Source organism: Carya illinoinensis, chromosome 3 (assembly GCF_018687715.1).
Source record: "Carya illinoinensis cultivar Pawnee chromosome 3, C.illinoinensisPawnee_v1, whole genome shotgun sequence".
NCBI lineage: Eukaryota > Viridiplantae > Streptophyta > Magnoliopsida > Fagales > Juglandaceae > Carya > Carya illinoinensis.
In genome coordinates this window covers 16353302-16415000 of record NC_056754.1, presented here as the reverse complement: position 1 = coordinate 16415000, position 61699 = coordinate 16353302, and the positions used below count along the sequence as shown (strand labels likewise).

At 36.5% G+C, this 61699-nt stretch overlaps 3 protein-coding genes across 5 annotated transcripts in view; 2 read left to right on the top strand and 1 right to left on the bottom strand.

The window, feature by feature from the left end:
* Positions 1 to 3918: 3918 nt before the first annotated feature.
* On the top strand, positions 3919 to 25131 carry LOC122303491 (RNA-binding protein 39-like). Of its 2 annotated transcripts, XM_043115291.1 has the most exons (13): positions 3920 to 4608; positions 20030 to 20108; positions 20231 to 20287; positions 20739 to 20794; positions 21945 to 22176; positions 22299 to 22385; positions 22475 to 22549; positions 22744 to 22827; positions 23505 to 23569; positions 23644 to 23842; positions 23910 to 23998; positions 24417 to 24531; positions 24918 to 25131. In XM_043115291.1, the coding sequence occupies exons 1-13, from the start codon at positions 4109 to 4111 to the stop codon at positions 24957 to 24959; spliced, it is 1680 nt and encodes a 559-aa protein (XP_042971225.1). In that variant the 5' UTR covers positions 3920 to 4108; the 3' UTR covers positions 24960 to 25131. The 2 variants fall into 2 exon arrangements, with proteins under 2 accessions (XP_042971226.1, XP_042971225.1); XM_043115292.1 differs by lacking the exons at positions 24417 to 24531; positions 24918 to 25131 and adding an exon at positions 24149 to 24401 and having other exon boundaries at positions 3919 to 4608.
* Positions 25132 to 26372: 1241 nt separating this feature from the next.
* Positions 26373 to 30974, top strand: LOC122303492 (translation initiation factor IF-2-like). Of its 2 annotated transcripts, XM_043115293.1 has the most exons (9): positions 26378 to 26561; positions 26721 to 26843; positions 27816 to 27896; positions 27969 to 28057; positions 28147 to 28221; positions 29281 to 29342; positions 29435 to 29518; positions 29635 to 29817; positions 30562 to 30974. In XM_043115293.1, the coding sequence occupies exons 2-9, from the start codon at positions 26721 to 26723 to the stop codon at positions 30663 to 30665; spliced, it is 801 nt and encodes a 266-aa protein (XP_042971227.1). In that variant the 5' UTR covers positions 26378 to 26561; the 3' UTR covers positions 30666 to 30974. The 2 variants fall into 2 exon arrangements, with proteins under 2 accessions (XP_042971228.1, XP_042971227.1); XM_043115294.1 differs by lacking the exon at positions 27969 to 28057 and having other exon boundaries at positions 26373 to 26561; positions 28109 to 28221.
* Positions 30975 to 59586: 28612 nt separating this feature from the next.
* Positions 59587 to 61699, bottom strand: part of LOC122303489 (cellulose synthase A catalytic subunit 2 [UDP-forming]-like) — a 9518-nt gene continuing 7405 nt past the window's right edge. Inside the window, exon 14 of the mRNA XM_043115288.1 lies at positions 59587 to 60609. Coding sequence (XP_042971222.1) covers positions 60025 to 60609 — 585 coding nt within the window. The 3' untranslated portion in view covers positions 59587 to 60024. The remainder of the gene's footprint in view (positions 60610 to 61699) is intronic.

Genomic DNA, 61699 nt, shown 5'->3' with positions numbered 1-61699 from the left:
GTTTTGGCAGGAGGAAAGAATTTAGCAAGAAACCTCTCAGCCATGTCCTGCCAACTAACGATGCTTCCCGGTTGTAGAGATTATAGCCAACCTCTAGCCTTGTCCCTCAAAGAGAAGGGAAACAATCTCAGTCTAATGGTGTCTTCAGTAACACCATTAATCTTCACAGTATCACAAATCTCCAAGAACATAGCCAGGTGAATATTGGGATCATCAAGTGGTGATCCACTGAATTGAGCCTGCTGCACCATGCTAATCAAAGCTGGTTTGAGCTCAAAGTTGTTGGCATTGATTGGCTGGCGCATTATGCTCGAGTAATTTCCATTCACAACTGGCCGTACATAGTCCTTCAAGGTGCGTGGTAGTACCTCACGATCTTCTTCAGCCATGACTAGTATCTTATTTCTTCTTAGTGATCTAAGAGTTCTTTCAATCTCCGGATCAACAGGAATAATGTCACGAGATCTAGTACGGCGCATCCAATGTCAAAAACACACCTGTAGAACAAATTAAAACAAAATTCTAAATTAAAACCAAGATTACTTTGTATCGATATTGACAAAAAGAATAAGAATAAACCAATCCCCGGCAACGGCGCCAAAAACTTGACCGGTGCAAAACTGCAAGTGCACAGTATCGTAGTTTTATAGTAAAGTAATAAGTAGAGTATCGTCCTCAGGGATTGGTACCTTACTCTTGCCAAATACCAAAATTTTACTAATCTCAATTTTATCTAGAGGAATCGCTAAGGTTTTTGTAGTTGCAAATAAACTTAGATCAACTCAAAGAGAAATAAGCAAAGAAAATAAAACTGACTTTCAAAGATCAAATTCAATGGGGAAGAAACCTTCTAGGAAATCGATTTCACCATAATTCTTCACTATGCTTTTCTCATCCAGCTAATTTAACTTAAACCTCTTTTGTCTATTAGCAAATCTCTAATTCATCCAAAAGCCTCTTTCGATAGTCAATTGGAAGTGATTCTAGTTTATCAATTCACACAAGAGTATGCAAATTAAATAATCAAGAACGCAATAAGACCAATGATTTAATTACTACACAGGTTCATACAAGTCTTTCGATCTCTATACTTACCTATGCTGAAATGTCCAAGATCTACCCTATGATTCCCTCTTTCGATAGCAAATCACAAGATTAATAATCATCTAATCAATGGCCAGTTAATTAGAAGCATTAAACTCAGAATAAATCAGATAAACAAATAGAGAATAGCATTAAATTAGCATGGACAAACAAGCATAGTTCGGAATTAGGTTACATCGTTTTCCTAGAAAGAAGAAAATTTAGCTCATGCTAGAATTGGAATTCAACATAAACGAATTCACCATAATTGTTCTGAGAAGATGGGAAGAAGAAAATAAACACTGAAAAATCCTCCTTGCAGCCTCAACTGGTCGTCAAAAGCTCAAGGGAACGATTCAACGCCTTTCTCCCGTCCGTGCTCGTGTATGAATCCAACGTACGTGCAATAAATTGGAATTCCGTCTCCAAAACAAATGATTTGAATCCCTCTAGCTATGTTTTTCTCTCCCAAAGAGTGTTCTCCAGTCAAAAAACCGCGGCTCTAGAGTGAAGAATGGCCTTTTATATGGTCCCACGGCGGAAAACCTAAAATCTGTCAAAATACGATGTTCGCTCGAGCGGGGTGTCGAGCGCGCGTCGAGCGTTCGACTCTGCCTGATTTCGCTCGAGCGTCCTATCGAGCGCACATCGAGCGTTCGACTCTGCCTGATTTCGCTCGAGCGGCCAATGTCTCCGCTCGAGCGATCTTCGTTTTTCAGCAACCCGCTCGAGCTCCCTGTCGAGCGGCAGTCGAGCGTTTGAATCTGCCTGAATTCGCTCGAGCGGCCAAAAGCCTCCGCTCGAGCGAACTTGTAAAATCTGCAATATGAAATTTTTGCAAGCCATCAATGCACTTATGAAGTCATTAATCCAAACATATATATTTTCGTATTAGATTATTTTCATATTATAGATTAATTTAATTTTTTGCATATTAGAGAATCAGAAATATGTACCTTAGCATACGTATGGCCTTTGGGCTTTGAGGTATTTATTCAAATAGTTTGCACTCATATTCCATTTACACCTTAACAACATACAATCACCTACTGTTATGATTCCTAAATACATACAGCAATTTCCACACGTTTACAACAATATTCATTATTTCCAAATTTAAAATGAAAACAATAAAATTACCAATTAAAATGGTGGTGCGGGTGGCACTATGTTGACGAAGATTTTGTAAATGGTGGACCATGCGGCAGAGCTATGACGACGGCACCAAAAAGAAATCAAATGGGGATGATAAACGATGTAGAAGAATTGAAACGAGACAGTGAGAGACGAGAGTAGAGAATTTGAGACTGAGAGACTGAGAAGCTGTGTTATTTGCAAACGGAAGAAGAAATGAAGAAGAAAGGGCCTCAGCGGTTTCTATACCCAGCAAGACGATGTTGTTCTTATTTAAAAGAACACCGTCGTTTAACTTATGAATAAAAATAAACACAGATGCAAAACAACATCGTTTTGCATTTGTGTTATTAAGAAAAAGTCGGAGTCGGAGCTCAGAGTCCCAACTCCGACTCTGTTGACATTTTCGGAGTGAATCCGATTCTGACTCCGAATTCCTACCACTTCGACTCCATCGGAGTTGGAATCGGAACGGAGTTTGGATAGAATCGAAATTCTCGAAAATTTGCACAACCCTAATCATAGTTAAGCAAGTGGCAAATCACATCAGTCGTCTAGGCACGAGGAGGGACGCGACAACTTGGTGTCTAGGTTCTTGATCGAGGACCCTATCACACCCCCTATGCGCCACTTTGAAAGACTTTTTCCACCTTACTCCACTCCCAACTTGAGTAAAAACACTTACTTTGGGTGTTTGTTGGAGTATTTATTTTTTCCCTAATTTGAATTATCCTCTTCTTATAATAACATTATTATTTTTATTTTAAAAATTATAAAATATCATAAAAAGTAATATCACATGCTATACTTTTATTTCACTTTAATATCACTTTGTAAATGTGTCACTTTTCATCACTCTTAAACCATTTCTTTAAATAAAACCACACGTTTATGAATAATACCATCTTCATAGCGGGATAATAGTAAAATAAATGATAGTTTAGTGGGAAAAATTTATGTAAATAAAATAATTTTATAAGAGCTTATTTGAGATTGAGTTTGAAAGTTTAAAAAGTACTTTTAAATGTTTAAAATGTCTTTTAAAGAAAAAATAATATATTTGGTAAATTTATAAAAAGTGATTTAATTATTTAAAAAAGCTGAAAGTCTACTTTTTTAAAAAGCACAAAATTAAAACTTTTATAAAAAAATTCATATAGATAACTATATATTTTAAAAAAATTAATGTAACTAATTTTAAAAATACTTTAGATACATGTTTATCAAATAGTAAACAACTTTTGAAGTATAGAATTTATTATTTAAGTTATAAGCTATAAGTCTTAAAATTATAAATTATATTTTTCACCACAATTATAAATATTCACTAAATCTAGATTCTACACTCAAGTTCGTGAGTTGAGACCTATCTCGTTTGGTTATACAGATGAGATGAGATGAGATATTTTGAATAGTAATGAATAAAATATTGTTATAATAAAATTTTTTAATATTAATTTTTTATTAAAATTTGAAAAAGTTAAAATTGTTTATTATATTTTATATGAAAATTTTAAAAAATTATAATGATGAATTGAAATGAAATAAAATGAAATTTTTAATTTTAGTTAACCAAATTGGGCTTAGTTGGTCAGAAAAAAAAAAAAAAAAAAAAAAGGAAAAAGATTCGGGTAGTTACTCTCGCCCAAACCCGCTTCGTCATTTTGGGGCCTTCACAGCGGTGTTCCGACAAGGACAGCGTCTTTTTACAAAATCACATCTGAGTCCAGGTTTCAGATCATAGATTCGCACCCAGCCCAAGCCATTCCAAAACCCTAGACATGCCCAAAAAAATCCCAATTGCTTCACGAATTCTCACCGTTTCATGATTTCATCCCTTCCTACCCTCTGCAAATCTAGGGCTTCGATAAGTCCCTGAAGAGGGGAACCCATGGACTTCGACGCTTACGAGTACTTGGAGAAGACAGTGGAGGAGAACGAAGAGCGAGACTCGAAGAGGCAGAACAAGAGCAGGGAGGGCAGCGAGAGGAGCTACAGAAAGAGAGATGTCGACGACGACGATCCTGCCTCCGCTGACGGTGAGGACCGAAAGAGCAAGAGGTCCAGAGGCGACGACGAGAACGTCAGCAGCAAGCGCGAGCGCGAGCGGTCTGGTCATCGCGACAAGGATCGGCATCACAGAGATTCCGAGAGAGAAAAGGATCGAGAGCGGGATCGAGAGCGAGAACGGAGTGGTAGAGAGAAGGGGAAGGAGAGAGAGAGAAGGGAGAGAGACAAGGAGAAGGAGAGGGAGAGAGAGAGGAGGGAGAGGGAGAGGGAGAAAGAAAGGGAGAGAAAGGAGAGAGAAGAGAGAGAAAGTTCGCGGAGAAGCAGGAGTAGGTCGGACCGCGACCGAGAGAGGGAAAGAGACCTAGAGATGAGAGAAAGCAGGTTATTTTTTTCTTTTAAACGTATTACATTTTTCTTTTTTGGTTTCTTCAAATTCGGAGGTTCTATTCCGTCCTTCTTTTTGATACTCTGTTGGTGGTTCTTTTACTTAGTAATGAAATGCATTAAGTTTGGTGGTTCTGGAGAGAAGATAGAAGTTACTCAAAAAGAAAAGAGAGAGAGGAGAGTTTATAATGTAGAATGCCTGCTGTGGAAAAAAATTGTGTAGTGCCAACTTAAGTCTTGGTTTATATTTGGATCCTGGCTATTATCATTGAACAACAGATAATTGATTTGAGCTTGTTATATTTTGAAACTAAAACGGAAGCTTTTAGTTTTAAAATGGTCTTTCTTCTGTTCAATTTGCTTACCTGTGTACATCATGAGATATTTAGGACGGATGCATTTCTTACTGATAAAAAAAAAAGTCTAGAAGGGATGTATATGTTAAGAAATTAAGTATATGAAACTCCTTAATCATAACTTCTACTCGTTAGTATATCAAATGGTTAGGGTAAGGGTTACCTTGGTCAAATGACAAAAAATCCTAGTTAGGTATTACTCATGTATACGTCTTGTGTACTTGGCTATGCCTTTTATTATGAATGAAACTTCTTGATTACCTATAAAAATAGGGATGTAATATATTGGTGCTGTGTAACAACATTTATAGCCTTTTTATTTTTTTTCAATGCATGTATTGGTCAAAGGAAAATTATATTTACAAGCCGGTGTGTAAAATACGCTCTCTATGCTACTGACATGGCATAATTTGATTGGTAAGAGGATTTAATTTTAAACTTCTCTTGCTAATCGAATTATGCCATCTCAGCAATGTGGAGGGTGTATCTTTCACACCGGCTTGTAATTAAAATTGGTCATTGATCAAAATATTTCTATTCTTTTGGAAGATAGAAACCAAGCTGTGTTGAATTAATTTATTGTTTTAGAGGTTTGGGAGACTGCAGTGGCATACATTAGGCTTCAACACATCTATAGGGCAATACACAACTCCCACTGCATTGGAAATCTATGGTCTCGCACTGATCCTGGCACACATTAGAGAACCTGTTGTTGAGGTCTCCATCTCTGATCCGAGCGACTGACCCCTCATCCTACTACTAACCTATTCTGTCTTTAGTCGATGTGCCCATCTTTTGTGTAGCCTCTACTCCCTCTATAGGAGTCCAGCTAGTTTCGTCTTAGCTAACTTTTACTTGCATTATCTCCACCAACGCCAGCCACCATTCTTGACTAATGGAGGGGCTGTTGCAGCCATTTTAGACTTGATGAGAAGCTTCTCTTGGTGGGTAGGAGGCTGCAAATTTCCAGCAGCCTTAGATAAGTTCACATGGGCAATTCACACTTGGGTGGCTTTTCGACAATTGGTGTTGTTGAAAACCCCCCATGTGTGAAATACACTATGGCTGCACCGTCCACTGTCCAATATGGCTGTAGCAGCCCTTTCCTTTTGTCAAGATTAATGGCTGGAGTTGGTGGAGCTTTTCCTATAAAAGGAGAGCTTTGCTTTGTAAATCAGTGTGGGGAAAACGAAGAGAAGAGGGCCATTTGAGAGATAGAAAGGTTGTTTTGAGTGTTTGCAATTTTGTACAAACATAGTGAAATCATTCGTTTGTGCTTTAGTGGACGTAGGCAAATTGCCGAACCACTTAGATATTGTCTCTATCTTGTGTGTGTGTTTTTGGGTGTTCTGGCACAACAAATCCATGTGTGACTAAACTACTAGACCATCTTCACTTCTCTCGAACTTCAAACCAAGATTTACGATCCCTATAATATACCGTAGAATCCATTTAGCTGCATGTCAGTGTGTCTTTCCAGTATTGTGCATATATCGACTGACTAAATTAATGGCCTGGGAGATATTAGGTCGTGTACACACCATGTTATACATTAGGTTTCTAACAATACTTGCATATGAGACATTTTTCATATAGTCCTGTTCTTCATCACTTTTAGGAGATTGCAATGCACTAAGCTTGAAATATGGGAGCCATTGGGGTTGAGACTAAAGATTGATGGGCTAGCATTTGAGCCCATCGAGCAACAAGATGTCACTTGGTTGGAGAGTCCGTTTGAGGAGGCCGAGGTCCATGAAGTGGTGAGAAAGATGGTCAAAGACATAGCTCCGGGGCTAGATGGATTTTCAATGGGTTTCTTCCAATTTTATTGGGAAGGGATGAAGGAGGATTTAATGAAGGTATTTCATGAATTTTTTTTGGTTGGGAAATTTGAGAAAAGTCTCAATGCCACTTTTATTGCACTTATTCCCAAGAAGACTGGGGCATCATAGGTTAAGGATTAATGGCCCATTAACATTGTGAATGGGGTGTATAAGATCATTTCCAAAGTGCTTGCAAATCGTCTGGGAGGAGTTTTGAGGCAGATCATTTGGAAACCCCAAAACGCATTTGTTAGGGGACAATAGATTTTGGACTCAATACTTATCGCCAATGAATGTCTAGATAGTAGGCTAAAATTGGGCAATTCGGGTCTCTTGTGCAAGTTGGATATGGAGAAGGCCTACTGTAACATCCCGTTCCCATAGGATAGAGATGTTACTAACATACATAGCATAATGCCCGGTAAAGAGACTCAATATTTTGAAATACGTCATTTATTGAAAAACATCAAAATGAAATGAACATAAATAGTCTTTGGAACTTGAAACTGAAAAGAAAGAAAAAAAAACATAAACTAGTCTTAAATTAGACTTCTTATCGAAATGACATAAAAGAAACTAATCCTTGTGAAAAGAACACTAATTCAATTCGAAGTCCTTGTACTAGATCTACTTCTGGCCATCCAGCTTCACATCATCATAAACTTCATATGCGACAGTTTAAACATAGAAGAAAATAGAGAACCAAACGAAAATGAGTCGAAGACTCAGTAGATAGCACATCATACCACAAACATACATAACGTATCATAGACTTCATTTTTGAAAAGACTCTTCAAGCATACACATATTATTTATAGATTCTCATAGCATGTCTATTCATCATTAACATGAGTGGAAGCATACATAACTTGTACATGTTTTACTTAACTTGCATAACTTGTACGTGGAGTGAAACATGCCTGAGTCTGTGTTTCACCTAACTTGTGGTAACAACGCTTGAGTTTGTAGCACCGTCTTAACATAACTTATGGTGAACATGCTTGGGTTCGTGTCACCTTAAGCTTCTTGTCTTTCTTAATGCATGAGAATTTTATTGACTTCATGAACTTTCTAGCTTGGCATATTCTTGTACATGGCGTAGCATAACATGACATGATCTAAACATTTTATGACATGTCATAGCATACATGATCTTAGTACTACATGAACATGGCATATATGATCTAGGTACTTCATTAACATGGCATACATGATCTGGCTATTTTATTGCATGGCATGCTTGACTTAAATTAATACATGAACATTACATGGTATACATGATCTAAGTACTACAGGAACATGGCATGCATGATCTGGCTATTTTATTAGATGACATACTTGACTTAAATTAATACGTGAACATTTCATGGCTTCCATATGATCTTAGTAACATTCAATCCATCAAACAACAAATTTATTTACACAAGCATAATGTCATAATTAATCAAAGATTGTGAAAGGAATTTAACCTTGACTTGGCTCTTAGTGTAGCGTAGATAACCGTCATCATATTTTCATACACAATTAGAACATTTACAGTACGCATGCATTTATATGATCATACTATTTACCTTTTAGCGCTACTTCCTGATTTCCAACTTGTAATGCGTCACCTATACAAGTTACCCAACATCGATACTTTTCTTGAAAAACATGTCAAAATTCTTTACTTAATTAAATACGAAAAATAGAATTTAACATAGTAATTATCCTGTTTTTGTGCAAACTTAATAAATACTTTTGATATATATATACTATGTATGTGAGTAATAGGTAGTTTATTGGTGACCTTCTTTTTTCTCTCCGTACACTTTCTGAGAGAAATAATCCTACGTAGAAACCATTATTCAGAGCATCCATGGGGTGTTAAGATCATGGTTTAATCTTGTTGATGTGTCGGAGATATGCCTCAGATTAGGGAGTTAGTGGTAGAATCTAAGAGAATCACTATCGCAAGCGAGGGAGTAAACTTTCGGGTAACGGAAAGGGGTTGGAAAGAAAAATACGAGGTGGTGGTCTGCCGTAACACAATACTATGGCTGGTACGTGTGTTAGAGGAATGTTTGAGGGGAGGAAGAAAGGAGATGTATTCGGTGGTCCGAGAAGGTTATAGGAGTTTTATTGCTCAACGCTGTGCAAACCACCGTGGGAGATATCTGTCGATGGCAGAGTATGGGCGTGAGGGAAGAACATCTCTACTCTGTTTTCCAGAAGGGTATGGTGGATGGGGATGGAAAAGCCTCAAGGAGATGGTTGAGGAGATGACACACAAAAAGGTGCCGGCGGTAAAAGGAGATGGGAATCAGTTGTACAGAAGAGCATGGAAACCCCATACTGTCACATACGGAGAGGCTCTCACGGCGGCAAAGCAAGTAAACGGCGTGCAGAAAACAGAGGCGGTCCAGCAAGGGGGTGTGTCTCGAGCCTCTAAAACAGTACAGAGGTCAGTTTTCGGCAGGCCTAAGGTGGGACAGGAGATGTGGGTGAGTAGTAGGAGACTGTTAGAGTTGCAGGGACAGGTGAGGAGAATGCAGAGGGAGCTGGAAGAATTACGTGCCTATGTCGGGATGAAAAAGGAAATAAAAGGGAAGGAATTGATGTTAGGAGAAGAGAGTCAGGGAGCGGGGACGTGGGGTTCTGATTTAAATGGAGATGGACATGGACCTGGGCCTGGGCCATCCCAGCCCATCCCAATTTTAAGTCCTGCTGGCCCTGACCCGAGCCTTTCGAATCGGTTACCCCGACCCGCTGACCCGTCGATCTTCACCGAGACACCATCGCGTGTTCTGTGCACGCAGTCGAGTCAGATGACGCCGGCGAGTCCACAGAAGCTGCCGACGGGAACAGGGGGACACTCCGGCAAGGTCACGGCGACTACAGATGTACCCAGCCCAACCCCGGTCCAACCCCATTCAACGCCAATGAGTGAAGGAAACTTCTTCTCTCTATGTAATGGCCAGAAAACGCCGATATCCTCTAGAATCAATGGGGAAGATGGTTTGGAGCCCATAATCCAACCAGGCAGTGATTCGGAATTTGAGGCAGCGGAAGGAGATGGGCCCGATGAGTGTAGGTACTCGGTGGAGGGTGATTTTGTGCTTCCTAATGAAGAAAAACAAGTGGGTTTGGATGATATTGATCTGGATGGAGTCAGTCACGAAATTCTGCTGAGTAGATTGGAGGAACCTACCCCTTTAAATTTCTGCCTCCCTTCCCAACCGATTGTAACAGATTGGGTTTATCATAAAGTGAAAGAAATTCAAAAAATAGTGGGGCTTGAGTGTGATGGGTATGAGGAGCAGTTTATGGCGTTGTTTACAGCCATCGAAGCAGGGCACAAACAAAAGGATAAAGGAAAATCAAAAAAGCATAGGGAACTCCAAAGATTGACTTGGTCGATGAACATGGAGGGTAGCGCTAGTAGGGGTAGGTTAAAAGGGAAGGGGCAGAATGTTTCTCCATGAAACCAAAAATTGTGTCATGGAACGTTCGTGGGCTTAATGAGGGGGATAAGCGCCTGCGGATTAGAAATATGATTAGGGAATGGAAAGCGGATATTGTGTGTTTGCAAGAAACTAAATTGAAAGGTATGGATAGAGAAATAGTGCGAAGTTTATGGAGTGGTGTACATGTAGATTGGGCTTATTTGGCCTCTAATGGAGCTTTAGGGGGAATTGTGGTTTTGTGGGACAGACGTGTGGTAGAAAGGGTGGAGGAATTTGTTGGTAATTATACGGTGGCATGCTCGTTTCTGAGTATAGCCGATAACTATCGTTGGGTTTTTGCAGGTGTTTATGGTGCCAACTCAGATTCTGAAAGAAACTTGCTATGGGATGAACTTGCCGGGATTCACAGTGTGTGGGATCTCCCCTGGTGCATAGGAGGGGATTTCAATGTCGTGAGATTCCCAAGTGAAGCATCGGGAAGCAGAAGATTACGACCAGCAATGGAGGCCTTCTCAGAGTGCATTTTTGATTTGAATTTGGTAGATCTGCCTATAGCTGGGGGTATCGCTACCTGGTCGAATAATCAGTCCTGGTCCCGACTGGATCGTTTTCTCATTTCACCGGAATGGGAAAGTCACTTTCCGGAGGTTTGGCAGAAGAGGCTAGCCCGTATTGGCTCGGACCATTGGCCAATTATGTTAGACTGTGGAGGTATTCGGAAGGGTCGTCGGCCGTTTAAATTTGAGAATATGTGGCTAAAATCAGAAGGTTTTGTGGATAGGGTTAAACAATGGTGGTCCTCCTATCAGTTTCAAGGAACCCCGAGTTTCATTTTTGCGGCGAAATTGAAAGCTCTTAAAAAGGATCTCCAAACTTGGAACTTGGAATCGTTTGGCAATGTAGGGGAATCCAAAAAAGCAAAGCTGGCGGAACTTCAGGCGCTTGAGAGACTTCAAGAGGTACAACACCTCACACAGGCAGAAAAAGACAGAAAGGTTGAGCTGGGTGCAGAAATTGAAAGGTTAATCCTATTAGAGGAGGTGTCGTGGCGTCAAAAATCAAGAGCTGTATGGTTGAGGGAAGGGGATCGGTGCACGGGCTTTTTCCACAGAATAGCAAACTCACACAGGAGAAATAACAACATTGAAATGTTGAAGGTGGATGGAATGGAGTGCAGAGATGAACAGGAAATTCACAATCATGTTGCGGGTTATTATGAGAACTTGCTAAAGGAACAGGCGGGATGGCGGCCTCCTCTGAATGGGCTGGATTTTAATACCATTGGTTTGAGTGACGCATCACATTTAGAAAGGGATTTTGAAGAGAGAGAGATCTATGAAGTTGTGAGGAAAATGGCTAAGGACAAGGCACCAGGACCGGATGGTTTCTCTATGGGTTTCTTCCAAGACTGTTGGGGTGTTATTAAGGAAGATCTAATGAAAGTCTTCCAGGAGTTCTTTAGGGTGGGAAGATTTGAAAAAAGCCTTAACGCCACTTTCTTAGCTTTGATACCTAAGAAGGTGGGAGCGATGGAGATTAAGGATTTTAGGCCTATCAGTCTAGTGAGTGGGGTGTATAAGATAATATCCAAGGTACTTGCGAATAGACTAAGTGAGGTGATGGGTAAGATTGTTACTCAACCCCAAAATGCTTTTGTTAAAGGAAGACAGATCTTAGATGCAGTGTTAATTGCCAATGAATGCCTCGACAGTCGACTAAACGCCAGGAAAGCAGGAATCATGTGTAAACTTGACATGGAAAAGGCGTATGATCATGTTAACTGGGAGTTCCTTTTACACTTATTAAGGAGGTGTGGTTTTGGGGAGAGATGGAGGGCCTGGATTCGTTGGTGCATTTCTTCGGCAAAATTTTCGGTACTATTGAACGGAACCTCAGTGGGATTTTTCCAGAGTTCACGTGGTTTGAGACAAGGGGATCCATTGTCTCCTTTGCTGTTTGTCATGGTCATGGAGGCGCTAAGCAGGATGATATCGGCACTGGTTGTGAATGGTGTTATTGCAGGTTTCCCGATTGGTACCCCAAGCAGGGGCATCATTGATATTTCCCACTTATTATTTGCAGATGATACATTGATCATGTGTGAAGCTGAGCATAGGCAGGTTCAAGCGCTAAAGGCTGTACTGTTCTGTTTTGAGGCTGTCTCTGGGTTGAAGGTGAATCTGGATAAATCAGAATTGGTGCCAATTGGGTCGGTTCCAAACACCCGCCTATTGGCACGAACGCTGGGTTGTAAGGTTGCTTCTCTTCCTATGACCTATCTGGGACTGCCTTTGGGGAGTGGTTCAAGGGCTACTTCTATATGGGATATGGTGTTTGAGAAAATTGAGCGGCGACTGGCAGGGTGGAAAAGAATGTACTTGTCTAAAGGCGGTAGGATCACCTTGATAAAAAGCACACTTTCTAATCTACCCACATATTTCTTATCTCTTTTTCCAATTCCAGCAAGTGTAGCAGTCCGTATTGAGAAGCTTCAACGAGATTTCCTGTGGGGAGGATTGGGAGATGAGTTCAAGTTTCACTTGGTCAAGTGGAAACAGGTATGTAAGTCTATCTAGGGGGGAGGTTTGGGTGTTAGAAACCTAAGGGTGTTTAACCGGGCACTATTAGGCAAATGGTTATGGAGATATCCCAGAGAACCAGATGCGCTATGGAAAATGGTTATAGAAAAAAAGTATGGCGGCTTATGGGGAGAGTGGAGCACGAGAGAAGTAAGGGGGCTTATGGAGTTGGTTTGTGGAAAAACATTAGAAGAGGATGGGAGGTTTTTAACCGTTTTGTTAAGTTTCAGGTGGGTACAGGATCCAGGATTAAATTTTGGAGCGATGTGTGGTGTGATTGTCGGGCCTTAAAAGATGCGTACCCATCTCTCTTCCAACTGGCGAGTGCAAAGAATATTTCAGTGGCGGATGCTATGGAGGTGATGGAGGGACGGATTGTTTGGAATATTCACTTCGGTAGGGCGCTACAGGATTGGGAGATGAGTAGCATTGCAGATTTTTACAGCTATATATACTCTATAAATCTAGACAGCCAGCAAGAGGATGTCATGTGGTGGAAGCCAACAAGAAAAGGTATTTTCTCGGTTAAATCTTTCTATAAGGTTCTTACCCCAGAGCCTACTTCTCTTTTCCCGTGGAGGAAGATATGGCGTCACAATGCACCTCCAAAAGCCTCTTTCTTCGTCTGGACAGCAGTGTTGGGTAAGATTCTTACCACTGATAATCTAAGGAAAAGAAGGATTATCATTGCAGACTGGTGTTGTATGTGCAAAAGTGGAGGAGAGTCGGTCGATCACCTTTTGTTACATTGTGGGGTAGCAAGGACTTTATGGAACGAGGTGTTTGCTCGCTCGGCATTGACATGGGTGATGCCAAGAACGGTTGAGGCAGCATTGGCTAGCTGGCCAAGCATAAGAGGAAGGCGGCCGACTAAAGCTATGTGGAGAATGATTCCGATTTGCATTGTGTGGAGTTTGTGGCGGGAGCGCAATGAAAGGACGTTTGAAGACCAAGAAAGATCTATAGAGGAGCTTAAACTTTTATTTTTTAGAACTCTTTGTAGCTGGGCCATAGCTGTTGATTTTAATGGTATGGCCCTTCGGGACTTTCTAGCCTCTAATGCACCTACTTAGGTGGGGCATTAGAGTTGTAACACAGGCGTTTTTGCCATTCTTTTGATTAATATAATTTTTATTTATCAAAAAAAAAAATATATATATACTTAATTAATTCCTAATCTTTGTCTGAGTAATAAAAAAGATTTGGCCTACTAACATAAGGTGCTGTAGAGGAATAAGGTTTGGGCCCAGTGCATGACAAGGCCTAACAGAGAGCTTCTACTCTCCTAAGAAAGTAGGCACAGGCTGAATGGGACTCAGGCTCAAAGCCCCTTTAACCCATGATGGTTTTTGAAACATGGTTGAGTTAAACCCAACCAGTTTACTTAACACCTAGGCCCACACACTTAAAGAAATATTTGGGCGGAAAGGCTTAGGGCTCAACCCGATTCAATCCCTAAGGCATTTCCTTACTAGAAGCTACATGAGACAAGGTAAAAAATGAATTGGTTGGCCTTATGATGGCAGGGGGACTCACCGAGAGGAGGGACCAGCTATGATGAAGACCCTGGTGGCTGGGTGTGACCGGCGACATTATGGGGCTTCTCTGGGTAGGGTGACGTGACACAGTGAAAGAAAGAAAAAGAGTTAAGGGAGAGATGGGCTGAAACCAAAAAGAAGCAGAGAGGGAGGAGGGTGAGTGCGACGATAGGGGCTTACTGGAGAGAGTGGGTGCGACGGCACACAGTTGGCCGGCAATTTTTGGCACTGTCGGTGGTGCTCCGACGTCCTGGGGTGGTTGGCGGTGGCTGGCAGAAAGTTAAGGGCCGTTTTGGATGTTGAGTTGAGATGAAAGCTGAAAGTTGAATAAAATATTATTAGAATATTATTTTTTAATATGATTATTATTTTGGAATTTGAAAAAATTGAATTTTTTATTATATACTTGGAAGTTGAAAAAGTTGTAATGATTAGATTAGATGAGTTGAGGAACCAAATGCAGCCTAAGCCTATGCGCATGAGTTTTTCCCTCTTTGTGTAAATTGGATTTTTGTGTGATTAATTTGAGGGTTTCGTGAGATTTTATAGATGAGGGAAAGGGTTTTACGTAAGTTTTCAGGAGATTGGGTAGAGTTTGAATTTGAGTGTTGGTTCTAATCTAGGAATCTTTTCAAATTGAAAGGAAAACAAGAGAGTCTACACAGAGATGTCAATAAGTTACCTAGTGAGATACAAAATCTTTTAATCTAATATGTTTTCAAATTTTGAAAATAATAATACTAAAATAGATAAACCATAAAATAAAATAACAGCTGTTCTTGAGTCCTATTTGGGTTCGTTTGTTAACTGGGATTTTTTGTTGTATTTGCTTGGAAGGTGTGGTTTTGGGGAGAGATGGTGCTCTTGGATTAGGTGGTGCATCTCAACGACGCGATTCTCAGTTTTGATAAATGGCAGCTCGATTGGTTTTTTTAACAGTTCTTGAGGTTTACGACAAGGGGATCCGTTGTCCCTTCTCGTCTTTGTCATAGTCATGGAGGTATGTAACAGAATGATCTCAACGATGGTTAATAGTGGGTTCATGGCTAGGTTTTCGGTTGGTGGCATCCATTGAGGCACTCTTCACATTTCTCATTTGTTGTTAGTAGACGACACCTTAGTTTTTTGCAAGGCAAAACTAAACCAGATTTAGACACTAAGGGCACTCTTACTTTGCTTTGAGGTTGTGTCCAGTTTGAAAGTGAATTTATCCAAGTCAGAAATGGTTCTAGTTGGTAACGTTCGTAATATCGGCTGTTGACTCACACTCTCTCCCTATGAATTATTTGGGTTTTCCTTTGGGGGCCGCCGCCTCTAGGGCTAAAACCATTTGGGATGCAGTTATTGAAAAGATTGAACAAAGATTGGCAGGTTGAAAGAGATTGTGTCTGTCGAAAGGGGGTAGGATTACTCTAATAAAAAACACTCTTTCCAATCTTCCTACATATTTCTTATCCATGTCATGCAAGTGTGGCGGCATGTATTGAGAAATTGCATTGTGATTTCCTATGGAGATAAGTCGGTTGTGCCCTGGCATGATAGATTTTTCAGCATGTATTTTTTAGTTGAATTTGGTTGATCTTCCACTCATAGGGGCCCCCTATTCTTGGTCTAATAATTAGATGTGGTCTCGGCTGGATAGATTCCTAATATCACCGGATTGAGAAATACATTACCTAGAGTGTGCCAGAAGAGGTTGCCTCGCCTCTGCTTGGATCATTTTCCCCCATCTTGTTGGATGGCGGTGGTATCCAAGGCGGGCGTCGTTATTTTAAGTTTGAAAACATGTGGCTTAAAAGTGAGAGCTTTGTGGATAGGGTAAGGCTACGATGGTCATCTTATCAGTTTCATAGTACCCCCTCCCACATTCTTGCAAGCAACTTAAAAGCTTTAAAAATGATTTAAAGCTTTGGAACTCTCAAACTTTTGGGGACATACGAGAGTGAGAGAAAACCATGGTGGAGGAACTGCAGGATTAGGAGAGAATACTTGAGGATAGAGTCCTCTACCTATAGGAGATATCGCGAAAGGCAGAGCTGGCTTCAGAGTTGGAAGGAGTATTATCTTTAGGGGAGATCTCTTGGCGTCAGAAGTCAAGAGCATTATGGTTGAAATAAGGGGTCCGAAGCACAAAATTCTTCCACAGAGTGGCTAACTCTCATGAGAGAAATAATACCATTGAGATGCTGAACATCAATGGTATAGATTGCACGGAAGCTCCTGTGATTCGGGACCACGTGGTGGATTTCTTTAAATAGATGTTTACAAAACGAGACGGGTGGAGATCAAAACTTGATGGACTCGGTTTTGACTCTATTGAGCCATAGACATCGTCTTGGTTGGAAAGATCTTTTGAGGAAGAGGAGGTACATGATGTAGTGAAAAGAATGGTGAAAGACAGCACCAAGTCCAGATGGCTTTTTGATGGGGTTTTTCCAAACTTGTTGGAAAGTAGTGAAAGAGGATATAATGAATGTGTTCCGGGAATTGTTCTTGGCTGGGAAGTTTGAGAAAAGCCTAAATACTACTTTTATTGCATTGATCCCGAAGAAGATCGAAGCATTGGAGGTAAAAGATTATAGGCCCAATAGCCTCATAAATGTGGTGTACAAAATTATTTCCAAGGTACTTGCAAACAGGCTAGGGGATGCCATAGGTAAGATTATTTCGAAGCCACAAAATACTTTCGTAAGGGGCCGTCAAATCCTGGATTCAATTCTTATAGCCAATAAATGTTTGGATAGTAGATTAAAGTTTGATATTGCAGGAATTATATGTAAGCTAGGTATGGAAGATGCATACAATCATGTAAATTGGGAGTTCCTTCTTTATTTTTTGGAGAGGTGGTTTTGGGGAGAGATGGTGTTCGTGGATCAGATGGTGCATCTCTAAGGCAAGGTTCTCAGTTTTGATTAATGGCGGATAAGCTAATTTCTTCAACAGTTCTCGTGGCTTAAGATAGGGTGATCTACTCTTCTCTTTGTTGTCATCATGGAGACCCTGAGTAGCATGCTATCGGTTGTGGTTAGAAACGATTTTATGGCAGTTTTTTTAGTAGGTGATCCTAATAGAATTTCTCATTTATTATTTGTAGCTGACACTAATTTTCTGCAATGCATAATAAGATCAGCTAAGGGCATTGAAGGTACTTTTACCATTCTTCGAAGCAACGTCAGACCTGAGAGTGAACTTTGATAAATTAGAGCTAGTGCCAGTTGGGACCGTTAGTTACACTCGACACTTGGCCAGCACTCTTGGGTGTAAGGTCGCTTCTCTTCCTATGACATATTTGGGATTGCCATTGGGGGTTGCGTCACAGGCATTACCTGTTTGGGATACAGTTATCGAGAAGATAAAAAGAAGATTGGTAGGGTGGAAGAGATTGTACTTGTCGAAAGGAGGCCGGGTAACTTTAATCAAGAGTACTATCTCTAACTTACCAACTCATTTTGTCTTTATTTTCAATTCCAGCTTGCATGGCTACACGGATTGAAAAACTCCACCTTGATGTGGGACAAGGTATGCAAGCCAATTCCTTCATGTGGGTTGGGGATAAAGAGTTTGAGAATTTTCAATCGGGCTCTACTTGGGAAATGGCTATAGAGATATAATATGGAACTAGAAGCCCTATGGAAATTGGTGGTTGATTGCAAACACGGAAGTTTTTTTTTTTTTTTATTTGGGGGGGTGGGGGGGTTGGTGTACTAGAGAGGGGAACGGGGCCTACGGAGTGGGGGTTTGGAAACACATAAGACGTGGGTGGGGGGTGTTTAATTGCTATACTAAATTTATGGTGGGTGCGGGTAATCGGATAAAATTTTGGAGGGACATTTGGTGTGGGGATGAGGCCCTAAAGGACTCTTTCCCAGCTATTTTCCAGGTGGCATGTGATCAAGAAGATTCAGTGGTGGACCTTATGGTTCGATCAGGGGATCAAGTCCAATGGAATGTCACATTTAGTAGAGCGGCCCAAGATTGGGAAATAGACAGCTTTGAGGCTTCTTTCAGGCTAGTATACTACGTGAAGCTGAATTTATTTGAGTCGATAAGTTGTGGTGGACACTTGCAGGTAAGGGTACCTTCTCGGTTCAATCCTTCTATAAGTCGCTTGCACTTCTCCCTAATACCCATTTCCCATGGAGAAGACTTTGGAGGAATAAGGCGCCCTCCAAAGCACTCTTCTTCACTTGGACAGTTGCCTTGGGCGAAATTCTGACAATCTATAATTTGAGGAAGTGCCGGGTAATTATTTCAGATTGGTGTTATATGTGCAAGAATGCTGGTGAGACGGTGTATCATCTCTTGCTACATTGTGAGACAACTAGAGCTGTGTGGAGTGAAGTATTCTACCAAGTAGAGTTAAATTGGGTAATGACAGTGGTTGAGTTAGTAGGTAGCTGGACAATTCCAGGTGGTGCTTCACAAATCAAAACCGTGTGGAAGATAGTCTCTATTTGCATTAAGTGGTGGCAGTGGTGCATATGGAGAGAGTGTAACGAGCAAACATTTGAAGATAAGGAATGGACGTTAGAGGAGCTTCAATCTTTATTTTTCTGCTATAGATTTTAATCGCCTAAATTTACATGATTTTCTGGTTTCCAACATTGTAACCTAGATAGGTCTTATCTCTTGTATATTTATTGTGTATTTGGGCCATGCCTATCCTTATTAATACTATCATTTACTTATATAAAAGAAAAAGTATCCCATTGTCTAAGATAACAGAATTTGGTAATTTAACAAACTTGTGACCTAAATTTTGCACTTTGAATATCAACTTGTATGCTTTAAGCCCTTAAATGTGTTCATTTGAACCCTTTCTGTTTGGGATCTTAGTTTTGAACAAGTACCTCAAGAGATGAGGGCTAAGAGCTCGTTTGGATGCTAAGAATATCTGCGAATAGTAGTGAAATAGTTTGTTAATAGTAATGAAATATTTTGAGTTAAGATGTTTTATTGGGTTTTGAGGAAGGAGAGAAAAAGTTGAATAAAAATATTATAAAGTTAAAAAATTGTTTGAATATAATTTTTTAATATTATTTTTGTTTTGAAAAGTGCAAAAGTTTTATTATTTTTTGTGTTTTGTTTAGGAGTTTGGAAAAGTTGTAATAATTAGGTAATGATTAGATGAAAAAGTAGAAAATTTGAAATTAACAAGTTTTTTGTGTTTGAGTGATATTTGGAAAGGAAATATTTGAGAATATATGAGAACAATTGTGTTTGCAAATGGGCCCTAAGATTTAGCAAGGATTTGAGATGTTGGAGACGCCAAAATATGTAGAGGCTATAAAAAAGATGGAGGCAAAAGGGGGGCTTTTTTTTTTTTTTGTGTTTTGGGGGGGGGGGGGGGGGGGGGGGTTGCATTGAAAAAACTGCTTCTCTATTTACCTCTCAACCAGTTGGCCTTTTATATACTTATCAGAAAAAGAATTGCTTCTCTATTTATATGCTATCATGGCGAGCACAACAAGACAGAATTAGGTCTTTGACGCGATGAAATAAACTCCCAAAATCTGTGATACTTGTGATTTGGAAGTTGTCACTAGTGTAACTTTTAATACAGGAAAAAGGAAAAAATAACCATTTTGATCTTATGCATGCTTAAGTAATTTGTTTCCTTCTGTATTTGGTTTACCTTGTTTTTTCTCATTATGCTGAAACTTGTATTGGTGGCAGGAGATTTAAAGATAAGAAAGAAGTGGTGGAGCCAGAAGCGGATCCAGAAAGGGATCAAAGGACTGTTTTTGCATACCAGGTAGACACCTGCTACTATAAATACACAAGTGTGATCAGACTATAAATAGACGAGTGTGATCAGGCATTTTCTTAAATATGTTTTGTTTGTTTTCTCTGCTGATATGAATCTGGTGATGGCAGATGCCTCTCAAGGCAACTGAGAGGGATGTATACGAGTTCTTTTCAAAAGCGGGCAAGGTTGGTGGAGTTTTATATCTTAATACCTAGCAGATCATTAGAATTGTTGGATTTCTTTCTATAATAAACTTTATCGTCCTTTTTTGATGTCTTAATGCATTTCGTATTTTCATTTCTTCTTACATATGTGAGAATAGCTACATTATTGTTGCATAACTGCTTCAAACATTACAAGTGCATGCTATTGAGATACATTTGGTTGCTGTTGCAGTAAAGGCTTTCTTGCCTTCAGTTACAACTAGTATATTGACTTACTTATATGTGCGGTGAGTGAAAACATGCATATGAGTTATGTGACGAGCTTGTGAACATCCAGATATTGGTGTTTTTATGTGGAATGTGGTCGTCTAGTTTTTCCCCTATTTGTCATCCTTGCACATTTATATTGTGTTCCAATTTGGTTTTGGGCTTTTTGGCTCTTTTTCTATTTTAAGGGTTTCCTCATTTTCAGGTGAGGGATGTCCGGCTGATCATGGACAGGAATTCAAGACGATCTAAGGGAGTTGGGTATGCTCCTTTTTGTTGGAAAATGTTTTTTTTTTTTTAATGCATGTATGTAAAAAATTATTAGGATATCAGCTTACAAGAATCAAGTTTAACTGTATTCTTAAATGGACTAGCATTGCGATAATGATGAGGGATGATGGGAATACCTTGCACTCATGTTTAATCAATTCATGCTGCGTACTCAAGGTAGATGACATAAACCTGTGTTTTTTTTAATAACTTCTTTGGGTCCTTTTGTAATTTTCGTTGGCTTCTTTTTTTGTATAATAGTAATGCATTCTATGTCCATGTGTATCTTCCATTTACAGCCCTAAAATAAGTGATTGAAAACCTTTTCATAATTTGGTTACGGTTCACTTTTGGCAACATCTTTTGGCACAACTTCTTCCCCCCACCCTTATCTTCATTGGTTAATGGGGTAGGGGGAAGCGGTTTCACTTGACTTGGTTCTGGTTATTATATATTGCACTTTTAAGGGTGTACTTGAGAATTGAATGCTCTATCACAAGTGTATAAACTTTTAAGTTGAAGATTCTCCCCTTTAAACACCCACATGCACTTTCATATCTATTGAATGAGGAGAGGATCTTCTGGTTGTTTTAAGTGGTAAAGGCCTTGGGCTTGGGGGTATGTTCCGCCAAGGTCTAAGGTTCAAATCCCCTTGGGTGCAAACAATCTTTAGGGGCCATCGGATTGGGAGATTTTCCCATTGAATTACTTGAGGTGCACTTGCAGGAAACTCCTTGCCGAGGGCCTGTGCACCCCTTGGATTAGTCAGGACACTGTTCCTGGACACCCGGTGTCAATAAAAAAAAGAGGATCTTCTGGTTATCCCTTCCTCCCCTCCCGTGGCTATGATATGGTTCCTCCTCTTGTTCTGTCTGCCATGTTAGTTTTTTCTCATATATTGTTTTTTCTTAATTTCTGAGTCATATAAGTTATTTTTCTAGTTTTCTATTTTTGCCGTTATGAGCTAACATCTTCTTTTACATGAGTCCATCAGATTCATCAAAAGAAACTCAGCTTGAGCTCTCTGCACTAGAGTTTTTGTTTCCCTACATCTCTTAGCTATATGCTTTGTAAGTTTTGGTTGCAAGGTTTATAGTCTCCTATGTGCTGAAAAACTTATGCAGCCTTGGTGATACTGCAGGTATATTGAATTCTATGATGCAATGTCTGTCCCAATGGCAATTGCTCTCTCTGGCCAACTACTTCTTGGACAACCCGTTATGGTTAAACCTTCTGAGGCTGAAAAGAACCTCGTTCAATCTACTGCTTCTGGTGGGGGTTCAGGTGGTCTTGTAGGTCCATATGGAGCAGTTGATAGAAAGTTGTATGTCGGTAACTTACACTTCAACATGACTGAAAGCCAACTTAGAGCGGTACTTCAACTGTGTTCTTAATTGATCTATTACTGACATGTTTCCTTCTGAATGGTTTTCTCTATTTTGTCACATTGTAAGTATATTTTATAATGTGCATATTGTTTTTGGTGCTTACTCAGATTTTCGAACCATTTGGTCCCGTGGAGCTTGTGCAACTTCCCTTAGACCTTGAGACGGGACACTGCAAGGGTTTTGGTTTTGTTCAAGTCAGTAATAGATTCTATTTGACTGTAGAAGATTATTCATAATTGATAATTGGCATCAGTGTAGTTATTTGTTTTCCATGCTTTTACAGTTTGCTAAGCTTGAAGATGCAAAAGCAGCTCAATCTTTGAATGGAAAATTAGAACTTGCTGGTCGAACCATCAAGGTAGGATTGCATTATGAAGCTTTGATGTGGAGATTATAATGTATCGAGAAATTTGTTGTTAGTTAGCTGTATATGTACTCCTGTGGACATGTGGTTATCACTACGTATCTTTGGAGGTCTGTATCAATATATTTGTGGCTACTGATAAAAAAATATATTTGTGGCTAATCTCATGTCTAATTCCATATATATAGGTTTCATCTGTTACAGATCATGTTGGAGTTCAAGAAACTGGAGCGAAAGCGGCAGACTTTGATGACGACGATGGGGGTGGTTTGGTGAGTTAAACTTGGCCATCCTTACGAAGGACTTGATTTTTTTCTTAAACTTTATTTATTTTTTATCGATAAACAAAAATTTTATTGATCATGAAATAGACAAAAGCCTGAGTATAGTGCTGATGATTCATAAATTTGGGTATGTGATTCAGATGATCATATTATGCTGATGTTCATGTACTATAAGTAGAGTGCAGCACAACATGGTTAGGAAATGTTTAATTTTTTTTTTTTCAAGTAATGCAAGTTTTATTGATAGGAACAGCAGGCATGGCCCAAGTACATGGATTTTATACAAGAGAACCACCTAATTAGAATTATAAGACTATTTTCCATGTAGTAAGGGGGCTTGTCTCTTGACAGCATTTTCATGCTTGGCCATTATGATTACTGACTTTTCATAGAATCAGCTTAGCTGCTGAATCAGAAAGGTATCATATTAGGCACAACTAAATATCTTATGGTTGCATGGAGTTTGATTGTAAGTGTTGTTTCATACGAAAAAGATTTTTGTTGTAATGTTGACAATTGTTAAGATTAGAAAGCTGAGGTCCTCTTCTGCAGCACTAACTGCGGGTCTTTTCTATTTTTATTTTGTGATAAGAGTGCCTGTGATGTTGAATTGTCAAATTGTTACAGAATTAGTTCCTTGCTGATGTGAGTTCTCTCTTATACAGTCTTTGAATGCTCAATCAAGGGCACTGCTTATGCAGAAGCTGGATCGATCCGGTGTTGCCACAAGGTTTGTATCTCAGCTATTCTGATCTCTCGTCCTGATAACCTAATCATAAGTTTAATTTTTACTTACCTTTGCAGTATTGTGGGGTCTCTCGGAGTTCCTGTTTTGAATGGGTCAGCTCCAAATACACAAGCCTTTAATTTACCTGCCAATGGGCAAGCCGCAGTTTCTGTCCCAGCTCTTCCAGTGCAAGCTATCCCTACTCCGGCTGCAGAACCTGTTGGAACCCCCAGCGAGTGCTTACTATTGAAGAATATGTTCGATCCTGCAACCGAGGTCTGTGATTTTCTTGTTTTATTTGTCTCTCCATCCTACAAATTATTGATGTATAATTCTTTTGCAGACAGAACCAGATTTTGATATGGACATTAAAGAGGATGTGGAAGAAGAATGTTCTAAATATGGCCGAGTAAGACATATTTATGTGGACAAGTAAGTTTATGAATTACTCATGCCCTCTTATTACTTATATTAAAAAAAGAAACTACTCATGCCCATTCTAAGTAGTTCTCCTAAATGTTATTTTGTGAGAATTATTGTTGAGAACCATAAACTAATACAAATGCATCCGTCTCCATGTAGGTTTACTGGATGCTTCAGTTATTGGTTCTTTCACATAATACTTTAAGCTTGCTCTTGATATATAGGCTTGTATTATTTCAAGTAATCTTATACTATCATTACTTACAAAAAAAAGAAAGAAAGTAATCTTACCATCATTATTAGCATATACATACAAATGCACGCACACACACAGACACATACGATTGCAAAGATTCTTGTAATCAGGTTTATGATAGTCATTCAATTTTTATTTTTATTTATTTATTTATTTTTATGCGGCTTACAGAAACAGTGCTGGTTTTGTGTATTTGCGATTTGAAACTGTGGAAGCTGCAATGGCTGCTCAACGTGCAATGCATATGAGATGGTTTGCCCGCAGGTTGATTACAGCCCTTTTCATGGTAATATATGTATACTCGCATCACTGTACCTTTCGGCTCTTGATGTCTATATGTATTATGATGTATAGTTTGTTTTATTGATATTATGTATCAAAAACCATCTGATGCATCCCTCGGGGAACTAGATATTAGTTGCTTCCTTTCCTTTTTTGGTTAGAATAATTAATTGAATGGTCAGCTGAAAATATATGCCTTATTGATTGTAAGGTCTCCAACGAGGGAATAGCTTCTCTGTAAGCGGTGACCTCAAAAACAAAGAGACAAGGACCCCTGAATTCTGAAGTTTATTTTTCATTTACTCCATACTGATCCTACTTTCTTGCGTTTAATTAGTTCCACCCAGCGTGTTTAGAACTTTGTAAAGAAATTTTCACCCTGTTTTGCAGGAACCCCATGTATACGAGGCCACGTTTAATGGTGGAGCATGAAAGGCAGCATTGCTAAGGAAGAATGTGTTAATGGTTTTAAGATGATACATCGTTCTTGATATGAAATGCATCAGATAGGCATTTAACGGTGATATATTAATCCAGTGATGGTTATCTGTAATCTGTAACCAACTCCAGCATTTTTTTTTGTAATTTGAAATTTTAGATGACTTGCCATGGTGTTTCGTTGCTTGTGCTGGTTTTTGAAGCTTCGCGCTTCGTTTTTGAAGGTTCGAAGTGGTTTTTGCTTCGAAAGGGACTCTAGGTTAGGTTAGCAGGCACACTGATGGGATTTATTTCAGACAACAAAAATTCAGATGCACCAAAGTACTATGCACTGAAGAGTAAGGACTTTTGTAGATATTAGAGAACCTAAATAAAATAACTGGCCGTAAAAATTAGATCCAATTACGCAAGTAAAAACTCATAACATAACGTGGAATAAATCAGTGGCTTTCAGCCCCATGGGTCACATAATTGAGCAAACGTAAATTGCATAGCCTGAGAAATTTTCTTTTTGGTCGTCGATCTCGAATACGATTTTAAGGCTTTCCACTATCCTTTGGGCTTTTGCTAGTAGAGTATTGGACCTCATGACTTTTGTCAACTTTATGTATATATATATATATATATATAAAATGAACATATATTGTATTTTTCAAGGAAAGGAAAAAAAAAAAAAAAAAAAGAAAAGAAAGTGCTAGGTAGGGAGACGTCCATTCTTTTAGTTTGTTAAACGCATGCCTTTATGATTTGAATCCATCGAGGAAACTGACGATCATCACACCAAGTAGAGGGATTAAATCACAATCCTCTAATCTTACGAGGTTCAATATGTTTGGCTATATAAATAAGCACCCATATTCTACCATCTCCAAAAAAAGTTATAACCAACCATAATTATATATACGCCTCCTACAACTAAAGGTCACATAATTGCATAAAAATTATCCAATCTCCTACTAGACCCTAACCATGTGGTGTTTTAACAAAATCTCATTTTTAAACCCGTGGATAGACTAAAGAGATGATATATCATAAGCACACAGTCTTCGTTCAAAAGCAAGATTAGGATATGAATTGAAGTGTAATTTTTTTGTATGTATCTATATATTTTGAGTAATACTATGTATAAGTTTTAGGTGTGCAAGTCTGCATAGGCCTTTTGTAAAAAAGTGGGTTTCACTAGAAATAATTTTTTTTTTTTTTATAGTGGAATCTAATTTTTCATAAAAAAGCTTACATAAGACTTGTATACTAAATTTGTGTAAGTAGCATTATTCTATTTTTATTTTAGTTTTGGGGCCTATTAAGTTCTAGTGTTGGGCTTGGGCTTCGACTCATGAGAACAAGCCCATAGACGCGGTCTAGGCGGCGACCGTATCGCAACCTCAATAATCAAAAGTCCTACTCTCACTCTCTCATGGGACCCTGGTTAACATTGTCTTCTCCGCCATATATAAAAGCTTTCCCTAACTGCCAAGGAAACAGTAACCCAGAAAAGAAAGAGAGTGTGTGGAGAGGGAGTGAGTGGTTGCAGAGTCAGCACCCTCTCTGAGATTCGCTTCCAACTCTTACGGGTGCAGAGACAGCGAAAACAAGGTTAATTAGCATGTTTTGAACTTTTTGTTTATGTTTTGTTGTGGGATTTCTCTTTTCTTTGATTCGAGTGGAAAAAACAGAAAGCTTGTTTTGGAAATTGAAATCGAGGAGTAATGTTTGTTCTGTGGGGTGGGCGGTGGTGGGTGGGCGGTGGTGCAGATGGATAGGTACCAGAGGGTGGAGAAGCCAAAGGCGGAGACGCCGATTAATGAGAACGAGATTCGAATCACCTCTCAAGGCAGGATGAGGAACTACATTTCCTACGCCACCACTCTCCTTCAGGTTCTCTCTCTCTCTCTCTCTCTCTCTCTCTCTCTCTCTCTCTCTCTCTCTCTCTCTCTTAAATTGTATCAATTTCCATTTTTGAAGAGCTTATTGTTGCAACTGCGTGGAATTTGTCATTATATGTTAGGTATTCCTAGAATTTTTAGTGGATTACGTATATTTTGAATGGCATAGAAAATACATTTAATTTGGCGCATGCAGAACAAAAAAAAGAAATTGGTTAAGCTGGTCTGGTTTTATTGCTATGAAACTTTTTAATGTTAGCGTTGTGTGGTATATTGGACATGCTTCAAGTTCTCATACTTGAGTTCTATTTTCGGTTATTACTGTGCCACTAAGGTGCTAATGCACCACTATTATTATCACGGACGGCTTGGGAGAATGTGATGGCAGAAGTTGATTTTTGACAGATTTTTAGATCACGAGGCTACGGCCTTGAAGTGAACATCAGATTTGCATTGAAATTTAAATCGGGAAAGTCTGGAGACTACGCTACTAGCTACAGTTACTTTGGAATTTAGTTAAATTCTTTTTTTTCAGGATTGAATGGTTTAATAATGCTTATCTCTACATTAGATATTTCGACTACTCTCAGATGTGTTAATTTGGTTCTAGTTTTATTGTTGACGTTCTAAACCTTATGAATGAGTCTGACCTGACCCACAAAAGATATACTTTATTTAATATGAATCTCAACGCTATTTTGGATGTGTGCAATTTGCTTGAACTTTGTTTACCTGGTTTGAGGCTTGTTTGGCCTGCCAGATTTTGTTGCGTACACCATTGTCAAAAAAGTTAGCTTTGTCTGCCTAATCCTCAAATCTGATGGCGTTTTTGAATGTCCACCAAGCAATTTCTTTGACCATTTTCTAGAAAAACCATTCATTCCTAAATATATGTTCTCTCTCTCTCTCTCTCTCTCTCTCTCTCTCTCTCTCTCTCTCTAATTAATTCCTGTTTTTTATATAGGAGAAAGGGTCTGATGAAATTGTCCTCAAATCAATGGGCAGAGCTATTAGTAAGACTGTGATGATTGCTGAACTAATTAAGGTGGGATGACAGTGCTCTGTCTCTCTCTCCCTCTCTGGACTTCGTAAGTTATTCAAGTTTTTCCCTTTTCAGAGAAGGATTGCTGGTCTTCATCAAAATACTTCAATTGGATCAATTGATATAACTGATTTTTGGGAACCGCTAGAAGAAGGCCTTCTTCCGTATGAAGCAGTAGACTCTTTTAAGTTTTCAAACTCATGCAAATACTACAGTATATTGTCTGTAGGAATAATTTTCTGCTCTGGTACAGTTTGGAGACTACCCGCCATGTTTCAATGATCACAATTACTATTTCAAAGAATGAACTGGATACTTCTTCCTCTGGGTAAGTGATTTAGGGGTGGATCCTCTTTAATTTTTTTACATATATATCTCCAGATTATCGGGCATTGCCTACAGTATGGTTGCCACTGCAAAGTTTTAACCGTTATAAATTTTTCTTGGTGCTTTACATATGCATTTTTTCACTTTTTTTTTTTAATTGATTGCCAATGCATGAATCATTTTATATTCTTATAAAAAAAATATAGTTACTTGAGCTTGGCTAAAGGTGGTAGTTAAAAGTCTCCTTTATAGCTGGCTCACTAATTAAACTTGCCAAGCTCTATCTTCCTTGGAGCTCATTAGTATTTTTGAGTTTACATCAGACTCCCTGAGAAATTTGCCAACGCCAATGATATCTTTGAGATATCCACTTCTTCTGTGCTAAGATTGAGCAAGTGACTACTTGGTATGGGTCGTTTAACTGTTTAAGTTTGAAGGACTAACTTCAAGATATCTGTTACCCTTGTTTCTGAATATTTCACAAGACATTTAAAACTTTTGGACGAGGAGTTGAATTATTTACCAAAAGGGTAGAAGTGCCAGCGACTTTAATGTTGTGTAACTATTTTTGATCAGTAAACAAATTTTTATTGATAAAATTTTTAATGTTGTGTAACTGAAATGTTTTAATGGGAAATGAGGTGGATAGACATTAAGTTCTAAGGTAGCTATCTTAGCACCAGAAATGCCTGTGTCTCTAATTTGTGTTGGGGCACAAGAAGAGCTGTTGTTCCTTTTGGGTGGTATCAGAACTGGACTGAGAGGATACAGAGTCATACTAGACTCGTTACTGTTTCAATTTCTTATAATTTTCCCTATGAGATAAAATGTAGGATGTGCTTTCTATACACTCTATTAGTGTTTATAGTTATGTCATATGATTTACAGAAACACACATTATGTTGGGACACTTCTGTTCATTTGTTTCAAAGACTTCTTTGGTCTGGCATCCGAAAACATCATGAACTGCTGTTATTCTTTGTATCTGACTTTTTAGGGTATAATTTTGATTATGATGACCTAGATAGTCCGTAATTTTGATTTATATCCTTTAACTCAGATACCAACTTCCCCTTCCAGTTGATCAAGTGAAACCATTGAATTACTATGAGGATGAAGGAGGTTAAGCAATACTCTCTCTTTTATAATACTATAGTTACGAAGGTTTTTGCTGCTGTTATATCAATATTTATATCACTTTTGATGTATCACAGAGGGCTCACCTGGGATGCGAGGTTGGGCACGTGGTCGTGGAAGGGGTAGGGGAAGGGGCAGGGGCAGGGGCAGGGGCAGCAGGGGTATTACAGACTGCTCTCTGACTTTGTGATTCTAAATTTATGTTGAATCCTGATGCACGTGCACACTGCTAAAGTTGCTTATCGGTTCATGATCTTTTCTTGTTTATTACATTCAGGAAGTTATAATGGGCTTGGGGAATATAATGGAGACGGTCAGGGTGCTGGACGTAGTTTTGCTGGCAGAGGTCATGGCCGTGCAAGGGGCCATTCTTTCTGGGGACGAGGTCGGGCCTATGGCCATCAGTCTGGTGGATACCATGACTATGGTGAATCTGAGTTACCACTGGCCCAAGGGCGTGGTAAGCTTTCAGAGCAATCATAATAAAGATTCACTTCAATGTATTTCCCTCTTTTTTTGGTGGTCCTGATAAGGCTATGTTTTCGCGTAAGTGGCATTGTGTTTTCATATGAGATCTGCTTTGAGATTAGGAGTGTGAGATTCATATATGGATTTTCATTAGAGTAGAAGAAAAAGGCATTTCTTCTTGGGTCAGGTGGGGCTTGTCAGTTCCTTCAATCCTTTCCTTTCTGGTATATATGCCATCCAATCCCTCTTGAACTCACCATGTGTTTTTTGTTTATAATTCGTGTTGTAGTTTTCATCGAGATGCTTTAGGCTACAGTTCTAAAAAATAATTGATGAAACAGAATTCATTTGTTCATAATATGATGGTAATATTGGAACAAGAGTTGCTGCTTGCGGTTTGATATAAAAGGGAAGCTTGCTGAACCTTGACATTCAAATGTCACGTAGTGACATCATTATGGATAATATGCTGTTTTCGTAATTGCTATTTAATGAGCAACTCATAAATATTCAACTGACAAAGGCCTAATTGCTCCACCATATATCTTCTAGATATATTTTCTAAACAAACTATAGGCAAATTGAATTGATATTTTAAGAATAATACCACAAATGACTTATGAATCTGATTTCTTTTATTTAGTTTTGTTATTTTTTACTTTGTAGGCTTTCTAGCTAATGGAACTCTTGCAGGTAAGTACTCTGCTGCTAATCATTTACTCTTGTGATTTTGCAGGGCGTGGTCGTGGTAGGGGAAGGGGCCGTGTGCGTGGTCGGAATTCCAGATCAGATGGGCCAGTCCAGCAGCAGCCACTTGAGCCGCAGGAAGTAAAATATTGAGTGTGAAGTTGAAGAATGATGTGGTTGCCTGCTCTGTTTGGGTTTTAGTGAAGTTTGCTGATATTTGTGGGCTTTGTATCTTTGTTTCAAGGTGTGAAGTGTTGTGGCCATGGTGATTGCAGTTTTGTTCTATTAGGTTGTGGGATAGGAACATATTCGTAGTTATTGCTGACCAAGATATTATGAAGGTTGTACAAATGCCTTTTTTTTTTTTAAATTTAATTTTTAATTTTTTATTATAGGAATTGTAGCAATACATTCTTTCATTCTTAATCTTTAATTGATGTTAGTTGCATGTTAACTTTACAAGATAATTGAGTTATATAAATTTCCTGATTCTAAAACTAGTGTAGTTATTGCCTTAAGTATATAGGGTCTTTTTTAAGTTTTTAAATGGCTGACCTTTTTTTTATAATTGGAATTTGTTTGGAAATAGCACAACCTTAGTGGCATTCATATCTTTTTGCCTTAAGACTTTAAACTTTCTCGGTTGTGTCGATCAGGGACTTCATCTCACTCCCGGTTGACCCCTATGGCAACACGAGAGCGTCGATATGGGACAATTCCTGATTGAGAGAGCAGCAAATCGCTTAAATTTGAGGTGGAGCTTGGATGAGGCTGATTCTGCCATAAAAAAATTGTGATCATTAACTTTTTTATGCGAAAAATAACGAAAACTTTTTTGAGATCATTTTTAATTTTGGGGCTTTAGTTAAGTTGTACTATAATTTTTCTTTTTTATTGTCACCGGATATCAGGAACAATATTCCGGCTAATCTGAGAGTGCACAGAGTTAAGTTGTATTACAATTATAAGAGATTTCTTGTGTAGACAATAATTTACCTTAACGCGAACAAGGTATTTGAAAATTACTGCTCCTTTTTTTTATTTTTATTTTTTTCAAAACAGGAACTGATCATTTCCAAAATAAACTATGCTTGCGGGAACGGAATTGGAAGAGGTAGGTGGGGTTCAGACTGATATTTTGAGAAGGGGGAAGCTGAGAGGGGAGAGCTTCCTTCTCTTCTTTTTTATAGAACTCTCTCTAAAAAGAATATTTGCATTCTTAAAAGTGTCCAAGTCTCGCGTATTTCTTTTAAAAAAAGTAAAAAAATCTAGAATTTATATAAAAAAGAAAAATCATTTTTGAACGGTAAACTCCACTTTTTTTAGAAAAGAATATATGAAACTTATATATTTTAAAACTGTATCTAACATTACTTCTCTCTAAAATCTAATAGTTTTTGTGCCCTTCACTGTCCAATTGGTTCATTTTCCCATATTTCGTAGTATCCACATATATTAATCAAGGGAAACTCTTGGAGGGCCCATTTGGTGCTTATGCCCAATGGAAAAGGCTTTCTGTCAACCGGCCAAAACCGAAGAGCCCAAGCCTAGTATGGATCTACACACTACATGTCGCCTTACTTGGGAAGGAACGAATTTCATGAATAATTGTGATTGTTTCGGTTACTTAGAGATGATCTAAGATGATAAACACTACGCAAGATAGATACCATATTGTAAAAGTGATTTCATATAGTGCTGATCTAATCTAACATGAAACCTTTATATATACCAGATAACCCCGAAGATAATTTAGATCTGAATTCTTAATTATCTGGAGTGGAGCATTTTACTGAATCAAGTATCGAACTATTTTCAAGCATATTACGCTGGCATGCTTTTACATTGTGCAGGTATATGAACGTAGTTACATCTTAGGTGGTGGGACACGTCCTTAACAACTCTTTTTTATTATTTTGCCAATTCGTTCAAGGGAAAATCTCTTCATCATGATAATTACTAACAAATCAAGTGTCATCACCATTTGTTTCTTTTTCTTCTGAGCCAAACGGAGCAGATCGAACGTTGATGTAGTAAAAAAATGATTTATGCATTGTACCTAAGGGTTTATAGGGAAGGGAAATACAACTAATATAGAAAATTCGAAACTCAAACCCTGTCTCTTATAATCAAAACTGTTCTTTTCTTTTAAGGTTGCAAAATCCAGATTGGTACGTACGTAGGGTATTTTAGCCTTGACTTCCTCCGTTATATATGCATAATTTTAGAGGTCAAATTACAACCATATATACTCTTAATTCATGATTACTAATTTCCCTCAGCAGTAACTTATCTTCAATTAAAAAGATGTTAATTAGTTTGATTTTTCAAGAGACAGACGTTAGAATGTCTCAATATTTCTATGTTGGAAATCATCATATACCACTCTTTGACTTTTACAATATTTGCAGGTTGGAAGAATGGATTAGTTTCTTATCAATGTCGGATATGATATTATGATGAGACCTATATGGAATCATGCTATGTATTTATATATATATTTCATATTTTGGGAGTTTAATTGATGCAGAATATATATTTAATTATATTATTATTAAAATGTTCAACTACGTACGTACGTACAGCCCGAGAATCAATCCTAATTCTTTATATGAAAATTTTATACAGAAGGTAATTTACTAATTTATCTAGCTAATTTCCTTCTGCATGTACGTAGAGGCATTATTCAACGTCGACTATTTGATATATACCTATGATATTTAGCCGTACTTCCATAAACCACAGCAGCCCTGCTAATTTAGGCGCTGCGCGACATATGTAAGTCTACACTAGTACTGTACCAATTTCGGCCATTCTCGTTCTTGAATTATCTGGTACGTACTCACGTACGTGCTTAGCACATGCATGCGCGTAATTTACGGGGTGGATAGACAAATGCTAACCATGCCGGCCGTTTATTTAGAGCTACGTACAGTTATATGTAAATGTTTGTCGACGTGTAGCTAGCCTAGAAAAAGAAAAGAAAAGTAGTACTGTATTTTATTATATATTCTCTAATGGTGCTCATGCAGCAATAACGCTAATTAATGATACATCGATTTGGATCCCCAACGTCGTACATTCCAAAAGATGCATAAACAATAATATTATTGGCGCAAAAAGAAAAAGCTGGAGATTATATATATAGATTTTTTTATATCTCTCTGTAATAATAAGTGTCTATCCTATTTATTATAGGAATGAACAGTAAATTCTCATTCCATTTCCGTGTATTTGTATGTTTAGTTTTTACACTACTCCATTTACAGTCCGTACAAAACACGACGATGTCAAAGAAAAGAGAGATGCGACGTTGAGGGTGGTGCACGTGACGGCAGAAATGTTGGATCCTTAGAAATCAGCGTGAGGGAGAATTGCTCATCAAGGAGATAGATGAATATGGTAATAGCTGAAAACGACGAAAAATGTGTGAGCATTAACCAGGACAGCATCTGAAGGGGGAAGGTCTCGTTGGCTCCACAACTTTGTGCTCTTGTTGGTTGGCCACGGTGGAGCATTTGCTCTATTTTTAGGAAGCAAAACAGAGACTTCAAGTTGTTTGTTGCCATGTGAGGAAGAGCTAGGCGGCGTTACTAGGCTGCGGTGGCTTTCGGTGGAGGTTGGGTAGCTGGGCATAGCTGGTTACTCGACGGTAGTTTTCATGGTGAGGTCAATGGCTTTGCTCTCTTGGTCTGGGACTGAAAAAAATGAGAAGAAATGCTCAGTTTATTCAAAAAAAGAAACCAAAACATAGGAATAGAAATGCTCAGTTTGTTCAAAAAAAGAAACCAAAACATAGGAATACAAAGCAAGCTAACCAGATGAAAATGGAGTTTCGGCAGTCCATATATGCAGAGGAAAAACACAAAAATGAGAGGAAGAAAAATCGGGGAGAAGCAACAGCAGTAGCACACAGAAAACATAGGAAGAAAAAATGAAAATGGAGGAGAAGTAGTCGGCGCCAGTAGAAGGAAGAAGAAAGAAATAAACTCTAAGGACATGGACCAAGACGGCACCGTTTAAGGGAATAAGGGGCCTGAGCTTTAGGTAGACGGGCTGAGCTTGAAAACTGAAAGAGCTTGGTCTAAAAATAAAGGAAAAATCCACTAAAGCAAAGCATACCCGAAAATAGAAGTCTAACAAGATAAAAAAGTATAATAAAAATAAATAAAAACAATACAGCTCAATATTAATAAAATAAAATAATTAAATCCAATAATAAAATAATTTAAAGTAAAGAGTAATTTAAATGTAAAATAATAATTAATATCAAGAAAAAATATTAAAATAAATTTCATAACTTATAAATTATAAAATAATATAATGAAAAACACGTTAAAATTAAAACAACATACCACTAATTATATTAAATAAAATAATCATTTAATTAAAATACAACCAAATGAAAATAATTTTATTTTGGCATGTATGTTATTATGATGTGTATATTACTTTATTTTGGTATGTATATTATTTTATTATTAGGTTATTTTCTCACAACTAGAACATGAAGGGACGTTTGCTCCACTACTAGTATGTATGTGTGTGTGTATATATATATATATATACTAGTAGTTGGGCAACGTCCAAGGGACGTTCGTCCAGTGTATAGAAATATTATTTTTATTAAGGAAAAAATTTTGAATAATAATGTAATATTTTTAGAAAAAAAATATATAAATTCTAACATCAAATAGTAAGATAGACTTAAATCAGTTTTAAAGCATTTAGAATTTAAAAAAAAAAAAAAAAAAAAAGAATCTTGAAACAAACATGTGCAGCACAGGAGATAAACTGTTAACAGTAAAGGCACGTTTTCTTAATTTAATAAAGCGATTATTTTTAAAAAGTAACATAATTTTTATAAAGAAATAAAATACTAAGGTTTTTATAAGATATTATTATTTGATTTTAATGTTTCATAATGAATTTAAATTGATAAATAAATAATATTTTATTAGGATAATTGTATTCGTAAATGTAGTTGGTAAATATATTTAAACTTAATTATTTTACATTTCTCTTTGTTTATATAAGGAATGAATAAAAATTTTAAATCACATAAATAAATTGATATATAAATTATAATTTATATAAAAGATCATATATATATAATAGAATATAGAATATATATTTATATAATTTATATAGATATATTTAATAGAATATATATATATATATATATAGATATCTAATATACCTCATAAATAAATGATCATCAATGCATAGGTTACAGGATCATGCATGCTACATGAAGTTTAATAATTATGAATTTATTCATAAGTGATTGGGGAGAGAGATTAAAAAATTAAGAATTTTTAAGAAGAGAGAGCCACTTTAATTTATTCATGTAACTAACGGCGTTAATTTTAACGGTAAAACAACAAAAACCGTTAAACTAATAAAATTCCGTTAGATAGCCACTTTATATATATAAAGATATAGAGAGAGAGAGAGAGAGAGAGAGAGAGAGAGAGAGAGAGAGAGAGAGAGATATATATATATATGTTGTAACTCGAACTCGATTGAAACCAAAACCAATAAATGCGTGATTCCCACTGATATACATGATCGGTGATGGTATTGGGACATGATCGAGGATCAATATTTGAAGAACCGAATTAGTGGAAAAGGGGTGGTTTCAAGCCTTTGCGATATTTGCATTTCTTCAAAAAATGAAAATTCTCAATTTTATGCAAAAGAATATTGAACATCGATCTTGACGTTGGGGTCGATCTGATCCACTCATGTTAATTATCATCAGGCCGATCTGTACCTTAATCTCAAATTATATCTGCAAATTAACCCAAAAGCCAATATTGATTGATACCGCAGTAAACAAAGAAATTAATTCAATTCCAATATTCATCACCATTACCACAAGCCCCTAGTAACATATTTTTATAAACAGAAAGCACAAGCAACTTATAATATCCATGGATTACAATTTTCTGGATGAGTTATATGGATGGATTAGGCCAGCAACACATGATATTTTAAGACATGCAATTAACAAAGAAAGAAGTACGGACAGTCTATTATTTTCCTACAAAATAGAAAATTATCAAAAACCCACAAACTACTCTATTAATTATTGGATTAAACTCCGAGTTTAAGAGCCACATTAATTAGAAGGGAAGGTTAGTTTTAGACCTCACCTTCTAATTCCCATATCCAGCATTCATTGGTTTCGTCGCCAAGTAAATACTAACAAGAGACCGATGCTTCTGCTTCTTTAGCGGCAGATGCGTCTCTTTAATCTTCTCCGAACTACTTTCTTCGGGGCGGTGATCATCAAATTTTTCGTCCGCGTCCTTGTTCCTCTTGTTGTTGTTGTTGATCTTGCTGCTGCTGCTGTTGCTGTTTTTGGTATCTTCATCACTGGGCTGCATGAGATGAACCCGGCCAGTCATATCCGTCCCTATCAACATCTTCCGGGGATTACTTTCAGGTGTAGACGAAGGCGATTCTGACATGGAAATGCTGAAGATATGGGCAAAGAAAGTGATATTGGGCAGTTGGGTCAATCCTCTCTCTTACTTTCCTAATTCTGTTTCCTCTCTTAAGATTTTCTGGACGGGTTTGGCGCGGAGTGCATGGTTTGAGGGCGGACGTTTTTGTTTGAGTTTGGAGAGAGAGAGAGAGAGAGAGAGAGAGAGAGAGAGAGAGAGAGAGAGAGAGAGAGAGAGAGCATTGCTGCATGTAGACGGCTGACGATATAATTGCCTTAGCCCATGTTTGCATGCAGATCAAGTAAATCATCTAAACCAGAGCAGTTTTTCATCAACGGTAAATATCTTAAACATGCAGTTATAACATTTCTCGTCTCAATATATTTTCATTTATTCCTTAAAATATATAATTTTAATAAAAATAAATATTAATATATATAACATTAATTGGATAGACTTAGTGGCTAATCTTTAGTTTTGATCCAAAGGAGGCATACATTCTCTAGGTCCATAGACGGCATTTTGTACTCATCATTTTGTTTATAAGAAATAACTTTCATTTTGATGCAAAGATGAAAGGATGAAAAAAGGATTGATTTAGATAATTATATTGTCATTTTCTATTTGAGATTATAATCTCCATTTAGCCGGCAAAGGTAAATAGTTAGATGACATATGACAAGAGAATTTCCGTTCTATCATTTTTTAAATGATAGCATATATTCTACGATAATGAAGAGTAGTTACATAGGTTTCACTGATAGCTTTCAACAACTATATTATGAATCGCTAATTGTGGCATTATGCCCAAGGAATGTACATTTAGAAGCTTTATGTCTCTTATGGGCATGTTTTCATGAATTTTCTATTTTATTTTACATTATATTTTTGTAATAATGTGGAAGTTTGAATGACTTCATTAACTCTATGTTTCTTATATTTCCTTGTAGATTAATCAAACTCTTCCATTAGTTGCAAAATTTGGGGTTGTGTTACTGTGTTAGATTGTCTAATAGTGCAAGTTTTCTATGCTAGTTTATCCAGTTTTAGCAATGTAGCAACGAATTTTATAAATTGATGAAGGAAGGTAATTGCTATGTTTATGTATTTTGTAGAGCCAGGTAAAAGTTTTAGGTTTTTTTATTGATCTATTTTGTGTTCTTTGAGACATAATTTTTGCAATGCATATTATTAAGAACTTATTTTTAACAGTAATTATTGCTAAAAGTCATAACATAGCAGAATATTTCGTATATTTGTTTATTACTAGTTTTTTCTCTCATCCTCTCATCCTCCTCCTTCTCTCTTCCCCATTTCTTCCTCTCCTCCACTCTTCCTATCCCCTCTTCATCTTCTCCTATTCTCTTCCACCTCTTTTCTTCCCACCACTCTTCTTCCTCTTCTCCACTCTTCCTCTTCTGTTCCTGTCTCTTCATCCTCTTCTCAATTCTACCACCCATTTTCTTCCCTTCACTCTTCCTCCTCTCTCCTTGCTTCCATGTTCTCGTCCTCGTCCTCTTATCCTATCTTATAAATATTCAACATTTCTTCCTCGTAGATGTACTATTTCTATGTTATATTTTTAAATATTATATTATTTTTTGTTTCCTCTCCACTCCTCCTCCTCACCTCCTATCTTCCTCTCCTCCACTCCTCCTCTTTTCCTATCTTCCTCTTCATCCTCTTCTCCTCCCTTCTACCTCTCTTCCTCCACTCTCGCTCCTCTCTTCCTCCCTCCACTCTTCCTCCTACTCTTGTTGTTGTAAAATATAAACATGCTTTGTATAACAAAAAAAATGTAATGATAGGCTAAAGAATGATAATAATCTCATTCCAGTTATAAACTATTAAGTCAAACCATAATGAGTTTAAACAAACCATTAGTTTAAGCAATTTTGAGAAATAAATCATGTTTGTTGGGAATTCAAAGTACAGTTTCTTCCATAAACAACAAAATATCATGGAATTGTTTTCTTGGTCATTGAGATGGTGGTTGCAAAGTTTTGGGGGTTATGCATGTAGAGGCCATGTGTTGTCTCCATTCACGGCTTTTATTGAGAGAACATTGAATCTTTTGTGGCGCTGCTTCTGGAGTTGATTCACCTCTGCGCCTAGTTGTATTATCCATTCTTTTTCTAAACATAATGTTGTGATGTGTTGGAGATATAGAAAATGAATTTGGAGTTTAAGTATGGTTATTAAAAATTTAGGAGCATATAAATATAGCAAATGTATATATAAAGTCTGGTGAACAAATATAAATGCAGTACTTGGGAGACTTTGCTCCTATGACTTCTACAATTAATTCCATCTCAGTACGTATGACTAAGCTGACTGGAAGTCAAAACCAGCATAAGAGACGAAAAGAATCTTACCTCAGACTTCACAGACCCAACATCAATCTTCTGCTTCACTTCTTTAAGAAGATCATGCTTTACAAGCAAATCAATGTAATGTAAAATAAAATCATTGACGGCAGGAGGATAGAACTTGCAGATAGAACCTAAAGAGCTCTTTTAGGTAACATCCTTACATCAGACTTCCTAGAAGTGTCCACCTCCCCAAAAAGGAGAGAGAGAGAGAGAGAGAGAGAGAGAGAGAGAGAGAGAGAGAGAGAGAGAGAGAGAGAGAGAGAGAGAGAGAGAGAGAGAGTTCTTATGATTGGATGGGATCGGGGCCTAGGTTCGGCAGGTAAGGCTTGTTTGCATCTCTTTGTTTAAGAATTCTTATGATCTCATTTTAAGTTTGATATGATTCCTTTGTAGGAGTACTGAAAGGAATGAGAATAAGAGACATCTATAAGACCAGAGTTTCTCATTTATAATTCCATACGTCAGTAATGTTTAACTTCGCCACATTGAAGACAGTTGGAAAATAAAATCCTAAAAAAAAGTTTAGAAACTTAAAACTACTCCATTTTAGATAACTCAAAGACTATTTCTTCCCATCTTCAAAAACCAAACATAGAGTCTTAAAGTGCCAACTGAAGGACTGAGAATGTGTTCTACATATATAGATCACTGCAACAGGCCTTGATTGATCGGTGATGACTGGTCTATGTCACAACTAAGAATCATCACTAATTGCTGGAATTTTTAATATAAAAAAGAAGATAAGGCAATTATAGTATTCTCCATACACAAACTTTAAGTGCCTTATCACTTTGGCTTATAGCCATTTTTCCACTTTGAGTATTTTATATTTCTTTCCTTTTTCTTTCTCCTTCTGATAATGTCTATATTTTAGAGGATGTATTCAGCTTAACTGTTGTGCAATAAAATGGAATGATATTTATTAAAATTCTAATTACTGAATTGTTTTCATGCATTGCAGACAGAATGTCACATAATTGCTTCTCAATTATATTCATCTCTTGCAAAACTTAAAAATTACTACTACAATATTATACAATCAAAAGTAGGCAAAGGAGTATGTGTAATGGTCCATTTGAGTTGTTAGGAAAAATTGAGGAAAGGAACAAGAATTTAGAAGCTGTTGATGCGAAAGGGATTTTATAACATTGTACTCATGAAAAGGACAGTAACAGGCATACAATCAAGCATATCTAGCTGATATACCTGCCACCATATTGATCAGATTATGTCGATGAAGGCAATCACTTCTAATGCAAAAGTGTTGAGAAATGCCCAAATAATAGTCAGGCCTATATACATGCATAAGAATAACCACTTTGGAGCAAGATATCCTCCATCCTTATTTGTTCTAGTTCATAATAAAATGATGCTCGGTCTGCAATGTTTGTTATCATCCATAAGCCTTCCAACAAGTTAAAAAGAAAAAAAGTTAAAATCTTAATGCATTTTTTACCATAACGATAATAAGAACATTAAAAAAAATGAATTCCATAAAATAATGATAAGAAAGTACATGTGTGCCTACGCCTGCAATGAGCCTTATTGTCTCGAGCCAAAGTACGTAACACCATGATAGAAATGGACCCCATTTGGGGCCAACTAATTAGCAGCCTAGAAGTTAAAGAGAACCAGTAGCCTGTTTATATACAAGCGAGAGAGTCAGTGACATAAAACCTTAGCAAGAAGCGTTCAAATTTCAAAGCCCTTAACAAGAAATTGGTTGCCTCTATGTTTGATGGTGATTGGGACCAGGATAGACATTAGGTTGAGATATTAACGAGCCAAAAAGGAACAAATCCATCATTATTTTAAGAGACAAGGTAAAACTTTCATATGTTTGGGGTTACGAAAATCGATCACCACTAACCAGTTCCATTCCATAATGTGATACCCCATATAATAAGAATATAGATAAATGGTGTATGGATCCCATATTATTTAGGAATAAGAAGTTCTTGCATGCTCTTTATAAAATTCTAATATAATTCTAATTGTATCATTAATTAGTCATTTTAAAATATAAGCTATGTAGTTTAGGCCTTCCATTGAGGCGTTACACATAACTACGTTTCTTGTAAAATGTTAGCCAGTAGCCAGTGTAATAAAAGCAAAAGGGTTATTTTTTGCTTAATAAATATCATATGTTGTACAACTATTCTCTTGTAAGGAAGACCGGAAAGTTATTTAACTTCACAGGTTTTAGTCGAAACCAGTCATGCATGTTCATTAGGACTTTACATGGCTTTCAGAAGTCCAGTATAAATATGCTCAATTACAAAAACTGGATTATAAGATGATCAATAATGATATTATTAATGATAAGAAAAAAACATGAGAAGATGGAAAGGTACAAACTGGGAAAGAGGAACAGGTCGCAGCCATCACAAATCCAACAAACCAGGTGAAGAAAGATACTACCACCCAACCCCACACAAGACTTACAGGACCTGCATATTGAAGGTTTGAACCATACAGTGGAGTAATCCCTGTAAAAATGGTCATCATCAAGAACGATATTGCAAGTGTTTTGAACAAGGTCTATCAAATTAAACGATGAAGGAAATTAAAAAAAAAAAAAAAAGGGTCATCAGCAAGAAAAAGTAGAGGATTTCATATAATCAAAGAACGAGGAAGAAGAAAATATATACGATGATACAAGAACGTCATTGTGGGGAGAAACCAAAAACAGAGTAACAGGAAATATCGAACAAAGAATAACCATTTCTCTTCGGAGTTCTTGCTTGTAACCCAGCTCATTGAGCCACTTCTCCTCGGAATCCATGATAGGGATGAAGCAATAAAGTAAAGCATACCTGAATGAATCAAAAAGAAATTTCACACCCAAGCAACTGCCCGAGCCAAAAAACTTTGGCCCATACTGACGATGAGTTGACAAAAAGAGAGAAAAGAGAACTCGGGAGGAAGAGTGCCGACAATGAGAGAGATACAGAAAGTAATGAACAAAAATGGGAATTTGCTGAGAAAATAAGGGTAAAAAGAAAGTCTATATGCATGGCCAATCGACCCCTAATCGAGTGCGCGGTTCTTGCACGACATACATTAACCAATCGAATCATACAACCATGATTAACCAAGGGTACTATGATTCAACATTTCCTTTTTTTTAATATATATATATATATATATATAAACATAAGCATTAATTAAGCCGCCTTACGTACGCTCACATTTATCCACGCCATCCCCAGCTAGCTAGCTAGCTGATAACCCCTGTTTGATTTTAAGAAAACTTCAAATAATTAACGGAAGGAAGAACGTACCCCTGCATGCATGATCTCAAGTGTCAACTATATAAAAATAATCGATCTCGTTTTAGTAAACTTCAGAGAACTCCCCAAATATTCAAAAGAACCCCACGACCCACAATACTAGAAGTAACCATTATTTAAAAAAAAAAAAAAAAAAACACATAGCTAGCTTGTTACAAAAAAAATTCTCAAATATATATTTCCTTTATATAATTAATCCTATACTGTATTTGTAATTATGCGCTTTTTCAACAAATAATTTTTAATCATCTAGGTCTTTGGCAGCCCGCGCAAAGGGCGATTCCAATAGTATGACCTTGAAGCGCAGAGCGTAAAAGGCAGACATTAAGGCAACCTTCGAGGCAACCCCGGAAGTTAGCGCTGCAACTGTGTAAGGGGGTTGCTGGGTGGTTCGGTTTGGAACCTCTTTTCGAAGCTTCAGAAAGAAGATTGAGAATATTGATCGATGGTTTCCCCGTCATAAAAAATTTAGCGCGGCCAGAACAATCCCAGGAAACCAAAAAATATCTGATATATAATTTGCTACGTACGTCTTTCCTACAGCTGTTTGTCGCTTTAATTAATGTTTTCTATTCTTTTCTCCGTTTTCTCTCTTTAATTGTCACATGCAACCGCATGCAACTAATTCAAAGGTAAAGGACGATTAATATATATATATATTAGATTGAAGATCGATGAAGTTATAATTAGTAATTAGAATTTATGATATTCCAGTACTAGAGCTTGACTTCAATCCGCCAGTTGATCTCTTGTTATGCAAATGAAGGGACGATATATATAATCGAATATTATGGCGAATAAATAAACAAATATTTCCCGTCGATCACTGTGTAACAAGAAATATCCAGTGATTTTATTACTGTATGTAAGCCTATTAACTCATTTCCTTATCTACAAGCTGCAAAATATGAACTACAATTCATGAATTAAATCATATAGGTTTCTTCATTAATACGCAGTAATACTTGATCCAAATGAAAATATCTTTCCATATATATATATCCTACTAAATTGAATGGTATTTTAACCAAGTATTAATTCTACCGGCCTCCGACTCTATTCTTTTGGATCAATGGCGCGCGCGCAGTCCGAATTCAATTCGAAGTTCAATGGCTAATTGTATCGATCTTTAGATTCCGATCATCAAATGGGCTAAAAAACATGCATAATATATATAGTCATCGGAATATTCTTGATCTATCTGAAAAAATCATTTTACACTCAAAAAAGTACTTTTCCTGATCAACTCCTTCCCAAACATACAAAACTCACCGTCTTAATTATATATATTCCTCTTTTCATGAAAATATATAATTATGTTAATAAAAAACTTCAATTAATTAAATAAGAGTCACGCTTCTAAGCGGTCGAGCTGTTATTTGATGTATAGCAGCCCTCCTTTCACCTACTACCACATCGGAATTCACACAATAATCTCAATATATAGTCTAAACACACAGAATAGCATCATTTGCAAAAGACGTTTCACCCACGAGCCCCTCCCTTTCATCTCTTCCATCTCACCCACACAGATTTCGCACCACTGTCGCCCACATAGATTTCTTCCGCCACTAGTTCCTCTCGCACTCTCAGCCCCTTTGCATCTGTCTCGCACGGCTTCGTCCCCTTCGCACGGCTTCAACCCCTTCGTTCCCACTCACATCCCTCTTGCATGGCTGCCCCTTCGTTTTGCAGGACTATACGTTTTCCAGCAATATTGAATGCCATGGCAAGAAACATAACACATTACACATCATAGCACGATGATGAATATTGCTCTTGACTATTCTAGTGAAATAAAATCAGGAAGAGAGAATTTGGCAGATTTGATTCTAGGATGTTGGAGCATAAGAATCACATTAACAGAACACAACCATTAAAGTCTATTAGAAAAAGGAAACATATTTGAGTCCCATGGCAGATCATAGTTCATCGTAGATATAAATTGAATGATCTTTTCAATACATCTTAAGAACGATGGGTACGAACCAAGAAGTAAACCATAAATTAGCAAAATGCGAAAAAAATATTTGAGAAGAAAAAGGGAAAAGACCCCATGCGCTGAAAGAGAATAATCCGCAGACCATCAACCAAAGGGAAAAGAATCTGAATCAACAGAGCATGGGCCATGTGGTGAAAGAATCTGAATCAACGGATGGTTGGCCAGCGAAGGTTGAGAGGGAGCTCAACGAGTTTCTGCCAAAAATCAGAGGAGACTGTCCAAACGATTTCTCACTAATGAAGGTTTTGAGAGGTGGGTGAGAGAAAGATTGGGAACATGATGGACTTGGTTCTGGTGGGATGGAATGGGTCGGCAAAAACTAGATTCATAGGTGTTCTATGAGAAGGGGGATGAGACAAAATTTAAAAATGTGATGTTGTGCATCTAAATGACAGTTGTGATAAGAAGCTTACATGTAACTTAGATATTGGCATGCTGTTAATTTTAGAAAGATAGATAGCCTGTTTTTACGATTCTCTCATTAAAATTTAAATAATTATCATTCTTATAAAAACATTAAATAAATTCATTATTTATAAAATTATATATATTTAAGGCGAGTTCCACGTAATTTAAATAAATCTAATGAAAAGCCGTCATGGCGCCGCCTTGTTAAGTCTTCAATTTCATAAAAACTAATCATGACTTTAACTTGGATTAAGTCTTTAAATTTTCTTTTTTTAAATATCATGCACGTATATCAATTCTGATTTTTTTATATTTAAAATTTAAATAAATATTATTTTTAATAAAATTTACTTTTTAATCAATCATAATAAATTAATACATAGTTATACCTACAACTAAATTTTTTTTTGGATACTTTTTTAACTGCATTTGATTAGAAGCAAAAACAACGCAATAAAAGAAGGAAGACTCGCTCTCGATCGATCTCTCACGCATTACGTACACAGTCGTAGAGCCTGCTGTCTCGATTTCCGACGCATGATAATCATCAATGTTTTCAAAGGATAATTATTGAATAATAAAACATTACCATTTCAAAGGATAATAATAATGAAGATTCCTATGAAGCTTTTTTAAGGTTTTCTAGTCAAACTGAAACTCTTTAGACTTTACCATTCCACAGCTCGGTACCCTGAACCTCAGTACGTAAAGCTTTGTGACAGTTATATTAGTAAGCAAGAAAACTAATAATCCAGATTTTTCAATAGTCCTTAAGGAAGAAAATTAAGAATCCGTCCTGCCATCCTGTAGTAGTACCTAAAATTAAACTGGGATAGAGTGCTAAAGAAAAATCTATCAATCTTTCCGGCCAGGATGGTATTAATAAATCGTTCACCAAACTAATTAACTATAAAATGAAAAAATCTAGGGAAAATCGGGGGGAAAATGAAAGAAAAATAAAGATGAAATGAAGCTTCATCATCATCATCATCACAAACTGTGAAACATAAAATGAAAAAACCTCAACGTCTGTTATTGATTATTAGGCAAAGCAAGAAATACAGTCTCCATTTTTCCTACAAAAAGTACTAAATTAGTAAAAACCGTCTATACATAATTTTGTTACTGGATTAATCAACCTCCTAAACTAAAACCCCATTGTTGTTTCCGTAAGATCTCACCTTCTTGCCGTATCTAGCATTCATGATCGGTTTCGTCTCCGTGTAAATACTATCAAGAGTCCGATACCTCCGCTTCTTCGGCCGGCACATGACCTCTTCTTTCCCGAAAATCTCTTCAATCACTGCCGAAGTTATATCGCTTCGGCTCTGATCAACCTCTTGATCATCATCTGCGTCCCTCTTCTTGTTGTTATTGTTGCTATCTTCGTCGCTAAGCTGCATGAGCTGCTGAGCCGCGGCCATCTCCGACTCAGTCATGAGGAACTTCTTGGGATTTTTCTTACTTGTAGAAGATGATGCTTCCGCCATTGAAAATACTGAAGGTATGGCACAAGAAAGGGGGAGAGATTGGGTCAAATCTCTCTCTCTCTCTGAGTCTCTCTCTGTTCTCTCTTCTCTGTTGCTTCCCTCTTATGGTTTGAGACGGTTATCCTTCTTTAAAGGGTTTGGCGTAGAGCGCGTTTTGAGGGTACGTGTCGTTTGAGTTTTGAGAAAGAAAGAGAGAGACAGAAGAAAGTAAGGAAGAAAATACGACGTTGGTTCTGTGAAGATGGCTGGAAGATGTACCATACATATGCTCATAAATTAATCCCATGATTCCAGTCCTATATTTATAGATTGTTCGCACGTCTCGTAGTCCGTTGGATTTCCATCATTGGATAGATCGTATGGTCCATCGTACGCATCTACTTCCCGTCGTACCACTCCTTAAGGATGGGTCCCACAATCTTGGAAATAGTCAGATAACATCCATCACCTGCATCGATTGCGCCTGACAAGTAGGGCTCCACAAATCCATATGTTGGATTTTGAGCCGTTGGATATATATGAACTGTTCTTGATATCAAGAATATGTACGGTCTGAGATCTGCAGATGTACGTACACATGTTTCATCATTGTTGCCTTCGGTTTGCAAATTTAGGGTAAAAAAATCGACAGGTCAACAAAAATTAGGGTTGACCCAGCTCATTAATTAAAATGGATGAAAGTTTTTATACACATTCCTGTCTTTTTCAACAAGTCTTGCTTTTCCTTTCGGTCTTTGTGAGTATGAACATGACTCCTCCGTCGTTTTCTATTATTGAAAAGAATGGCGTTTTAATCCCTTTAAACAAATCCATATTCTGCAGAAGAATGCAAGAAAATCGTGTCATCCGATTCCTACCTCAGCCTCTTTTCTCCCTTCCTTAGTGGGAAAGTTAGGAAAATTGTGGACACGGACGAGTCGAAAGAGAACATTTTTATGACATTACCAAGCACTTACTCTATGGAATAAGAATTCTTACCATTATTATTATTTATATTTGTGTGTAATTGCAGATTCGTGAAGCTAGGTCCTGATGCCAAAGAGTCCCGCTCTTATGCCGCTTGTTCATAACCGCTCCATCTTATCATTAAGGTAAAATAATCTTAACATCTTTTTTAAATTTTTTATTCATATTTTTTTAATCACTGTAAAATATTTTTTAAAAATATAAAAAAATCAATTCACTAATAATCGCTTTCTAAATATGCGGGTAAAATAGCGTATCTCTTATGCAAAAATCTAGAGAAAACAGTATTGTTGTTCGGACTTCGGAATTCACGTGGTGGATAAGCACAAGGTTGCAGCAGTCTTCTTGCACTGAAGCATCAAAGCATACTGCGTATGTATGTAGTCCCACAAGCCAGCCAGAAAGGCCAAAATTCAAATTTAAATATTCATTGACCAGTCAACGACTGCTTCTTCCTTCATTTTTCCCGGCCCTCTATATATAATCCACTTGAGTCTGATGAGAAGAATTAGAATTGACTCGATAGGGTCAACTCACGTCAACATATGTATAAGTTGACTTTAACGTAAATTATGTAGCAGAACCAAAATGCTAGAAAGAAAAATGATAAGGGGAAGGAAAGAAAAAGGAACTCCATAAGATTATTTTTCTAATCAATCATACTTCATATATTGAAATTATATGTAGCTACATATGTTTTATAGGTGGATCCTTGTCACTGTCAATATACAAAATACGTTATGTAGGTAATATATCTAAGGCTATGCATTCGATAACTTAATTGATTGTTGCCCATTGCGTCACAAAGTGCGCACATCGATTTTGTATTCGATAAATTTTTTTTTAATGCTCCAATAATCACACTTGCAAAGATTGTGACAAATATCATACATGATTACGGTTATTTGCCATATTGGTGAGGATTCCACACCTTCTATTGTTAAAATAACCTTTTATGTATCTCCTTCTAAGGTGAGGGAATTTAGTTGAAGAAAATACGCTAGCTAAGGGTGAAAGTTTAAATTGGAAAACTGGCTCGGACCAGTTCTATGATTCCACAAATCCGGATAGAATTGAACCAGTTCCAGTTTTAGGATTTCCAAGAGTACCGGACCAGTTCATGTTTATATATAATAAATTTTTAGTATTATATAAAATATTATATATATAATTTATATATATAATATATAATTATATATGACATAATTTTATATTATAATTTATAACATAAAATGTATATTAATTACATTTTTAGGCCTAATAAATTCTTAACATGTTCTTTTGAATCCTTTTGATAAATACATAATACATTAATAATACTATTATATATTAGTATAGTAATTACATTTTGCTTTAATTAATTAGTATACTAATGTATATTAATACTAATATTATATTAAATCACTATATTTTTAGTGATACTAATACTATATTAAATCAGTACTATAACTTATTAATATTAAATCATTTTTATATAGTAATATTAATGCTAGTATTATATTAAATCACTTTTATGTAGCAATACTAATACTATATTAAATCACTATAACTTATAATAATATAGTTATACTAAAACCGGAAAATCAGATTGAACTAGACTAGAACCGGAAGTACTGGTTTAGGAGGGTAACCGGTGCAGAATTAGTTTTTGAAAATGCAAAACTGGTATAACCGGTTCAGTTCCAAAAATTGTATAAAATCAGACCGAACCAAACATGTTACACCCCTAATACTATCTGTGATGCCAAGAGTGCTGCTGCTGATGCTTTAGCAATTACTAGAATTATGGTATGGGTTTTTTATATTCATATGTTGGCTATCAAGCCTTCCGAATTACGACAAATTGTCGAGGATATGGAAAACAAGTCTCTGATTGCAGCATCAAACAAGATGCTCCATCTTGGCAAGCTCAGTGGCTTATGTTCAGATATCAAATGTCTCCTTGGTAGTTGCTCTTGGATGAACATGTAAAGAGAGATTTAAATGGTATAGCTCACAAACTAGCAAGGACAACATTGCTATTAGACCAAGAACACATTGATCTAGATTGTGTGGTTGACTGTGTTAAGTCATTTGTAATGGCTAAAAGACAACTATGTGATTAATATAATGATCATCTTTATGCTTCAAAAAAAAAAAAAACAAGATGCTCCATTTGTTTGGGGGCGGTGGAGTCGATGGAGTCTAGGCTGTGATAAGATGAGCTTGAAGCTTTTGTCCCCATGATTGTTTATAGGCCTGGTAAGAGTTTTCCAATTACGCACCAGTAGTCCGCAAAGAAGGTTCTACATGATCATGGAGTATTTCATTTCTATACTTCCAGGTAAGATCAAGATTCAAGAATTAATACTACAAAATCTGGAAATTGTGTATGTCTTGACCTTTTAATCTCAAAATTGGTATATGATCAATTATCATTAGTATCCAATCAGAAATAGAGTTGATTGGCAATGCATCCAAGTTCAAAGGCCAAGTACTACTTTGACCCCCATAAAATTCTAGAGAATGGACGTTGGATGAAGAGATGAAATAGTGATTCTTCTTCACAATTTTTGAACCCAAGATTTCAAGTTTTATGTAATTATATTACTACACATAGATTTTGATGATAACAAATGAATTCAAAGAATAAAGGAGTTTCAAACTCAAGTTGTCTACACAATGGAGTCAAGCACATCAAGGAAACAAGCATGAGCAAGAAGGGAATAAGTTCACATTAAAGTCATAGAGTAATGTTTTAAATCTCTTAAAAATTTGAAATTAGGATTAAAGTTCAAAATTAATATTTTATCATAAAACATTAAAATACATTTTCCACATGTGCATGAATATTTTGAAAATTAAATTTGAAAATTTTGAAAGATGATTGATTGTCATCTTTCACATATGCATACCTTGATTAAATGGTTGAACTTTGAAAATATTAAAGATGATTGATTATCATCTTTCACATGTGCATGTTTTATTTGAATATTTTCAAAAGTGATTGATGCTTTTTTTTTTACTTATGCAAAAGGTATATGATTTTGTTTGAAATATTTGAAAAGTAAAATGCGCTCATTTTATCATATGCAAAAAGTAAAAGATTATATTTGAATTTTTTGAAAAGTAAAGTGTGCTCCTTTTGTCATATGTCAAAAGTAAAAGATTAGATTTGAAGTTTTTGAAAAATGAATGATGTTTTCTTTGACAATTGAAAAAGAAGAACCTTTTATTTCAAGTTTTTGAAAAAGTGAATGATGTTGTCTTTGACATATGAATCTTTTTAAATTTGAATATGAAGTCTCATATGCCTATAAATAAATTATTTGAGAGTTTCACATTGATAACACCAAGAGCATACAACATTCATTCAAAACTTTCATTCTCTCTTATCTAAGCATTGACTCTTAATCCTTATTCATTTTGAAAGATATAGTTTAGGCTGTATTGTTCTTATTTCACTCATTGAGAAGTGTTTTCTGATAACCTACCTACTATCAGCTCTTGTATCAGTAAAAGAGTGTGTATAACCCTTGTGCGTGTAGAAAGTGTTCTACACAGAGAATAGTTGAATCACCACGTGCAACGTGATTGCAAGTGTAGAGGGTGTTCTACACGGATCCTTTGTAACGGTGTTGTTCAAAGGTGTAATATATTTCTATCTTCACCTAAAAGAAGTTGAATAGTGAATTTGAGAATTTTCAAGGGGTAGCTCGAGGCGAGAACGTAGGCTGTGGGGCCGAAACTCATTAACATACTGAGTTTGTTTCTCTCTTACCCTTACTCTTTATATTTATTACTGTTTCGTATTTTGTTTATATTTTATATTGTATATTTGATTTATAATTGTTATTTTTTTTTTAATATAACTCAATTCACCTACCATCTTGTGTTAGTCATCTAGGTAACAATTGGTATCAGAACTAAGAGGTCTATTAACAATTGATGACGTACTTCTTGATGAATCTTGGATTCTAACTATGCAATAAGAGTTGAATCAATTTGAAAGAAATGATGTTTGAACACTTGTTCCTAAACCCAAAAATCATACTATTATTATAACAAAATGAGTTTTTAGAAACAAGAAAGATGAGTCCGAAGTCATTACTAGAAATGAGGCTCGACTTGTAGTCTAAGGTTTTAATCAAGAAGAAGGAATCGATTATGATGAGACATATGTACCAGTCGCAAGATTAGAAGCTATTCTAATGTTACTTGCATATCCTTATTATAAAAATTTCAAATTTTTTCAAATGAATGTTAAAAGTGTTTTCTTAAATGGTTTTATAAATGAAGAGGTATATGTTGAACAACCTCTAGGTTTTAAAAATCATATTTCGCCAAATCATATTTTCAAACTCACAAAAGCACCATATGGACTTAAACAAGCTCCTAGAGTTGGTACGAGAGACTCAGTGATTTCTTGATTGAAAAAGGTTTTTCAAGAGAAAAAATTGACACAACTCTTTTCATTAAATATGAAAATGATGATATTCTTTTGATTCAGATTTATGTTGATGATATAATATTTAGTGCTACATGAAAATATGTGTTAAGTTTTTGCTAAGACTATGCAAGAAGAATTTGAGATGAGTATGATGGGAGAACTTACATTTTTTCTCGGATTGCAAATTAAGCAAGTAAAAAGTGGGACATTCATCAATTAATTAAAATATATTAAAGAATTATTGAAGAAGTTTGAGATGGAAAGTGCTAAGGAAATTGGAACACCAATGAGTCCATCAACTAAACTTGATAAAGATGAATCCGGTAAGCCAGTTGACTCGAAAATATATCGAGGTATGATTGGTAACTTATTATATTTAATAGCCAGTAGACCAGATATTATGTTTAGTGTGTGCTTATGTGCACACTTTCAATCATCTCCAAAAGAATCACATTTAATTGCAGTTAAATGCATTCTTAGATATCTTAGTGGTATAATTAACCTAGGTTATGGTGCCCTAAGCACACATCTTTCGATCTAATCAGCTACACAGATGGAGATTATGCTGGCTGTAAAATAGATCGAAAAAACACTAGTGGAGCATGTCATTTCTTAGGTCATGCACTAGTTTTCTGGTTTAGTAAAAATAAAATTTTGTTGCACTATCTACTGCTGAGGCAGAATATGTTGCTGCGGGTAATTGTTGTACTCAAGTTCTCTACATGAAGCAACAACTTGAAGATTTTAAACTCATGTATAATCACATTTCAATCAAATGTGATAATACAAGTGCTATAAATCTTTCAAAGAACCCAATACAACATTTTAGAACTAAGCATATTGATATAATAAGATATCATTTTCTTCGAAATCATGTACAGAAAGGCGATATGGTACTAGAGTTCACAAACACACACAATCAGTTAGCAGATATTTTCACAAAGCCTTTACCAGAAGATAGATTATGTATGATCAGAAGAGAAATATGTATGATGCATACTATGAATATTTCTTAAAAGATAGATCAGAGTCAATAAAAATAGAGATAGATTTTTTAAACACTTTTACATAAACTTGAGATTCTTAGCCTCATGTTTGATACGCTCATTCTCTTCATACAATATTATGTCATTCTTATCCATGGGAACCGACAAGCGGAATGAAGAATCTAATAAAAATTTCAACTATTTATTCTTCTGCCGAATGATTCCTTCCCTTGTGTGAAACTCTTAAACAATTCGTTGAAGTACAACGATTTGTTCTTTGAGATTTTCAACTTCATGATTTCTGGCTTGTAGCCACTGGAAAAAAGCAACAATAGAGGAAGAGTAGCGAGTCCCAAGACTCACCAAGTCATAGATAGCATCAGAATCTGACTTATTAGCCAAATTATTATTTTCTTGCTACAATATGGCACCAATGGCAGCTACAGAAAGGACAGGAGGTTGAGATGCAGAATGCCTCATGGATGGATCTAGATAAATGTTAGAAGAATGAGCCATTGAGAAAAGAATAGAATGTTTAAAACGAAAATGTTGAAGGAATGCAGATGAGTTATAGAGATGAGAAGAAAACTTGATGTGGATTGAATGAACTTTAAGACTGATTTTATAGAGATAGCATAAAGAACCAGATGAGCTATCATCCAAGTCAAAGAGCAATATGATTTTTTTTTTCCGATCGGTAAAAATGACATTTTTTTAGAAACTCGGAGCCTTCAATTTCGTTTGTCAACAACATCAGACGATTTTTTTCAAATCTCCAGCCACACTTGTCAGGTCACGGACGGATCTTTTTTTTTTTAACTATCTACAGTGTCTACTAACGTACCATTTTCTTCAGTCCATTTACTTGTTGTCGATCCTTTTTAATGATGCCAAAAGGGAGAGAAGTGTTAGACTAGAACATTAACATTGTTTGAATTGCTAAATTTGTTATATATGCTTGGAATTATATTTATATTTTTGCTTGAATAACTAACGCACATTTTCAGGGGGAGCTTAAGTATTATTACAGGTTTCAGGTTCTATCAAGTATTTGTCATCATCAAAAAGGGGGAGATTGTTGAACCCAAGGTTTCAAGTTTTGTGTAATTATATAGCTACACATGGATTTTGATGATAACAAATGAATTCAAAAAATAAAGGAGTTTCAACCTCAAGTTGTCTACACAATGGAGTCAAGTACATCAAGGAAACAAGCATGAGCAAGAAGGGAATAAGTTCACATTAAAATCATAGAGTAATGTTGTAAATCTCTTAAAAATTCTAAATCAGGATTAAGGTTCAAAATTAATATTTTATCATAAAGTATTAAAATATATTTTCCACATGTGCATGAATATTTTGAAAATTTTGAAAGATGATTGATTGTCATCTTTCACATGTGCATACCTTGATTAAAGGGTTGAATTTTGAAAATATTAAAGATGATTGATTGTCATCTTTCACATGTGCATGTTTTATTTGAATATTTTCAAAAGTGATTGATGTTTTTTTTTTACTTATGTAAAAGGTAAATGATTTTGTTTGAAATATTTGAAAGGTAAAGTGTGATCCTTTTGTCATATGTAAAAAGTAAAAGATTATGTTTGAATTTTTTGAAAAGTAAAGTGTGCTCCTTTTGTCATATACCAAAAGTAAAATATTAGGTTTGAAATTTTTGAAAAATGAATGATGTTGTCTTTGACAATTAAAAAAGAACATTTTATTTGAATTTTTTGAAAAAGTGAATGATATTATCTTTGACATGTAAATCTTTTTAAATTTAATATAAAGTCTCATATGCCTATAAATAGATTATTTGAGAGCTTCACATTGATAACACTAAGAGTATACAACATTCATTCAAAGTTTTCATTCTCTCTTCTCTAAGCAGTGAGCCTTAATCCTTATTCATTTTGAGAGATATAGTTTGCGCTATATTGTTCTTATTTTACTCATTGAAGAGTATTTTATGATAACCTACCCACTATCAGCTCTTGTATCAGTAAAAGGGTGTGTATAACGTTTGTGCGTGTAGAAAGTGTTCTACACAGAGAATAGTTGAATCACCACGTGTAAGGTGATTGAAAGTGTGGAGGGTGTTCTACACGGATCCTTTGTAGCGGTGTTGTTCAAAGGTGTAATAGGTTTCTATCTCCACCTGAATGAGGTTGAATAGTGAATTTGGAGATCCTCAAGGGGTAGCTTGAGGCGAGGACGTAGGCAGTGGGGCCGAACCTCGTTAACATACTGAGTTTGCTTCTCTCTTACCCTTACTCTTTATATTTATTATTGTTTCGTATTTTGTTTATATTTTATATTGTATATTTGATTTATAATTCTTATTTTTTTTAATACAACTCAATTAACCCCCCCTCTTGTGTTAGTCATCTGGGCAACAATAATTACAAAGAGGGCAGAGCACTTCTTCATCTTGGAGATTTGAGAGAATATTACTTATCCTCTCTTTGGTTGGAAAGATATTACAAATGATTTCAAGAAAAGTAATTTGTGATGATTGTGGATATTTAACTTCCACAATTTTTTCATGCAATACTTGCCTTGGAAAGTTTTGCAACGAGGTTGAAGAACTTTTTGCTTCTAAATGATATGTTGCTTTAACATAGAATTTCCAAGAGTGGTTTGGAATCCATATCAAAGTATCTTGCCTAAGGTTACTCTGGGAGGGAGTTTTTGAATTTTAGAAATGCTCTCTGGTTTAAAAATGGACTGCAGTTTTTGGGTATCCATTTTCTTTGTAATTGCATGACTAAATCAGCTACCTTTAGGCAAGGGAATGTCTAATTCATATTCTGGATTGGTCTTGGTTTAAAATTATTCAATGTGGGAATCCGAGGATCAGACCAAATTTTACCGATAAACCATTAAAGATTTGATAGTGTTGAACCCAAGTTTTCAAGTTTCATGTGATTATAAATCTACACATGGATTTTGATGATAACAAATGAATTCAAAGAATAAAGGAGTTTCAAGCTCAAGTTGTTCACACAATGGAATCAAGCACATCAAAGAACCAAGCATGAGCAAGAAGGAAACAAGTTCACATTAAAATCATAGAGTAATATTGTAAATCTCTTAAAATTCAAAATTAGGATTAATGCTCAAAATTAATATTTTATCATAAAGCATTAAAATACATTTTCCACATGTGCATGAATATTTTTGAAAATTAAATTTGAAAATTTTGAAAGATGATTGATTGTCATCTTTTGCATGTGCATGCCTTGATTAAATGGTTGAACTTTGAAAATATTAAAGATAATTGATTGTCATCTTTCACATGTGCATGTTTTATTTGAATATTTTCAAAAGTGATTGATGCTTTTTTAGACTTATACAAAAGGTAGATGATTTTGTTTGAAAAATTTGAAAAGTAAAGTGTGCTCATTTTGTCATATGCAAAAAGTAAAAGATTAGGTTTGAATTTTTTGAAAAGGAAAGTGTGCTCATTTTGTCATATGCCAAAAGTAAAAGATTAGGTTTGATTTTTTTTTTTAAAAAATGAATGATGTTGTCTTTGACAATTGAAAAAGAAGAACCTTTTATTTGAATTTTTTGAAAAAGTGAATGATGTTGTCTTTGACATGTGAATCTTTTTAAATTTAAATATGAAGTCTCATATGCCTATAAATAGATCATTTGAGAGCTTCACATTCACAACACCAAGAGCATACAACATTCATTCAAAGCTTTCATTCTCTCTTCTCTAAGCATTGAGCCTTAATCCTTGTTCATTTTGAAAGATATAGTTTGCGATGTATTGTTTTTATTTCACTCATTGAGGAGTGTTTTTTGATAACCTACCCACTATCAGCTTTTGTATCAGAAAAATGGTGTGTATAACCCTTGTGCGTGTAGAAAATATTCTACACGGGGAATAGTTGAATCACCACGTGTAAGGTGATTGCAAGTGTAGAGGGTGTTCTACACGGATCCTTTGTAGCGGTGTTGTTCAAAGGTGTAATAGGTTTCTATCTCCACCTGAATGAGGTTGAATAGTGAATTTGGGAATCCTCAAGGGGTAGCTTGAGGCGAGGACGTAGGCAGTGGGGCCGAACCTCGTTAACATACTGAGTTTGCTTCTCTCTTACCCTTACTCTTTATATTTATTGTTATTTCATATTTTGTTTATATTTTATATTATATATTTGATTTATAATTGTTATTTTTTTAATACAACTCAATTCACCCCCCCTCTTGTGTTAGTCATCTGGGCAACAGATAGCATGTACCTTCTGAAAGTAAATCTCTAGTCTTTAGAACCCCTTTCCATGGCCCAGAATCCTATGTTTTTGGTTGGGTCGTCCAAAAGCTTGTGGAGTTGAGGTATTTTAAGGAGAGTAATGTGTACCAGATGCTACTGCTTGTATGACTTAGTTCCTAGCTAGTTTTTGCTAATAATGTTTTATTCATACTTTCCATCCTTCTTAAATCAATACCACCACTTGAACTTTTTGGTTGACAGATGGATTTCTAGGATTTCAATGTCAAGTTTTTCTTTCGGTCTTTTTAGAAGCTCCACTAGAAATTTTTAAAACTAATGTCTAGAAACTTGCAAACTGATTTTGGTAGAAGAAATGATGACATTTGATAGGAGGGTATGGTGCTTGCCACAGTTCTTATTAGCATTCCTGGACTCGCTCGCGAGAATAACTTTGATTTCCAGCCCTCTAGTTTCTTTTGATTTTTTCCAGTAATTCTTTGATTGAATCTTTCTTTCTCCTACCAAATGATGTTGGGAGTCTAAGGTACTCCATTATGGAGGATGATGATTTGTATGGAATGATCCGTGAGATTTCCACTCTTACCACCTGATTAGTGTTTCGGGTGATGAAGATAGAGGACTTATTTTGGTTGATCTTTTGACTTAACCATTCCTAGTATTTTCTCAGACAATCCCAAATTTGTTTTGTATTCCTTTCGTTAGCTTTCCGAAAAGCAATTAGTGTTGACTTATGCTACTTTGTTAGTCTCACATCGGTAGGATTAATGAAAACGGCATAGGCCATGTGTTATAAATAAGAGGCTTAGCCTCTTAGTTTAAGTGCACTAGTTGAAAGCTTATCTAGTAACTTTTGACTTTAGTTAAATTCTTTTGTTGGCCCTTTTGTAAAAGGGGAAGAGGTGTAAAGTTAAAATTTTGCTAGTGAGGTAGCTTTGTGGGTGTGTTTGGAGTAAGGAGAAAAATTATGTAATTATAACAATTTTTTACATAGTAAATTTTCTTCTTTAGGTCTGGTGGTTTTTCTCCTGTTTAGAGTTTCCACGTAAATTTCTTGTATTGTTATTATTTTTCTATTTTTCTTGTTATTCTTGCAAAGGGTAAATTCTAAGGGGGGTAAATTTGGAATGTCCAAATTCACAACAATTAGATCATCTGCATAACCAGTTGCTTGTGCAACATTTGATGATGAGTTTTCTGCACATAGCCACAGATCAAATGAGAGATTTACCGGTTGGGTTTTAAGAAAAGTGCAGCACAATTGGGAGTGTACTAAACGTCCACATGCATAGCAAAAATCTAAAAGCTTTTCGTATTTGATGAATACCCATGTGTCTGCTTTTGAACCTCTACGAAGAAGCCTTGTTTTAGAGGAAGAGCGTGTCTATTTCCACTTTGATTCTGATAAATTTTCTATATGTAATCCCCATATAGAGTGTCTTCCTCTACTTCCAATAGATTTCCAAGTGCTTTCCCAATTTTTGTTGCACTGTCAATTGTCATGAGTTCAAGAGGTAGACCGTGAATCTGCACATGGTAAGCTGCTTGATTCAGACTTATTTCTTGCAGAGTTGATCCTGGTAGCCACGGCTTGAGGATGAGTAGATAGCCTTTGAAGTTCCAAGAATGTAAACAAGCAAGGAGTTTGGCTCCAAATCTTCTATTAGAAAATTTTGGGTGAATTTCCATGCTGCTTTGATACTAGCATGCATTGCGAATTTGTTTAAAGGAGAAGCTGCTATTAGACAACCAACCAGGGCAAGGTTGGATGTTTTCTATGCTGCTTCAAATGCTGGTATGACTTATGAGATTGAGATCTTGCCATGATAATGCTTCGGTTTGTGTTATCAGAGATTCCAACTCGTGCCTATTTTGGTCCATGGAGAATGTTGGTAGTTGTTGTCAGATGTTGTAAAGGAAAGTAGTAGTGGAGAAGGTTTACTGAGAGGGATTTGGGAGTGAGTTTAACAGTCTGATATCAGAAGAAGGAAACTAAAAGGAAAAAACTACATGGGAGGAGTAGAGAAGAACACTAGGGAGTGAAGAGACTCTAGAGAGAGTGGCTAAAAAAAAGCTGCTATTCGATCTTCCCTCCCTCTCCTTAAATGTGAGCGTTACCTTTTGGCTACAGAATAAAGCCAAACGGTAAAAGGAAAGAGACGCAGCTTTTTCCCACACTAATCACGAACTTCGTTTAATATAATGTGAGCCCGTAGACTGGATTTGTTACCTCTCCAATGGCTTCTTAGTCCACACTGAAATTTAACTCCTAAAAGGTTGATAGTTCAAGTAATCGTTCATCCATGATGAACAAGTTTTATGCTCAAGTCCCATTCACACATGCATAGACTTTCTGCTGATGTGAACAACTTGGAATTAATTAATTAATTCACAGGTAGAAGTCTGGCTTTATACGAATGGAAGGAAGAAAACAAGTGAACAAAATCCACCATACTTGGGAACTCCAAATTAAGAACATACATGACGATAGTTTACCGAGAATGATAACAACCATACAGACATTTGAACTAATCTTTACGACACCTATATAGAAGAGAGATTCCCGCTTAAGGGAATAAATTATGATTCAGTACTCTTTTCTAATACAGATACTGAAGAATTTAACCCTCAAAGAAGCCACAGGAATGTAATCAAAGAATCGATTAAACCCTATCAAACAAATAATAATGTGTCCGCCTCTGTGCGCCCCACTTTATCTACAGACCCCAAAGACTTGACATTTTCTTCCAACAAATTCGTGCAATTGGATGAAATGTCTCCATCCAAAGAACAAATGACCTCTTCTTCTGCAACACCGTAACTATCCTGGAAAATTGTAGCAGCTGCGAAGAAACTAAAACTTATTCACGTTTCCTAGTCATCACAATTCAACCCACAAACTTCTAAAACAGGACCATCTCTTGACACAAATGGATTGATTCGAACCCACATAAGAGTTAAGATTGAGGCCAGTAGAATAGACCAGACCAAAACAATGGTTGGCATCCGATCTTGTTTCCCGAGTAATCCCTTGAGGAAGGGGTAGAGGTGGAGAATGACCCATAAGGCAAAAAATAGCCTACCAAAAAGTGGACCCCAAGAATCGTACCCATTATTGATGGCATCCGAGATCCCAACCACCACCCCAACTATATTTATAATCAACAAAGTTGTGGGCGGGATTAACAATGATGTCCACTTGAAGATGTAGAGTTCTGAAAATTCTCCATCATCTGCTGCTTTTGAGGTAACTGTGAAGTTTGTGCTGACACCGGCCAACACCTTGAGTAGACCCTGGATGAGGGCAAAAAGATGTGATGAAACACCCCCAATAACCCAGAACTGCTCATTTCTCCACCAGTCATCTATCCCAACGCCACCCCACCGCATCTCGAGAATTCCAGTTGCAGCTATAGATATGAAGAGAGCCATGAATACTAAGCTTGCGTAGTTGCTTATCTGTACATTGAAGTAAACGGCCCTCAGTTAGCACAAAGCTGAGTAGAAAACCAGCAGTTAAATCAGCCATGTGAAGAACTTAATGTTTGCTTAAGTATATACTCAAGGGGATCAAATGACATGACAAACAAATCTAGTCAGCCTTAACCAAACCATAAGCACACTTTCCAATCATTTTAACGAGAGACTACAACCACAGGAATCCAATTTAACAATCAATTACATGCATCAAACTCACAAGCTTATGATCTGAGCAACCAAAGTTTTTTCAGAAGTAAACAGCAGGTATACAACACTACACCAAAATTTTTTGAAGACTAGACAATTTTGAAAGGTTCATCAGTCGTACTAAAATGTGGAAGAATTCTCAAGTTTAGGTTTCAAATTTAGGATCCATTTGTTTCAGCATAAAACATTTTCTCAACTTTTATTGAAAACAATAAAAACATTTTCAAAAACAATTATTTATTTTCAATGAGACCCCAAAAACGATTTCCCAGTGTTTGCATCGGAATTTTCTAAGCCAAAAGCCGCTAAAGTCCAATGGCTAAAAATGCAGCATATGTGGAGCCAGGGATGGTAGATCAAGAGTCAGGAATGGTGGATCAGACGTTGAAAGCAGTGCGCAGTACAGAAGACTGAGAAAAGGAGGAGGGGATGGTGGTGCTAGCAATGGGGAGGACCAAAGCGAGGGAAGGGAAGGAGGTGATGTGGAGGTGAAGAAAAATGGGGGGAAGGTGGCAAGTTGGAACTGGTGGCAATGAAGAGTGTGGAGCGGGTAGAGTGGAAGTGGCGGTGGCAGAAAAGAGTAATGAAGGAGAGGGGGGAACAGAGGTAATGGTGCAAAAGGATGAGAACCAGGAGGGCAAGGTGTGGTAGCAGTGTTGATGAATGAGGGAGAGATCTTGGAGAGAGGAAATAAAATAGAAGGCCACATTTCAGAAAAATGACCGATGCTTCATCCCTTTAGATGCAATTTTCAGTTAATCAATAAAAATACTTTTCATTGATTAGCATATCTTGGTAGAACCAAACATAGGAAACACAAATATTCCCCCCTCCTGAAAAAAAACAAACAAACAAACAAAAC

Bases quoted from the DNA above. Each gene is read 5' to 3' on its own strand.
- LOC122303491 (XM_043115291.1), top strand. From the start codon at position 4,109: ATGGACTTCGACGCTTACGAGTACTTGGAGAAGACAGTGGAGGAGAAC. The intron at 20,795-21,944 runs GTATGCTCCTTT...GTGATACTGCAG, and splicing joins AGACGATCTAAGGGAGTTGG to GTATATTGAATTCTATGATG. The intron at 23,843-23,909 runs GTCTGTGATTTT...ATTCTTTTGCAG, and splicing joins TGTTCGATCCTGCAACCGAG to ACAGAACCAGATTTTGATAT.
- LOC122303492 (XM_043115293.1), top strand. From the start codon at position 26,721: ATGGATAGGTACCAGAGGGTGGAGAAGCCAAAGGCGGAGACGCCGATT. The intron at 29,519-29,634 runs GTATTACAGACT...TATTACATTCAG, and splicing joins CAGGGGCAGGGGCAGCAGGG to GAAGTTATAATGGGCTTGGG. The intron at 29,818-30,561 runs GTAAGCTTTCAG...GTGATTTTGCAG, and splicing joins ACCACTGGCCCAAGGGCGTG to GGCGTGGTCGTGGTAGGGGA.